Source organism: Tiliqua scincoides, chromosome 2, assembly GCF_035046505.1.
Source record: "Tiliqua scincoides isolate rTilSci1 chromosome 2, rTilSci1.hap2, whole genome shotgun sequence".
NCBI lineage: Eukaryota > Metazoa > Chordata > Lepidosauria > Squamata > Scincidae > Tiliqua > Tiliqua scincoides.
In genome coordinates this window covers 258,949,990-259,020,332 of record NC_089822.1, presented here as the reverse complement: position 1 = coordinate 259,020,332, position 70,343 = coordinate 258,949,990, and the positions used below count along the sequence as shown (strand labels likewise).

General features: G+C 48.3%; 3 protein-coding genes and 1 pseudogene across 5 annotated transcripts; 3 read left to right on the top strand and 1 right to left on the bottom strand.

Annotated features, from left to right (window-relative positions):
* The first annotated feature begins 8,256 nt into the window (after positions 1–8,256).
* LOC136639110 (tripartite motif-containing protein 10-like) lies at positions 8,257–15,196 on the top strand (annotated as a pseudogene).
* Positions 15,197–32,609: 17,413 nt separating this feature from the next.
* Positions 32,610–40,198, bottom strand: LOC136639108 (zinc finger protein 436-like). Its single transcript, XM_066613129.1, is given in 3 exon segments — positions 32,610–33,634; positions 36,781–36,907; positions 40,136–40,198. Coding segments are annotated over 3 exon segments (1,215 nt in total).
* Positions 37,975–55,875, top strand: LOC136641380 (tripartite motif-containing protein 10-like). Of its 3 annotated transcripts, XM_066617129.1 has the most exons (8): positions 38,309–38,514; positions 40,160–40,619; positions 41,063–41,158; positions 46,269–46,499; positions 48,092–48,114; positions 52,023–52,141; positions 54,026–54,201; positions 55,109–55,875. In XM_066617129.1, exons 2-8 carry the CDS (start codon positions 40,197–40,199, stop codon positions 55,295–55,297), a joined length of 1,257 nt encoding a protein of 418 aa, XP_066473226.1. In that variant the 5' UTR covers positions 38,309–38,514; positions 40,160–40,196; the 3' UTR covers positions 55,298–55,875. The 3 variants fall into 3 exon arrangements, with proteins under 3 accessions (XP_066473225.1, XP_066473226.1, XP_066473224.1); XM_066617128.1 differs by lacking the exon at positions 38,309–38,514 and adding an exon at positions 37,975–38,009 and having other exon boundaries at positions 54,026–55,201; XM_066617127.1 differs by having other exon boundaries at positions 54,026–55,201.
* Positions 55,575–57,470, top strand: LOC136639107 (butyrophilin subfamily 1 member A1-like). The gene is made up of 2 exons (XM_066613128.1): positions 55,575–55,631; positions 55,781–57,470. The coding sequence occupies exons 1-2, from the start codon at positions 55,575–55,577 to the stop codon at positions 56,402–56,404; spliced, it is 681 nt and encodes a 226-aa protein (XP_066469225.1). The 3' UTR covers positions 56,405–57,470.
* The last annotated feature ends 12,873 nt before the right edge of the window (positions 57,471–70,343 follow it).

Below are 70,343 nucleotides of genomic sequence, written 5' to 3'. Positions count from 1 at the left end.
TATTGAGCCCTATGGAAAGCGAAAGTAAGCCACATGGTTGCGTTTACTCGCAAATAAGCAAACGTGCCTTGGCTCTGGGTCGAGTCAGGCAAAGGGGAATGCAAGGCTAGCTGCATGGTCCCCATCTGATGAAAGTGGAGCTCAACAAATGCTCCAGAAGGCAGCAGCCCCGTCCCCCCAAAGAATAAAACAGAGGCTTGAACTGATAAGGTGAGCAATGGGGGAGGGGTGTTATTGCACATAGGCTACAGAGAAAATGCACTTGGTTAAACAGGGTGAGTTTTCCCTTATTTAATTATCTGTTTTTCTTTAATTTAATTATTTATAATTATTTCATTTTGCTTGATGATGTCACTTCCAGCCATAACATCACTTCTGGTGGGTCCTGGACAGATTGTCATTCTAAAAAGTGGGTCCCAGTCTTAAAAGTTTGAGAACCACTGCCTTAACTTAAAACAGGCCAATGAGACATCCTGGGGTGGGGTGGGGGGAGGGTGACACCCTAGTGACCAAAATTCTAGAAATTGTGGCTTTTAGGAATAATACCATCATGTTATATACTCTCTGATGCAGAATTTCATCCATTGCTTGTGGGGAAATATTCAATGTATTTATTTTCTGGCCATTTATATTATTCATTTCATGTCGTGACTATTACTATCTCTGTCTCACCTACCTCACAGGGTTGTTGTGAGGACAAAATAAGGGAACCATGTACACCATCCTGAGCTGCTTAGAGGAAGGGTGGTATAAAAATGTGAATCAATAAATAATAATAATAATTATTATTATTACTGGTGGCTCTCAAATTTTGGAGAAAAAACAAGAAAAAGTAACCAAATACCATGACCTCTGCATAGAATTGACACGAATCTGAATGAGTGCCATTACCTAAAGTGAGTAACCCCATTGCGGGGCTGCTTACCTTACTCGGGGGAAGGGGACAAAAGTCCCCTTCTAACGAGGCACCTTCCGCGGTAGCCCGGGAGGTACAGGATCCAGTGGCAGCTCAGGTTGTTGGCATCCTTCAGTCTTGGAAGACTATGGTATCAAGCTCTGAATGGTGGTTCTGGAACAGAGTGTCCTCTCCAGTGTGCGAAGCCTGGGTCAAGTAGATATGGAGGATAGACTGTTACCCATGCAGCAAATCCCCCCTCTCCATGTCGCTGAAATGGTCCAATGGAAAGGCAGAAGCGGTTGCCTTTGGTTCCAGCGGCGTTGCAGGAGATTGGGCTGTGAAATGACTATGAGCCCAATCCTATGCCTGTCTAGTCAGAAGTAAGCCCCATTATAGTCAGTGGGGCTTATATCCAGGTAAGTGTAGCAAGGATTGCAGCCTACATTCATGATTGCTGCTTTACATTGCTTTCCCAGCTCCCCCCCCCCCCCCCGGTAAGTTCTACTACTGGAGAGGTGAGGGGGGGATGACTGGGGAAGCAGTGTAATGTATCAAACACGAATGTAGATTTTTTCCTCCACTGTTTACTTTTGCAGGGCAGTTCAAGAGTGAAGCCCCATTTCCCCGCTTTGTATGCATGCTTCAGGTTCCACAGGGCTCTTGCCTGGATTTGGAACGCCCCCACTGGGAAACGAAGCTTGCAGCTTGGTCAGCTGAACCCTTCAAACTCCCCCCACCACCACCCCCGGTTAACCAAGACAAATAAAAAACTCTCCAGCTTTTTACCTTGCCCTGACTGGGGCTGAATTGAACAAACCAACCAAAACCAGGAATAATGTTTATTAGCATTATTTACAAATCATTATTCACAAATCTAGTCCTCCATGCTGCCCTCCTAGTGTCAGAATGCTCCAGAAGACAGTCCCCCATGCCAAAAGAATAAGACAGAGGCTTGAGCTGGTAAGGTGAATAGAATGTTTTCTATTTTACACTTGTAAAGCTTATATTGGGTCTTTATATTGATACGCTTGAAATAGAAGAACTTAAATTGAACTAGGCATTGGGTAGGGCTGAAAATCTTACTGATTTGGGAGGGATATTGCAGGCAGGATACAGAGAAAATTCACTTGGTGGAACAGTGCTGACTCCCCCTTATTTATTTTACTTTAATTATTTATAATTATTTTAATTTGCTTGATGATGTCACTTCTGGCCATGACATCACTTCCAATGGGTCCTGGACAGATTGTCATTCTAAAAAGTGGGTCCTGGTGCTAAAAGTTTGAGAACTGCTGCAAAAAGGTGTTAGTAAGTTGACACCCGGGGTGTGTGTGTGACACCACTAGTGACCGAAATCACTAAAATCACCGTTTGTAAGAATACGACCATCATGTTATATATCAATCAATGTGTAGTTTCATGCAGAATGCAGTGAAACAAACCACATTGAAATATCTGTGTTCTATCAAAAGGTACAGCCAAAAAACCAGTGGGGGTGGGGCGATGGTACATCACCACACCCACCACCTGGGACGTTGCCGTGCCCACTGCATGGGGTGACGCGCAGGCCTCCCACACGTGCGATGTGGACCCTGGTGACGCCACTGCTGCTGTTATGCATCATAAGAGTACGTGTGGTGCTCCTGCTAACTGGGTAAGAGGCTCTTTTTCAAGTGGGTGCTCCTCTTATTAGCAGGGGGAGAGTAACTGGCCCACCTCACCCCAGCAGTGCCTTTTCTAGTGGCTGCCTGCTGCTGTTCTTCTGCAGCTGTTTAGATGGTGAGCCCTTTGGGGACAGGGAGCCATTAGAGACTTGATTTTTCTCTGTAAACCACTTTGTGAACTTTTTTTGTTGAAAAGCGGTATATAAATACTGTATAATAATAATAATAACATTTTAAATCTACAAAAGAAGAGCAACTGACTTGCATCTTGTCACTCTTGGGCCTCTGCAATGTCCTTTTTCCCATGTTCCTCTATCCCCCGTGCTCTGCCAAGCAAGGTGAACATGCTTTCCCCTGTCCCGCCCTGCCCTCCCCTGTCCTGAAGTGCCTCTGCGTGAGCAGGTAGAGCTGCGGTTTTCAAACTCTCCAGGAGTATCGCTCAGAAAACAGCATCAGCTTGTATTGCTGCTGTTATGCATCCTAAGAGTCCATACAACTTACATTTTAGATCTACAAAATAAGAGCAACCGACTATACCTCTTGCATCTTGTTGCTCTTTGACCTTTGAAATGCCCTTTTCCCCTTGTTCCTCTATCCCCCTGTGCTCTGCCAAGTGGGGAAAACACTTTATCTGAAAACTGTAACACAATCCTGTGAATGTCTTCTGAGAGGTAAGTCCCACTGAGTACAGCAGGTAAGTGTTCATCGGATTGCAGCATCAGTGGCCTTCATAGGTAACACAGATGGGCTCCTAGACTTTTCATGGGTGTCCTTGCTGAGAAACAGACAGGCATTTTCAGCGCTTTGTTGTTCTGTGAATTGTGTACACTTCAGACCAGCAATTGCACAGTCTACAGGTGTGCCATGGGAGTTTGGGGGCAGTGCCGTATATTATTAGCTTCTGATCAGACTTTGGACTCATAAGTTTATTACATGTGTGAGGAAATGTGGCTTATCTATCAAATGGGTTGTCCTAACTTACGATGCACTGACACGCATTGGCAGGCGTGACAAGGAAGTGGCAGCTCTTTCTCCCAGAAGAAGCCAAGTGGAGCGGCAGGAGTGTGGGGTGCCTGCTGCCAGGAGACCTGAAACTGCCCTTTCCTGTAACGCTGGAACTATTCACAGCAAAAGTAAGAACTTGCCTCAGCCTGTGCTTGCCTGTCAAGAAGAAGGGAGAGAATGATCCAGGATTTATGGGCAGGGGATTGAAGAGGGCGGGTTGCAGAGAGGGCTGGACCAGGGAGAAGGACAGGGAGGGTTGTGAAGATCTTCCCGCTCTCGGTTCTTAAGACTGAATGTCAAGTCATGTGCTGCTTTCTCCCCACCAACACAGTCAAGCAAGAGTATGTTCTTCCATTTCTTTGCCTTCAAAGAGAGGGCCAGTGGTCTTGAACCTTTTTTTGTGCCACAGCACCCAATAAACACACAGGAGAATGGCAACTACCTCGCAGCAACCAGCACTGCCCCGCCCAGCCTCAGCGGCACTTCATTTCCAGTCTGCCCTCTTGCCAGCTGCTGGCTCCCCACGTCAGGGGTCGCAGGAGATGGCTGTGGCTGAGACTGCAGGTGCAAGCCGCTTCCCTTAACGAGCCGCTTCCTGGCTCTTCTCTTGGGGCAGTGGCAGGCCTGAGGAAGAGGGGGGCAGAGGGGCAAAATCCCTGGGGCCTGGGCCTCCAGGGGGCCAGGGTCATGACAACACAAACTGGACACTGCAAAAGAAATTTATTCCGGGTTGCTTTACCACTTCCAATGCACGTCTGTTCCCCCAATGTTTTCTAGAGACTGCCATTTGTTAAGGGGAGCCCTAACAGCTCTCAGATACCTCCACAAACTACTGTCCCCAGAACGCATTTGGGCAGGGTGTTCGGAAAGAGTTCTAGAGCTTGTGCACTAACCAGTAACTGCATTCAGTCCTGGACCTGACTGAAGACTGGGTTTCGCAGGTTCAGCAAGAGGCCTTGCAAGGCCTATAAAAGGTCCTCAGGTCCAGCCTGAGGAGCTGTTGAGTGGCAGATCTGGACGAGAGAGCTGCACTCGGGTCCTAAAGAGCTGATATACTTTCCACCTTGAAAGAAAGAACCTGCGATCCAGATTCCGCTCCAGCCTTTCAGCAAGGCTCCTCACTGCCTGAGCTGCACCACTCTCTTCCTGGCTCTGCTTGCCTGTTCTACAGCTTCATCCCGGGCAGCTGCTGGAAGGAAGGCAATGCAGAGGACAGCTTGTAGCCAGCAGAGCAGAGACCCTCTTTTGAGATTGTATCTAATATGCTGTCCTGTTTTTCTGCTCTTTTTTGAGCTAAAGCTCTTAAAATTTTTTTTTCTAGATAATAAATTTTCCCATCTCTTGTTGTTCACCTGACCACAGTGCAGTTCTCGTCTTGGAGTAAATTTCTACCTCTCTCACATGCCCATCTATTCTGGGTTAACCCACATTTTCCGAACAAGGGTGACCAGATATGATGGAGGACAAAGAAGAGGGCATTTTGACCAGTGTAGCTTTAAAAGCCCTTCCATGTTGAACTGCACCTGCCAAAATTCCCTCTTGTATACAAGGTGTAGACATGCTGCCCTCCATTGTATCTGGTCACCCTGCATTTGGGAAGTAGAAGTGCACTGAAAGTGGATGAAATCTATAGTGGAAATGCAGCCCAGGTCTGCTCCGTAAGCATCAGTGTGTATTAGTGCAATTCAATCACAGGAAGGTGCAACTTACGCCTTCAGACCAGAACTTCTAGGTCCCAGAGGTAGTTCACATAATTCCCAGGCTCCAATAGTCACTTCCACCTCTTGTCATAGTTTAGTGTGTTTCTAGATAGAAAATGTAGCCTTGGATCATGTCTGCATGTGTTTTGGCAAGGTTCAAAGGTGAAATTAACAGTGTGGAGTTGCACAAATATAAGTCTGGAGCACAGAAAAAAAAAGAGGAAACAAAAGACCAGGCAAGTTTGTTTCACCAGGGTTGGTTTCAAAGTTACCGCATAGTAATGAGGGAGATGGTGAAAGCCAGTCCTTGGATGCTCCTGCATTAGAAGAAGAAAAAGCAAATGAGGACTTTGCTGAGGTAGAAGAAAAGAAACACAGTAGCACTATTTAAGGAGAAGAAGCCCTGCTGGATCAGGCCAAAGGCTCATCTAGTCCAGCTTCCTGTATCTCACAGTGGCCCACTGGATGCCCCAGGGAGCACACAAGACAACAGACACAATGTGCGTCCCGGTGCCCTCCCGTGCAACTGGCAATCAGAGGCAGCTTGCCTCTAAAACCAAGATCTCTCTCCTGATCTGTCACAGACAGCTCAGAACCCATTAGCCTATATGTAAAGTTTGGATTTTTTTGCCCCAATGTGCATGACTTTACACTTCCTGACATTGAAATGCATCTGCTATTTTGCTGCCCAGTCTCCCAGTTTGGAGAGATCCTTCTGGAGCTCTTCACAATCTCTTCTGGTCTTCACCACTCAGAAAAGTTTGGTGTCGTCTGCAGACTTGGCCACCTCGCTGCTTAGCCCTGTCTCCAGATCATTTATGAATAGGTTGAAAAGCACCAGTCCCCAACAGCTCCTTGGGGCACTCCGCTTTTCACCTCTCCCAATTGACACCTACTCTCTGCTTCCTGGTCTTCAACCAGTTCCTAATCCATGATAGGACCTGCCTTCTAATTCCCTGACTGTGGAGCTTTCATGAGTCAAGTCTTACCCTTGCTGATTCTCCCTCAGCAAGGCTTATTTGTCTTTGTGTTTTGAGATTCTATCTTTGATGAGGCATTCTACCATCTTGCCTGGATCAGATGTTTTGATGACCAGCCTGTAATTACCCAGATCCCCCTAAAAATCCTTTCCTTCCCCTAAAAATCGGTGTGACATTTGCTATCCTTCAGTCCTCTGGCACATTCCCCTTTTGCAGAGCAGGGGAGGGGGTCTGCCCAGCTCTGAAACCAAGATGAAGTCCATTTGAACTGCACACGTGTTCGGGAAAGTAGGTGTATGTAACAAGGGCCAGTGGTCATCAATCTTTTTCATGTCATGTCCCCCAATGAATGAATCAATGAATGAATGAATATGAGGCTGGCAACCCACCTCACAGCAGTCAGTCCTCACCTTCCAGCTTCGCGTCACTTCCAGACCATTCTCTTGCCAGCTGCTTGGCTCTCCACCGCCTTCTGCACTGCCTGATGTCAGGGACCACAGAAGGTAGCTGTGGCCAGGATTGCAGGTGCCTGCCCAGCTTTAACAAGCTCCTTCCCTCTTTCTCCCCCTGGGACAGTGGAAGCTTATCCTTCAGTGAGGAAGCCACCCGCTCTGGCCATTCCCTCCCAGTGGTTCCCTGGCCCGAAATGAAGCCACTGACTGTAGCATCTCATCCCACCCTTTTCCAGGTGTGGTAATTTGTGAGCATGCTGGCGCCGTTCCAGGCCCTCCCGCAGGTTCCTCCAACCACTGTAAGAGGCAGGTTTTGAAAGGTTGCCACAACCCCCACATGAACCCCATTGAGATTGCTATCCACAGGTTGAAGAACACTGGAACAGAGTAGCATTTCTCAATGTTTGCTCCCCACTGCACCACTTTGCATGGTTCACCTTTTGAAAGGACCGCTGGAATTAATATCATAACCAGTTTCTTCTGAGTTGGGAGGGCAGACACAACGTGACAAACACCAGGAAGAGGCTTAGCGTGGGCGGGAGGCTTTCTCAAGTTTGTGAAAAGTGCGCTCTGTTGCTCTGCCCACTGACCCAAATCCCCTACCACTGTTTGAGACATTATGTTGCTGGTCTCACTGCCGAGTGGTGGGTGTTAGATATTTGATTTTCTCTGTAAACCGCTTTGTGAACTTTTTGTTGAAAAGCGGTATATAAATACTGTTGTTGTTGTTGTTGTTGTGTCTGGGGATTCCGTGCATTCCACTTGTCACCACCTCAAGCACCACCACTGGTATGTGTGCCACTGGTTAAGAAACCGGTACAGAGGATCGAGTGCTGGAGTCGAGGTTCCCATCCCCAGTCGCACATGAAGCTCCCTGGCTGACCCTTTGTTTCGGCTTGGACCTCATGGGGCTATTCTGAGGATCAAAGTGGGGCGGATGATCCCGCGGGGTCAGACCCAGAGTCCCAAGGCACCAGCCTCCCTTTCTGCCTTTCTCCCAGCAGGCAGGATTCAGTTTTATGGTGTCCTTACTGTGCTTCTTACAGACAAGCGAGACTTCTGTCTTTATTTAGCAGGATGGCATCAACAAAGAACTTCCTTTGTTTTGTCCCAGAAAGCGATTATATGGTTTTATTCCACATTCTCATACCAAGTTCTCAATTTATTATTTTTAGATGCCTTAAAAGTGTACTCAGTAAGTGATATAGTGTCAGCAGATATGGCCATGGGATTATTTCTAACTGGAAAACTAATATCTCTTTATTTTTGGAAAATATCTTAAACACTAAAATAAGGTGTTTTCTCTTTTTATTTGAATGTCTTAAGGACCAAAATGTGGTGCTTTGTGCATTTATGTCGTTATCAACAAAAACTAACACCTCTAGTTATTAGTCCCACAAACTGGGCACCACAGTGGAAAATTCACAGATCTTCTGCAATGTACAGCCTGTGAAATTCCCCATATGGTATTGCTTCTGTTGCTCACCCACACCCACCTGCTGTCCCTGTACAGGTCTCAGAAGCTGCTTGAATTCATCCCTGGAGTCTTCATCAGCCATGGCCTCAGCCTCACCAACCATGGAGGTAGAGGAGGAACTCAAGTGTCCCATCTGCATGGAGTACCTGACAGACCTGGTGACGCTGGACTGTGGCCACAACTTCTGCAGGGGCTGCATCACCACCTACTGTGAGAAGTGGGAAGATCTGGGGGATGTGGAGTGTCCCATCTGCAAAGCCAGAATCAAGAAAGGGAATTTCCGACCAAACTGGCAACTGGCAAATGTAGTAGAAAAAATTAAATGTCTGTCACTCAAACAGGGAAAAGAGCATTTATGTTTGAGACACAAGGAAAAACTCCACCTGTTCTGCAAAGAAGATCAGGAGTTGGTCTGTCTGATTTGTGAGAGATCCCCAGAACATCGATCACATACAGTCCTGCTTTTGGAAGAGGCTGCCAAGGAATGCAAGGTGAGTGAATACAATTGTCAAGGGCCAGTGATGGGTGTAACATGCAACTTGGTTGGGGAGAAACCATTGAGGGAAAGCCTTGAGCTCTGCAACATTAAAAGGGTTTGCCTGCTGCAGGAGATGACATATCACTAGAAGGTGTGCTCCTGATGTCAGGGATGGGCACAAAGGGAGGTTGAAGGGCATCCTTCTCCATCTCAGGAAGGGCTAAACACAAACTCAATGAACTTCAGCTGCAATCTCCTTCTACTCATGCAAGATACCACTGTTGGATCCCAAGTCAAGAGACCTGTCTAGAAGGCTCTGAAATGCAAGGAGCAAGCAGATACCTCAACTACTTTCTCATTCCTATGGAGAGTCCTAATGCAGCTTTAGATAGTAAACCCCATTCCACTGCCCCCCTCCCCAAAAAAAGAATTCAAACAGAAACTTTTCTCTTTGCTTCAGGACCAGTTGTGTATCCGTCTGCAAGATCTGAGGAAGGAGAGAGAGAGAATTCTGGCAAGCAAAGCAGGAACAGAAAAGGAAAGCCAAGACCTGCTTGTAAGTCTCCCTCTTGAATTGGAAGTGAACAGCTACTAAAACACATATCTGTAAAACTGTCATCAAAAAGACAGAAGAGTCAGCATGGCCAGAACTCCCCAGTCATGTTCATTAAAGGCCATTCTTAAAGGTGGAGTCGTGTCTGTTTTCCGCTGCTCACAGCTGATTTCATCTCTGCAAAAAGTCAAAAGTGCCCTTCCTTGCAGGGATGGTGCTCTAATGACTCCCAGTAGGTATATATTTTCACATTAGGAGAACCAGCTCACTCGCCTGTTGTATGACAGTAGTGTGGTGATGAAGGAGACCCTGGAAGATCTGCCTGCCTCCGTCTCCTCCAGAGTCTCTTCCTGCCATGTTTCTGAGTAGACATTTCCCACAACCTCCCTGCAAAGGCTGACAACATTCCTGACATTTCTCTCCTTTTCTCGTCTTTCCATCTGCTTGTTTTAGGGCCAAATAGAAGAAAAGAAGACAAGGACAGTGGCTGTTTTCCAGCAACTACAGCAGTTTCTGGAAGATCAAAGGACATTTCTCCTCTCGCAGTTGGATGAGCTGGAGAAGAAAATTGCAACCAGAAGAGAGGAGCACATGGCCAGACTGGTGGAGGAATTGTCCTCTCTTGAAGGTCTCATCCGGCACATGGAGGAGAAATGCCAGCAGCCAGCAAGTGAACTCCTGCAGGTGAGAGGGTGGTAGAGACTGCCCAGGTTCTTCACCAGGGAAGGAAAGAAACTGCTCTGTGCTTCCTTGGCCTACACAAGAATGAAGGGACTCAGTGTGTGTTGCTGACAAAGACCTCTCTAATGTACTGGAGCACCCAAGAGAAATAAGGAAGTTTATTTTATTTCACTGTAGTCTGAATGTCCCCAAGATCCTGGAACCTGTTCTCATGTTTCCTTCCTGACCACTGATCTCCCCACCCCCCAATTCTGCCCAGTTCTGTCCTGCTACCCTCATACCCCACTCATGGGTTTCTGTGGTGGTCCAGTGCAATCTCGTGGCCAACTGTGTGGTGGCTGTGCAGGGAGAGTCACAGGGCATCTAGAATGCATTTGCTGGAAGTCTAATAATGGAGGGCAGTCGCTGCCTGGCCATGCCTCAGTTTCCCTCTGAGGAAGATATGCGTGAATAGGAAGCATGGACCAGAGCAATTTAGTTTCAACAACACCAAGGGAAGGTCCAGCATAGCCCTCTCCTCAGTGGTGTCCATAGCCACTGTGGCAGCTGAGGCCACACTTTCTGGGGTGCCACCCCCCCTGGGGAGGTGCCATCCCCTACACCCACTGCCTCCCCCTGAAAGTGTTTTAAGATCCAGATAGGCCACCTGCAGCTTTCCCTTAAATGACTATTTTTGACACTTAGAAGGCCATCCACAGCTTCCCCAGCCTTCAGAATGCCTCTGGAGGTTGCCCTCGGATCAAATCACTGATACTATTGCTGGCCAACTGAGTGCTGGGGGGGTGATGCAGGGGTAGGGAATTGCAGCACAGCGCCACCCCCCAAACCTGGTGCCTGGAGCATTTGATCCCTTTGCCCCCCTTCAGGTATGCCTCTGCCTCCCCTTCTATTTTACAGTGATTGGGATCCAGGCTGTGGACAGAGGTTGGGGCTGTCATTTGGGTCTGATAATAGATCAGGAGGTGTGACACAGAACTGATGGATCAGAACAAGCACAAGCAAAAGAAAATATTTCTTTACCCAGCATGTGATTATTCTGTGGAGCTGCACCCTCAGTCTTGAGTGGAGCGTGCAAGACGGATCACTGCCAGCTGGATACTGGAGAACCAGAGAGCATCTCTGTGCAGGGTGTGAAAAGGCCTACTTGCCAGGACAGGCTCTGAGCTATTTTTCTTCTCTTTTCCCCTCAGGATGTTAGAAGGACCTTGCAGAGGTACGTGGATCCCACTGATTTCCCTCCTTGTCACCTGATGCTGGGAATGGTCTGTGAAGGACGTGGCTCTCTCGTGGCTCTTGGGGGGAGAATGCAGGACTCCCCACCCTCCAGTGCTCCACTCAGGACCTGTCTTTACAACATTCCATTTGCACAGCCAGACTCTGCCCCCTTCTCTGAGCTACACAGGTGCTTCTGTTCCTGCTGTATTTTATATCCATGTACACTGCCATAGTCAGAGAAGCCTCCTCCCCTGAACACTCCCCCCCGTCTGCCCACTACCTTTGCCTCCAAGCTTTCTGCTCTTTTCCTCCATGCCGTCCTTTTACTCCAGTCAGGCATTCCCATTGGATGGATTTTTAGAGTAGATATTTTCCTCCTCCACATTAGGTATGAGAAGAAAGAAGCATTTGGGAATCCTGTGGCTTTTCCTCCTGAGCTGACCTGCAGAATCGGGGGATTCTTTGATATAAAACCCCTTCTGGAGGGTGTCATGGAGCAGTTCCCAGGTAATCAAGAATGATGTGCAAGGATGCATATATTGGGCAGGTTTTGACAGGACTTGCCATGGTGTTTGTTCTGAAAAATATGGGGGGGTGTGGGTGGGAGAAATTTCTAGAAAATGGGCTCAACAATCTTCAGTGAGTATAAAACAAAAAACCTTGTTGGGAAATGGGTGTAATGCCACTTGCAGGACACTGAGGGCAGCGTATTGTCCTGGAAGCAGGTGACTCAGAGGCTCCCTGTCTCAGACCTTGGCTTTGTCCACTTCACCTGTGTTCCTTATTAGCTTCCTCTTCCTCTTCCTCTCTCCCCTTCTGATCATCCAGCATGCAAGACTTTGCTCCAGCAGTCAGTCATTCCTTGAGGCAGGGCTGGCTTCAAGTCAGTTGGACCAATTTCTCCCACCCACACACATGACGGTGGGCAGACACTGCTGCCCGAATGGTCCCCTCAATAGCATGGGCACAGATCCAGGGAGACCCATTGGGCTGCCGTTGCTCAATATGCAGTGAGGGAAAGTTTGTTTCCTTACCCCCAGGAGACCTCTGGCTGCTTCCCTGGATGCACTGGATACAGCTGTGGCTGTTGTGGGTGACAGGGAAGCTTTGGATTGGGCTGTAAGTCAGGTAGAGGTTAGAAGACAAGACGTTTCAGACGCTTTTCAAATTAAAGATCAGTAACTCACCAGACCAGGTGGCATCGACTCTAGAGAAACAAAAGAATTTGCAGACCTTTCAAGAAAAATGTGCAGCTTGTTTGTTAAAAGGGCCACTGTGCCAGAGGACAGCTCATGTCACACCAATCTTTCAAAAGAAAGCAGAGGGGATCTGGGAAGCTACAGGTGGGTCATGGTAACATCTGTTCCAGGCAAGACCACAGAAAGCCAAATCAATGATAAAATCTTAAAATATGTGCACCACAATCCTGACTGCACGTTGGGCTGGCACAAGTCCCAGGAAGATCACAAATGTGCCATAAAGCACATTTGCGCCTCCTCGGGAGTCTGCAAGGCCTGTGTGTGGAGATGTGGAGACTGGTATAAGCCTCTGCACAGTTGGAGGCTCCAAAACCTGTGTTGGCCAAGCTGGGCTGATGCAAGACTCTGGGGTGGGTGGGGAGGAGGCAGATGGGAGGCGTTCCAGTGCGGGTGTATCATGAATATGTACAGTTTAGACCTAGTAGCATTGCAAAGCCTGAACCAAGCTAAAACAGTAACACCGAAGTGGCTTGCATTTCCTAGCTGCTAGGAATTTACAACTCAATTGAAGGTGATTATGTAGCACCTAGGCAGCCAGAAAGATGCCCATCAAGGATGGAATGCAGCTGTAGATCTCCAGGGGGGAGGGAAGAGCTGAAAGGGCAAGCTTCCAGCCCCACTTCTGGAGGACAGGGCTTTTGGTCTTTTGGTCTTTTTCTCTTGGTGAGAGAGGTGGTGGGTGCACATCCTGCCCTGCCAGGACCATGTGGCCATAGGTAACTGGCCTGAGGATCTACAAAAGAAGCTGACCCAGGTGAGGGTTAGAGATTGACCAGTTAGCTTTGAGGGTTTTATGCTGATATGTTTCCTAGAAGTTTTTATGCCTCTAGCATTTGCTGCCTTTTGTAACTTTTTGTAACCCTATGTACTTAATAAAGTAAAAACCCTTTTACCATGTTGGTTCATTGTCTGTTGGGGACAAAGGTTCAGAATACTGCCTAGCCGTTCAGCAAGCTACCAAAAATCCTCATTGTGGGCTAGTAACTTGAGGACTGAGACTTTAAGTAAAGAAAGTGCTCAGTGCCTACAAAGGATATAGTTAAGCCTACAGGGTCTCAGTTTCCCTGGACTGAGGCACTGGCTCTTACAGGGTGGTGGCAGTACTACCGAATAGGGATCTTTGAGGGCTCTAGGGTTCAGAACCAACAACTCTGAGCACCCAAAACCCTGGGAGTGTGAGACCAAGTGTACGACAGGGTGGTAGGTGGCCCTGGGGACAGATAGGTGGATAGCGGGATTTGGGGCTGGGTTCCAGTGGTTATGCCGGATCCCAACCCCCGTTCCCAGGGAGCTTGGAGTGGCTTCAAGCCTCTCCACTGTCCTCAGATTTGTGCCACCTCAGAGAGGGGCGCAAATCCGAGGAGACTCATTGGGGCCGGGGTGCCTTACCCAGAGGTAAGGGGAAAAGTTTCCCCTTACCTCTGGCTGAGCTACTTTAGGCCCCTATCCTGTGCTGGATACAGTGCAAGCCTCTTGGCTTGCCTGTTTCAGAGCAGGATAGGATTGCAGCCATAGATAAACAAGCCTTGGAGAGGGAGAATCAGCCTGGCTTCAGCAAGGGTAAGTCTTGCCTTACTAACCTTTTAGAATTCTTTGAAAAGGTTAACTTGCATGTGGATGCGGAAGAACCAGTGGATGTTATTTACACCTCCCCCCCCCCAACAAAGAAGATGTGAGACAGAAGCTGGGATTAAACTTGGGTCACTTTATTAAAAATACAGAAACATGGGAAAAACTGCAGCAGGACCTAACTCAAAGCTCCATGCCGTGCGGGTTCAAATGTAGGAGAAAGTAACCATGCCTAGCCAGTCCTAGTTAACCGCCTTGCCCACCACATCCTGGGGTGTGCAACAAACCTCCAGCCTCCTGGCTGGTGGCAAAAAACTCCTACCCGGTCTCCAAAAGGGCAACCAGCTAGTCTCAGGATGAAGACAGGGAGGGCGGGCAGGGCGAAGCCCCGAGGAGCGACTGAGGGGTAAGTCATGGTCCCCTCAGTCTGCTCCTCGTCCCCTGCTCAGCAACAGCCCAGGCAGCCAATCTCCCACCTCTGCCCCGTGCCTTATCGTGGGGGGCAGGCCTGGTAACCACCCCACAGCCCTTCCTGTTCCTGTGGCTCCGGATGAGTCTCCTGATTCTCCTCCCTTTTTCTCTCCTCTTACCCTACAGCGAATGTGACTCTGGATCCAGACATGGCTCATCCCGAACTCATCCTGTCTGAGGACTGCAAAAGTGTTCAATGGGGACGTCAAGCTCTGCCCGACAATCCTGAGAGATTTGACAGACTTGTTTTTGTGCTGGGCCGTGAGGGCTTCACAGCAGGCAGACACTTCTGGGAGGTCACTGTGGGGAGTGAGGGATATTGGGGTGTGGGGGTGGCAAGAAAGTCTGTGAGGAGAAAGGGCGATTTTGCCTTCAGTCCTTAGGAAGGGATCTGGGCTGTGGGGAAGTGGGGAGGTCAGTACAGAGTTTTTAATGCCCCCAGTTACCCTCCTCTGTCCCTGAGCCAGGAGCTCAAGAGGATCCGAGTGACTCTGAACTGTGCTGAGCGGCAGGTGGCCTTTTCTGATGCTGATACAGGTGTCCATCTCTACACTCACTCAAGAGCCTCTTTTGGCAAAGAGAGCCTCCTCCCCTTCTTTTTTGTGTCTGCTGAAGCCCACCTGAGCCTCTCCCCCTGACAGACTGTGCATTCGTCCAGACATGTCCTCTTTCTCAGCTTCTTGTCCTCCAAAATGTCCTCCATTTCAGGCTTCTTTTCCCTTGAGAGCTCAGCCCCTCCCACAGGCAGCCTCCTCCAGTGAGCTCAGGTTCCTGTTTCCTAATAACCCAGTTTAGGGGCAGTCATAGCGATCCCCTGATAGTCACAGGACACGGCAGAGGAGGGCAGGAAGGAGTCTGCTGAGCTGCACGTGCTCTCTGGTGCACTCCGTCTTCTCCCAGGAGTTGCCTGGGATGCCCAGTGCAGGGTCCTGGAGGCTGCTCCTGCTGAGCTCTGGTCTGGCCTCAGTTGGGGGGGGGGTGTTGAAGCCCTTTTTGCAATGTTTCTTTCATGCACGGGAGGGAAGAGTGTTTTGGGCTTCTGGCAGGGATGGGGGAGGAGAGAGAGAGAGAGTGCATGTGTGTAGAGTGTGTAAAACAGGATCCTTGGAAGTTATGACATCTGGTCACCCAGCCCCATCCAGAGCACATGGAGAGCAGGGCTGGTCAAGAGCAGCTACAAGGAAGGTCAGGAGAGATTTCTACTTGTACTGGGTGGGAGGGGGGAGGGTGCTATTTCTCCTGCTGTGGAGCATGCTAATTATTGCAAAGGCATTGCTGCTAGGGGCAGCATGACCCCCCTTCCCCCCAACCTGTCCTGCCAGCAGGGAAGAGCATCCACTGAGATAGAGAGCAAATTCAGGTGCCAGGGGAATGCCCACTGGGTGGGAGCCAAGGAGATTTGCTGCAATAGGAATCCAGGTCTACCCACCCAGCAAATAGCCATAGAGGATATAAGCTCAAGTCCAGGCAGGATCCCAGGTCTATCCACTCAGTAAATAGCCACAGAGGCTGCAAGCTCAATCGGGAGTCCAGCTCTACCCAAGCAAGTAGACCTGGGCTCCAAGTCCAGGTGGGAGCCCAGGTCTACCCACCTGATTGACCTGGGCTCTGAGGTTGTGCTCATGTCCCTGTCCCAAATGCAGACACTGGATCCATCTCTGGTTCTGAGGAGCTTCAACTCTCAGAAAGAGAGGAGAATTCAGCTCTACTAGGCAGATTCAATAAATTCAAATCTTCTGTGCTTTGCTTAATTAATATTGTAAAAATTAATAAAATTAATTAATATTGCAAAAAAACTAATGTTCCAGTGGTGTTGCTGTATTTGAATTACATACCTTTCCTCTTGCTTTTATGTGAAGTAAAAGTCCAAGCAGAGGACGAATGCAGCCTGGAGCAGAGAGGCCTGATGGAGAATAATTAAGGAATCCTCTGGCCAGTGTTTGAACTTGCCCCTGGAGTTCTCTCCCCCTCTGGCCCCTTCACTGAAGCCTGCTGTCTCTGGTAGATGCAGCACAAAGAAGGCGCTTATCAGGGGGCACTGTAGCATAGAGGTAATGCCCCTTCTTCTCACAGACAAGGTCCCTGGTTCAATCTCTGCTGTGTCCAGGTAGGGCTGCTAGAGAGTCATTCCTGAAACCCGTGAGAGCTGCTGCCAGCCAGCGTACAAGTATTGAGCCAGATGGACCAGTCATCATCGTTGTCAAGTTCCAATAAGCCATTCAGCTGGATAAAGCCAATCAACAGGCAAAGATTAGCTAACAGGTACCGGCTTCGTTAATCGTCCTCTTTTTTGAAAACCCCCTAAAATAGCAATATTCAAGTAGTACATTGACATTATCTAACTGCTTGAAGATTTCTAACTGCAAATTAGAACCTGCGTGTGAGTTCCAGTCTCCACTAGAAGGTACTGGGTGTCAGGATGTTTAACCTCTACATCTCTGAATACTAAATTCAGATAATTCCATTGATGTAGCCTCAGTTCTTTAGCATGAGTAGGAGGGATATATACATTAACAGCCAATAGCACACCGAGTACCCATTTGATCTCAATAATCTGAATCGAACAATGGATATCTGCCATAAAAAGAAGCTCAGGAACAATAGACAATTGTATAATATTGCAAGAATTGTTGACTCTGGAGGTGGCGTTGGGTTAAACAACCGTCATTAGGTGGAAGGGGTCCAGGCAGGATTAGATGACCTGCAGCACATAGCCTGCAAAACCTCCGCTTGCTCCTGCTGAGAGGCAACAAAGTCTCCCAAATTAACATGTGACTCAAGTGGGGATGCTTCTGGGCCCAGTGCTTGCAATGGGGAAGTATGATGTAATCCACCATGTCCTCCAGAGTTCTGACTTTCTCAAGACTCTTTGTGACCCTTAGTTGTTCTTCTGGTGACAAGCAACTAAAGGCGGAAATTGCCCCTTCAACAATGTCATCCCCATCAAAGTTCATTTGCATCAGCACATCTTTGGCTGGTAATTTTGTCTCAGTAGCACTGCAACTTTCCACTTCTTTGTCCTTAGAGGCCAGAGGAGAGGTAAAGTCCTGTAGATCTTTCAGGCCTTCCAGTTCTCTCCTCATGGGAAGAGCTATGTCCATGTTCTCAACACAGCTTGTATGAACAATAGCCTTTGCTTTTTGTGAAAAATGGAATGGGGAATTTAGGAGACCAATACAACCACAGGATTAGAAAAGATTTCTTTAATATCCATGGACCTTAGATTGCGATTAACCCAACAGAAAACTACTTTTTGGATATATTGGAACCCTCAACTGTTATATAATAAAAGTCCAGACTGTTGAACCAAGATGTTGGAGGTGTAATGCAGTGAATGCAGTGATGTAGCTAAGGAGGTGCAGGGGGTAGCAGTTGCACCGGGCATCAAGCTTTAGGGGGGCAACAAGCTGAGCTTGACACTAGTGACCAAAATTGTGAAAATCTTGTTATGTATGAATAATACCATCATGTTATATATCATTGGAAAGGTAACTTAATGCAGAATGCAATGCAACAAACTGCACTGGAATATCTGTACTCTATCAAAAGTTATGACCAATTAACCAGAAAATGAAAAAAACACAACTGCCTTGTGGAACAAAAAGTGGATTTGCTTGACTCCAGACTGACCTATGAGACTGATTGTTCTGAGTGCCAATGAGATGTTATGATACAGCATGGAACCAATAACTTTTTATTTATTTACTTAATTAAATTTGATTTTGTCACGTGGGGGAGCTACAAAATCTTCTTTGACCCCAGGTAACAGATATATGCCTTAGCTATGCCACTGACTGGGGAGAGGCACCAGAGCAAGTAGGTGGTGAGCTGCTGGGGGAGGAGGTGGGTTCCTCCCACTTTTCACTTTTTAAAAAGCCCGGGTGTGATGTCACTTCCAGTTGTGACATCACTTCCAGGGCAACATTTTGAACTTGGCACCGGGCTACACGATCATTAGCTACGCCACTGAGTGAATGCCACCATGACTCATGTGGTATGATCCTGCCCAACACCGGGCTCTCTCCTTTCAGCACTTTCTTTCTGACATTAGCAGGCTCCATCTGGTGCCCCATGGCTCTGTTTTCCTTCTTCTGTCATTCATTGTCAGGCTATTTTCCTGTGTCTTATTCTGTTGTTCCTACTTTGTCAGGGTCAAAGTGGCCACACGGAGCTCTTTTTTCTTCCTTCTATTCTTGTCACATTATCGATCTCTATTTGGCCACTAATTCTCTCTCCTGTGTTCCTTTCCCACCAGTCCGTTCCCTTCCATTCCTAGTTTTCTTTCTTGCACTGTCAGGCCCTCTTGGGTCCCTACTTACCTGGGCCTCCTTCCCCTTTTTCCTTCCCACTGAGCTTTCCTGATTCCAACTCCCCACCCCACCCCACCCCACCCCCATGTTATCAGGCTCTGATTTGCCACCCTTGGCTTTCTTCTAGTCCTCTTGTCATTCTGCCTTTTTCAGGCTCCATTATGAGGCCGCCACTTTCCAGAGTCTTATTTCTTTGATTTCCTACTGGGCTCTCCCACCTTTTTTCCTCTGTTCTGAGGCTCCATTTCTCCACACTTATGTCTCTTTTATACCTTCTCTTTTTTACGTTATGAGGCTCTATTTGGCCACCACTTTGCTCTCCCCTTTTCCTTTCCTTTCTTCCCCACTGAGAGATTCCATTTTCCTTCTCTTTTTCCTACTCTACATGGCTAAAACTGGCCACCTCTGGCCTCTGCTCTCTTCCTTCTTTCCCTTCTGACATCAGCAGGCTGAATTTTGCCATGTCTCCCTTTCTTTGACTCCTTCTTATGTTATCAGGCTCAGGTGGGCCAACACTTACCGGGGTCTTATTCCATTTTCTTTCTTTACCACCAAGCTCTCCACTGTTCCTTCTCTTGTTTCATGTTATCAGGCTCAATCTGGCCACAGTGCTCTTGGATTATTTTCTTTCTTACATTTACAGGCTCTATTTGGCCACTACTTACCTGTGTCCTGTTCATTTTAACTCCTGCCCACTCCCTTCCTCCACCTTACCCCCTCCCCCAACCTTCTCAGGCTGAACTTGGCCACATTTGGCTCCCCTTCCTTCCTTCCTTCCTTCCTTCCTTCCTTCCTTCCTTCCGTCTTACATTATCAGGCTCAGTTGCGCCACTACTGACCGGTGTCAACTTCCGCTTCTCTGCCTCCACTCTGTGGTCCTCAATTCCTTCACTTTTTTAGCTGACATTCTCAGGCTCCATTTGGACACTCTGAGCTCTGTCGTATTCTGTATGTTGTTTCTTATTGGGCTCCCTATGGCCACGCTGAGCTCTTTTGTATTCCTCCTTTTCTTTTCGCTATTTGTGGTCTGGTTCCATTTCTTTCTTTCCCACTCAGCTCTCCCTCCTCCCACCTCCCAGGCACTTGAGATTTCATGCACAGTTCCCTCTGTTCCCATAAGAATACCAGAAAACAAGAAGTGGTCTTCCCGAGGAGCTCTGGGCCTCAAAAACAAACAGGAGGGATCTTCAGTACATAAATTCTCCCCCCCCCATAGCTTTTACAGGAGACAAGACTGACAGGTGACAGCAGGGGTAGGGGCTTCGGTATACAGCATTTCAAGTCAAAATGGGCTGGGAGGTTAGCTGCAGAGGAGGATAGGTGGCAAAGCTCTGTGAGAAAAGCACTGCAACCAGGGCCTCCAAAATGGAGCAATGACCATCAGCGCAAGAGTGGCAAAAGGGCCATGCACACAGGAGGAGAAAGGCTGTGCCAAAGTCCAGAGGCCTGGGACATCAGGCAACCAGGTCTTCCCCAAGAGGGAAAAGGGTGAAGACAAGGATGAGGAGGGAGCTCCTACACATCAATTCTCCCTGCACAGCTAAGGTGGAAGACCGGAGAGAGAGGTGGCTGGAGGGGCAGGGCAAAAGCATGTGGCTCTGAGTCTAACGGTGAACTGTGTGCCAGAGTGGAGAGGAGAATGGCTGGACTACATAGCTTGCTGGAGAGGAGAATGGACAGAGAGGCTTCCTGGAGCCACCAGAGCAGGCACTGCAACCTTGTTGTTGGCAACCTTCAGTCTCGAGAGACTATGGTATCGCGCTCTGAAAGGTGGTTTTGGAACATCGTCTAGTGTGGCTGAAAAGGCCAATTCGGGAGTGACAATCCCTTCCACAACGGGAGCAAGTGCAGTCTGTCTCTGGTCTGTCTCCCTGGCTATGGGCCTTCCTTCTTTGCCTCCTTGCCTCAGTCTGTTGGCCAAGTGTCTCTTCAAACTGGGAAAGGCCATGCTGCACAGCCTGCCTCCAAGTGGGCCGCTCAGAGGCCAGGGTTTCTCACTTGTTGAGGTCCACTCCTAAGGCCTTCAGATCCCTCTTGCAGATGTCCTTGTATCACAGCTGTGGTCTACCTGTAGGGAGCTTTCCTTCCACAAGTTCTCCATAGAGGAGATCCTTTGGGATCCGGCCATCATCCATTCTCATGACATGACCGAGCCAATGCAGGCGTCTCTGTTTCAGCAGTGCATACATGCTAGGGATTCCAGCAAGTTCCAGGACTGTGTTGTTAGGAACTTTGTCCTGCCAGGTGATGCCGAGAATGCATCAAGCTAGTGAAAGGGGAGTGACCAGGCTCATCCACGGGGGAGGAAGGCCCAGTGCACAGGAGGGGAGGAGGCTGTGCCAGAGCCCAGAGGTGAGCCCAGGTCCCAGGGAGAGCAGCCCTGACCCCAGGTAACCAGGTCATCCCTGTAAGGGACAGAGCCTCTATAAGGAAAAGAGGGAGCTTCTACTCATCAATTATTTCCGCACAACTTAGGCGCGAGCCGTGAGAAACTGGTGGCCGTAGGGGCAGGGTGAAAGCATATGGCTCTGAGTAGAAAGATTGACTGTGCAGCAGAGTGAAGAGTAGGATGTCTGGACCAGGTAGCTGGCTGGAGAGGAACATGGCCTGACATAGTCCCTGTTTGACTAGAGCAGGCAGAGCAGTCAGAGCTGGCAAAGGGGGAGTGACAAGGCTCAGCCATGGGGGAGGAAAGCAAATCACACAAGAGAGAAGGGGGCTGCGCCAGAGCTGCCCAGAGAAGAGATAGTTTTTTATGGAGGAATCTTAACCTTCATTTATACAGAGGGGGGCCCTACTCTGCCTAAAAACTGGAGGCCCATAACTCTGACAAACATCGATTGTAGGATTTGAGCAAAGATTTTGAATGACAGACTTTCCAAAATAGCCCCTAAGTTGATTGTGAGGACCCAGACTAGTGCTGTCACAGGGAGGAAGATGACCGATTCCTTAGTTCTGGTCAGAGAGATCATTCAGATGGTGGAGAAGGGAGAATGGAAAGGGATACTTCTACAAATGGACCGATCTAAGGCCTTTGACAGAATAAACAGAAAGTATCTCTGGCAAATGCTGATGGCAAAGGGTGTCCCAGAGGTTTTCATAAACTATATAAAAACTCTGTATGAGCAGGCATTGGTTATGCCGCAGGTAAATGGATGGAAAGGAAAAATCATACCCATAGAATCAGGAATATGCTAAGGATGTCCATTGAGCCCGCTCCTCTATGTTTTGGCGTTAGATCCATTGTTGGCCGTACTCCAGGCAGAGCCCAGAATAAAGGGAATCGCCATGGGTGGGGAAGGGAATAGTGCAGAGGCTGGGAATGCCATAAAAATGGTAGCCCACGCAGATGATGTGTACGTTATGGTTAGAGACGTGGGTGAGATGGAGACATTGAAGGCAATAATAGATGAATACAGCAGGACCTCGGCAGCGGTGATAAACGAGGATAAAACCAAAAGTTATTCTCTTGGGTCGAGGGGGAAAAACATAGAGGTGAGGGCCATGGGGTCTGTTTTTGAAATGGATGAAAGGAAACAAGAGGTTCAAAAAGTGGAATCTGTAAAAATTTTAAGTATAATTTTTGGACTGAAACAAAGAGGGTGGGAAGAGAAGTGGAAACTGTGGGCCTCTAAGGTGGAGGAAAAACTGAAGAGGTGGAAAAAATGGAACTTGAACCTGTACCAGAGGGCGCGTTACATCAACGTGTATTGTGTTCCGATGGCATCCAATTTGGCGGCGATCTATCCCCCGCTGAAACAGGTGGTGGACAAGGCTACCCATCAGGTTTTTGTTTTCTTGTGGGGCACTGCCTTCTTCCCTCTTGCCTGAGCGATGGCATATAAGAAGGCGAAAGAAGGAGGACTAGGGGTTTGGGCCCTGGGACCTTTGTTCTTGGAAACCTTTGTTTCCTATAATTTGGCAACTGGGCGAAATGGAGGCAGAGGCCGCAGGAAGGGGGAGCCGGAAGGGGGAGCCGGAAGGGGGAGCCTTTGCACCTGTATGGGCCCAATTCAGAGACACTTGGGAAAAGACTACCTGGGGACAGAAATGGTGGCCAAAAGAAGAGACAGGATACGTACTCACTTAGGCGATAAAACTATCTTTGCCAAAATACATGAGGGAGGCGGTGACTCTGATGAAGGAGATGGGGCTCTCGGCCAAGCCATATAAAACCAGTGGGCTGGAAAGGAAACAACTCAAGTGTTACATGTATGAAACGACGGTACAGGAGTTTATCATGAGGCCTCACCAAGCGAAACAGCAAAGTAAGACGCACCTTTCCGCGTACATCTTACAGGAGAAGGTGGCGCACAGTGCCTTTAGCGAGAAGAGAATCCCCTTTAGTTTATGGGAATTAAGGTGGAGGGCTTTCCATCAGGTCCTCAGGGTGGGAGCGGCAAACCCATGGTTGCAAGAAGATCAGAAGAAGTGCAAGAGGCCGATCAGTCCAGGGTCGGGACCCACTAGATCGGTAGGCGCCCCGCTGCTGATAGAAATGGTAGCCCATTTCGTCCAAGAGTGTATGCCAGCGAAGGAGTTGTGGAGGGGCGTAGAGAGGGCCTTTAAGTGGCCCAAACTGGCCCAACAGGCCTGGAAGACTATCGTCCCTGGGAAGGAGCCAGCAGGAGGTATGAGGGGACCCAAGAAGACGAGTAATGCGGGACAATGGAGGGGAGGAGACGATAGGTGGGAGGTGCCGTGGTCTACGGTAAGAGTGAGAAATCTGTATGTCCTTTTTGTGCTGGGCCTCTAAAGGGGCAGAGAAATAAAGGAGAAAAAGTCCACCAACACGCAGGGATGGGTTCACTTTGTGGTCTCCAGAGTATACAGTGTTGCGGCTTACGAAAGGGTGAGAACCAGTAGAGACAGGTGGAAAAAATGGTGGGAGTGGGGTGAATCCACCTATAACGTGATGTATCTGTGTTCTAGTTAAACAGTTGATGTAATGTGACTGTAGTTGAAAATGTAAAATGTGATTTCTTTCCTTTGCATTATTTATTGTAGTATGAAACTTTTTAAATAAAAATCTATATCCCCCCCCCCCCACACACACACACAAATCTATATTTTCCAGAGAAGAATCCAGGTCCCCGCGACAGCAGCCCCAACCCCAGGCAAACAGGTTTGCACCAGAAGGGCAGTGTCTCTACAAGGAACAGAAGGGAGCTCCTAGAAATTATTTCTCTCCCACTGTTTAAGAGCGAGCCATGAGAGAGAAGTAGCCAGAGGGGCAGGGCTAAGGCATATGGCTCTGACTGGAAAAATGAACAGTGCAGCAGAGTGTGGAGGAGGATGACTGGACTAGGTAGCTGGCAGGAGAGGAACATGGGCTGAGATACTCCCTGTTTGACTAGAGCATGCACAGCAACCAGGGCTAGCGAAGGGGGAATGGCCAGTCTCAGCCACGGGGGGGGGGGGGGAGGAAGGCCCAGTACACAGGAGGGGAGGGGGCTGTACCAGAGCCCAGAGACAAATCCAGGTCCCTGGGACAGCAGCCCCGACCCCAGGCAATCACATCTTCACTGGAAGGGACAGTGCCTCCACGAGAAACAGAAGGGAGATGCTACTTATTATTTCTCTCCCCAATGCTTAAGACTGAGCCATGAGAGAGAAGTGGCTGGAGGGGCAGGGCTAAATCATATGGCTCAGAGTATAAAAATGGACTGTGTAGCAGAGTGGATTGGAGTGTGGCTGGGCTAGGTGGCTGCCTGGAGGGGAACATGGGCAGGGATACTCCCTGTTTGACTAGAGCATGCACAGCAACCAGGGCCAGCAAAGGGGAAGTGACCAGGCACATCCTTGGGGAAGAAAGACCCAGTGCAAGGGAGGGGAGGGGGCTGCGCCAGAGCCCAGAGACAAATCCAGGTCCCCGGGACAGCAGCCCCGATGCCAGGCAACCAGGGGTTCACCGGAAGGGACAGTGCCACTGCAAGGAACAGAACAGAGCTCCTACAAATTACTTCTCTGCCCACTGCTTAGGCACAGTTCAGGAGAGAGTGGTGGGCGTATGGACACAGCAAAGCATATGGCTCTGATGGTAAAAAGGAACTGTGCGGCAGAGTGGAGGTGAGGGTGATTTGGCTAGCAGTCTAGAAGGAGAGGAATGTGGGCGGAGAGGCCCCCTAGTTTGACTAGAGCAGGCACTGCAGTCACGGCCAGCGAAGGGGGAGCAACCGGAGGCATCCACGGGGGAGAAAGGCCTGCGCACAGGATGGGAGGGGGGCGCCAGAGCCCAGCATCCCGCTCCCTGAGACAGCAGCCTGGACCCCAGGCAACCAGACAGGGCCTCTACATGTAACAGGAAGGCACTCCTACATGTTAATTCTATAGCCAGTGCTAAGTCAGGAGAGAGAGGGAGGTAGCAGGAGGAGCAGTGTGAAAGAATATGGCTCTAAGTGTAAAAATGAACCGTTCAGCAGATTGGAGAGGAGGATAGGTGGACTAGTCATCTAGAAGGAGAGGAGCATGGACAGAGAGGACAGGCTCCCTGGTTTGACTGGAGCAGGCACTGCAACAGCTACCGAAGGGGGAGTGATCAGGCTCAGCAAAGGAGGGGAAGGCCCAGCACACAGGAGGGAAGGGGGCTGTGCCAGAGCCCAGAGACAAGCCCAGGTCCCTGGGACTTCAGCCCCGAACCTTAGGCATGAGCCGGGAGAGAGTGGTGGCTGTAGGGGTGAAGCACATGAGTGACAGTGACACAATGGACTGTGCCACAGAGTGGAGAGGAGGAGGGCTGGACTAGCCGTCTGACTGGAGAGGAGAATGGGCGGAGAGGCTTCCTGGTTTGATTAGAGCAGGCACTGCAACCAGGGTAGCGATCTGGGAGTGACCAGCCTCAGCCCTGGGGGAAGAAAAGCCTGGTGCGCAGGAGGAGAAGGGCCTGTGCCAGAGCCCAGAGGCAAGTCCAGGTCCCTGTTACAGCAGCCCTGACCCCAAGGAACCAGGTCTTCCCCAGCAGGGGTTAGTGCCTCCACGTGGAACTCAAGTCAGCTTTTCATTTCATCCATGATCAGTCTTTGTTTGGCCACCACAAAGTTCTTTTCTCCCTAAATTTCCCACCTCATCCCTGTATCTTCCCTACTTGACTCTTCCTTACCCCCCTCCCCATATTATCAGGCTTAACTCGGCACACTGAGTTCTCCTCCATCTTTGTTTTCTTCCTTACATTCCCAGGCTCAATTGTGCCCCCATCTGGCCCTCTTGCAATCCGGAGTTTCATTCTCAGTCTAGCCACCAATTAGCTCCTTTTTATTTCTACTTATCTGGCTTACCCCTGCCTGACTCCATTTTTCCTTTATACTCAGGTCTTCCTTATCCCCCCCCCCCGAATATTGTCAGGCTCCATTTGAGCACATTCAGCTCCCCTTATTCCTGATTCACTTGCTTAGGATCCCTTTGGCCACACCTCGCTCTGTTCTACACCTTCTTTTCTTTCTTACATTGCCAGGTCCAACCCACTTCCCTGCATCTTACTCCTTTCTCCTTTCCCACCCTGAGCTCTCCCTTATCCCAGCTACTCTGCTCTCTTACTAACTACTACCTACCTGTGCCGTATTCCCTTTTTAACTTCCTCAAAAGCTCAACCTTGTTCCTTGTTTTCCCTCTCAGCTCTCCACACTCTGAGCTCTCAATCCTTCCTTCGTTTCTATATCAGGCTCCATTGGGCTACACGGGAGTCTCTTTGATGCCTTCTTTTCAGTCTTCCCATGTTAGGTCCTACTGGTGACCACTTACCTGAGTCTTCTTTCTTCTCTCTTTTTTTGCATTGAACTCTCCGTATTCCTGCCCCCCCCCCAAGTTACCTGACTCAGTTTGTCTATCTCTGGCTCCCTTCTTCACCTTCTTTTCTTCCTGATAGTATCAGTCTCATTTTGACCACAAATGACTCTATTTTATTCATTCTTTTCTATCATATACTATCAGGTTCCACCTGGGAACTACTTGCCTCCGTCTCAATGCCTTTTTCTTTCCCATTGAGTTCTCATCCTCCCCCCGTTCCGTCCACGTTATCAGGATGAAGTACCCCACGCAGAGCTCTTTTCTTTCTGCTTCTCTTTCTTTCAAGATCAGGCTCTATGTGGCCACTACTTACCTGGGGGCGCAATCCTAACCAACCTTCCAGCCCTGGCACAGCTGTGCCAGTGGAGCATGTGCTGCATTCAGCAGTTGGGGGGCAGTCATGGAGACCTCCTCAAGGTAGGGCAATGTTAATTCCCTTACCTCAGAGTGCATTCCCCTTATGTCAGTGCTGAAAAGTGGGTTAGGATTGTGGCCTGTGCCTTATTCCTGCTTCTCCTTCCCACTAATCTCTCCCCTGTTCCACCTCCCGCCACCACTTTGTCCAGCTCAATTTGACCACCAGAAGGTTCCAATCCTATCCAACTTTCCAGCTCTGGTGTAGCCACAATGCAGCCCCATCGTAAGGGAACGAATGTTCCCTGAGAAGGTCCCTGGGACTGTCCCTCCACCAGAGGGTGTAGTGCACACCCCACTGCCACAACTGCACCAGCACTGGAAAATGAGATCAGATGGGACACCCCCCCCATCCTGAAAACCTGCAGCTGGAGAGAGTTTGCAACCCAGGTGTCCTTGAAGCCAATTAGCTGTCACGGGAAAAGCACGACTGGGTAACAGCAAAGTACAGGCCTCTGCCTGAAGCCATGTCAACTGCCTGAAATCATGCTAGCCAGACCAGCGGTGAGGAAGTTGCTCGTCAGAGCATTCCACAGAAGCTGGTTTCTTGAGGAGGTGTGGGAGCGGCTGGCCCTCGTCTCTGAGAGATGGCTGTTCCCAGAGTGGCTTGATTGGCCAAGGACACCTTGATTGGGAATCTGTTCCAGCTGCAGTTTGCAGGATGGGCGGGGGTGATCCGCCATGAGCGAGTGACTTGATTGCACATCTGCCTCTCGAAAATTTGACTGCTTCCGATTTCTGATTGGCTGTTGAGCACAAGTCAGTATAAGAATCACCTGTTAGGAACATCCATGGTCTTAGTCCTTCTCTGGCCTGTGGGGCCTGAGCTTTGACCACTCTGTTCCGAGATGGACAGCCCCGACCACAGCAGGGCCAGCTGATGGACTGAGATTTATTGATGTAAGACTTTAGTGCATGATAGTATCAATGTTAGGAGTTAGTTTTTATTCTATTAATTTGGGTGTGCATTGTATGCTCTCTCTAAGTTCCTAAACTTATGTCTAAGCAAAGTGCCTGTCAGGTGTTATTTCTATCCTATAATAAATCCTATCTATTTACCGCTGTGTGGACTGTTGGAATCACAGAAAGGGGAAACTGGTGGTAAATGGAACTGGCTTCCAGTGACTTGACCTTATACTACCCTGATGCCCAGTAACTGTGCCTGGCACCCTGTTGAAAGCCGAGTGGGGACTCTAGCTGGGAAACTAAAGCTTTGGAGGGCAAAGTGCCCTGTTGTATGGTCTGTGGGCTCCTCTGGTTGAGAGAGCAAATTAACAGGGAGCAGAAGCCGGTTAGGTAATTGGAGGGTAATTGGGTTATTGCCCAGCTAATTGCCTGACTTGTGAAAGGCTTCTGCCCGCCTGGTCGTCACATTGGCCACTCTCAGAGATGAGGGCCGGCCATTCCCCGTCATGCACCCCAGACCCCTTCGTCCCTCTATTATCTTTGCTCTAGCAGAGATGACAAATTATAAACTACTTAGACAGAATGCAGGAGGCGCTGCCTCCAAGCAAGTTTGCCCCCTGGCAAAAGTGAAACTGAGCTGCACCCTCCATCTCGCCACTTGGATTTCATCTCAGATAACCAACGATATTTGCATTCATTGCAAAAGAAACACCCCACACTCGGTTGCCCCCGTCAAGGAGAAAACATCGACTTGGAGTGAGTGTCTTCTTTGTGAAGATTTGTTTTTAAATTGGCAGAATTCCACACATGCCCTGGAACAATTTTGGATTCAGATTTACAAAAATTCTTGCTTCTGTGCAGCAGGAACCATCTCTACCTTTAGAGATTCCCCTGGAGGAGACTGTGCGCCTCTGAAATTTCTGCTCCAGGCTAGTTGTGAGATTAGACATGGGGACAGTGGAGATCCAACAACCTTTACAACTGTAATTGCAGCTGCCTTCAGTTCAACACTCCCCAAACTTAGTGCCATCAAATCCCACCTAAACTGCACTTTTTCAGAAGCCCTCCACCAAAATGAATTTTCTTCTCATCTGGAACCATGTGGATAATTAGACCTTTTGTTCCAAATCTCCCTGCCTGCCAGAAGGCATTTACGGTGCAGCTTACAGACATGAGAGTCTCTATGTCCGGGGTCTGCTCTCTCACACACACACACACACACAACTCTTGCTGGCCCTGAGCAGCTGCCCTAATCCCACATCTTATGGTAGATGACTACTCCACCCCCCCTAAATACGCGTACAAATCATAGATATTGTAGCAAAGAAAGTCAAATATATTGAAAAAGAGCTTGAATTCCATCTCCCAGTTTGGGCCTGTGATTAAACAGTCAGCGTGACAACATTTCTGAGACTGCAGTTACAGAAAAGTCATCCTGCCCGAAGCTTTGGCAATAGACTGCAGATGTGATCAGTGAGGGCTCTGTGTTTTCCTTCAGGATCCCACACTTTGCTATGGTTGGTCCTTTCCTTCAGGACTCCAGGCTTTGCTAGGGTTGTACTCTGGCTATGATTTGTGAGCAGACACTGCTCTCTCTTTCCGGGGTCCATGCCCTTGGAGAAGGTTACTGTGGAGACCAGAGAGGAGGAGTGGACTGTGCTGGATCCAGGTGCAGGAGGTCAGGGGGGATGATCATGGAATTGGGTCCTCCTTGGTTAAGGATGCCCTTTCTCCCTGATGGGCAGGAATCAGCCAAGGACAGCAACCCAAAAGTAGAGCCATGCTCCCCTCTTTGGAGAGAGAAGGGGGCCTGTGCAGGATGAAGTGGGGACCCCAGTTTCTCATCAGGACTCCACACTCTGGAAAGCTGGGAGCAGCGAGAATGGGAATGAGGCTCTGGCCAATGCTGTACATTGAATATCTCTCCTGCAACAATAATAAAAATAAAAGCTGAATAATAAAAGCTTCTTCAAATATGTTAGAAGCAGGAAATCCACCAGAGAAGCGGTTGGCCCTCTGGATGGTCAGGGAGGGAAAGGGGAGATAAAAGGGGACTTAGAGATGGCAGAGAAATTAAATGAGTTCTTTGCATCTGTCTTCATGGCAGAAGACCTCGGGCAGATACCGCTGCCTGAATGGCCCCTCCTGATCGAGGAATTAAGTCAGATAGAGGTTGAAAGAGAAGATGTTTCAGACCTCATTGACAAATTAAAGATCAACAAGTCACTGGACCCTGATGGCATCCACCCAAGAGTTATTAAGGAATTGAAGAATGAAGTTGCTGATCTCTTGACTAAAATATGCATCTTGCCCCTCAAAATGGCCACAGTGCCAGAGGATTGGAGGATAGCAAATGTCACACCGATCTTTAAAAAGGGAAAGAGGGGGGACCCGGGAAACTATAGGCCGGTCAGCCTAACATCTATACCGGGTAAGATGGTGGAATGCCTCATCAAAGATAGAATCTCAAAACACATGATGAACGGGCCTTGCTGAGGGAGAATCAGCATGGCTTCTGTAAGGGTAAGTCTTGCCTCACGAACCTTATAGAATTCTTTGAAAAGGCATGTGGATGCGGGAGAACCCGTGGACATTATATATCTGGACTTTCAGAAGGTGTTTGACGCGGTCCCTCACCAAAGGCTACTAAAAAAACTCCACAGTCAGGGAATTAGAGGACAGGTCCTCTTATGGATTGAGACCTGGTTGAAGACCAGGAAACAGAGAGTGGGTGTCAATGGGCAATTTTCACAATGGAAAGAGGCGAAAAGCAGTGTGTCCCAAGGATCTGTCCTGGGACTGGTGCTCTTCAACCTCTTCATAAATGACCTGGAGTCAGGGTTGAGCAGTGAGGTGGCTAAGTTTGCAGACAACACCAAACTTTTCCAAGTGGTGAAAACCAGAAGTGATTGTGAGAAGCTCCAGAAGGATCTCTCCAAACTGGAAGAATGGGTAGCAAAATGGCAGATGCGCTTCAATGACAGTAAGTGTAAAGTCATGCAGATTGGGGCAAAGAATCAAAACTTCACATATAGGCTAATGGGTTCTGAGCTGTCTGTGACAGATCAGGAGAGAGATCTTGGGGTGGTGGTGGACAAGTCGATGAAAGTGTCGACCCAATGTGCGGCGGCAGTGAAGAAGGCCAATGAACTTCTCCTCCAGAAATTTGTCCAACCCCCTCTTAAAGGCATCCAGGCAAGATGCCGGAACTACTTCTTGTGGCAAAGAGTTCCACAAACTAATTACAGGCTGATTAAAGAAATATTTTCTTCTGTCTCTCCTAACTCTCCCAACACTCAACTTTCGTGGATGTCCCCTGGTTCTGGTGTTATGTGAGAGGGCAAAGAGTGTCTCTCTATCCACTCTGTCCATCCCCTGCATGATTTTGTATGTCTCAGTCATGTTTCCCCTCAGGTGCCCCTTTTCTCATAAGCCTTTCCTCATAAGGAAGGTGCCCCAGCCCAGTAATCATTTTGGTTGCTCTCTTTTGCACCTTTTCCATCTCCACTATATCCTTTTTGAGATGCGGTGCACAGAACTAGACACAATACTCCAGGTGTGGCCTAACCATTGATTTGTACAGCGGCATTACAATATTAAGATGTTTTAATATTAATATTTAATATAATTTAATATTATAATTAAATATTAAGATTAAGACTAAGATGATTACTGGGCTAGGGCACCTTCCTTATGAGGAAAGGCTACGGTGTTTGGGCCTCTTCAGTCCAGAAAAGAGGCGCCTGACGGGGGACATGATTGAGACATACAAAATTAGGTACGGGAAGGATAGAGTAGATAGAGAGATGTTCTTTTCCCTCTCACACAACACCAGAACCAGGGGACATCCTCTAAAATTGAGTGTTGGGAGAGTTAGGACAGAAAAAAGAAAATATTCCTTTAATCAGCATGTGGTTGGTCTGTGGAACTCCTTGCCATAGGATCTGGTGATGGTATCTGCCCTGGATGCCTTTAAAAGGGGATTGGACAAATTTCTGGAGGAAAAATCCATTTCGGGTCACAAGACACGATGTGTATGTACAACCTCCTGATTTTAGAAATGGGCTATGTCAGAATGCCAGATGCAAGAGAGGGCACCAGGATACAAGTCTCTTGTTGTCTTGTGTGTTCCCTGGAGCATTTGGTGGGCCACTGTGAGAAACAGGAAGCTGGACTAGATGGGCCTATGGCCTGATCCCGCGGGGCTCTTCTTTTGTTCTTAACAAGCGAACCAGCCGAGAACTGATTTTCCAGCCCAGGAGAAAAAGGAAGGGCTGCTGGAGGAGCCATCCAAGGCCTTCTGAAGGATCCACCCATGGAGGACATTCTCACCAGCTCGAAAACATGTGCTCTTGTCATATCAGTACACAACACAGCTTGGTTATAATTTTATTGATTATTGTACTTCTAAAACACAACTGTTTAACTGTTGGATGTTTTTAAAGTAACTGTTTAAAGTTTTGAATGTTGAACACTTCTGTACTATAATTTAATACGGTTCTGCTTAACCATAACAATAATGAGTAACTGCCCACAAATTGCCCCCTGCCCATCCCACCCTGTTCCCTCCCCAGCTTCACACCCTTCTTCCCTCAAAGCCCCCTTCCCTCACCTGAACAGAATCATCTGGGAGCCACTGGAGGGCATGCAAAGCCTGGAGCCATGTGAATCAAAGGTATTTTAAACTGTTTTTCCCCAGCTGTGAATTTGTGTCTGAGAAGTTTGGGCTGAGTGCTCACTGACTCTTTTTCCAGACTCCAGGCAATTATAGACTTTCTCCCCTGTGCAAATTCTTTCATGCCTGATCGGGGTAAGCTCTTATCTTTAGGGCTTGTCCCCTTGTGTGGGATCTTTGATGCTTACCCAGGTGTGAGCTCTCCCTGAAGCTCTTTCCACACTCCAAGCATTAATACGGCTTCTCTGCTGTGTGGGTTCTTTGATGCACAGTCAGGTTTGAGCTCTTTCTGAAGCTGTTTCCACACTCCAAGCATTGATATGGCTTCTCCCCTGTGTGAGTTCTTTGATGTACACTCAGACATGAGCTCTCACTGAAGCTCTTTCCACACTCCAAGCATTTATATAGCTTCTCCCCTGAGTGGGTTCTTTGATGTACACTCAGGTGTGAGCTGATTCTGAAGCTCTTTCCACACTCCAAGCATTGATATGGCTTCTCCCCTGAGTGGGTTCTTTGATGCTTAGCCAGGGATGAACTCTCACTGAAGCTCTTTCCACACTCCAAGCATTGATAAGCCTTCTCTCCTGTGTGGGTTCTTTGATGTACAGTCAGGTTTGAGCTCTTACTGAAGCTCTTTCCACACTCCAAGCATTTATATGGTTTCTCTCCTCTGTGAATTCTTTTATGTTCACTCAGGTGTGAGCTGATACTGAAGCTCTTTCCACACTCCAAGCATTGATATGGCTTCTCTCCTGTGTGGGTTCCTTGATGCACAGTCAGGTTTGAGCTCTTACTGAAGCTCTTTCCACACTCCAAGCATTGATATGGCTTCTCCCCTGAGTGGGTTCTTTGATGCTTAGCCAGTGATGAACTCTCACTGAAGCTCTTTCCATATTGAAAGAAGGTATGTGGTTTCTCTCCTCTGTGGGTTCTTTGATGCACAGTCAGATGTAACCTACTACCGAAGCTCATTCCACACTCCATGCATTTATATGGTTTCTTCTCTATACTGGGTGCTCGACTTCTTTCCTGCCTCCCTGATCCATCCTGTTGTCCACAAGTCACTTCCTCTGAATCAACCATGCTAACTTCTGGTGGCTCCCCACATAGTTCTCCCTCATCCTGAATATCTTCTGTGTTACTTCCTGGAACAGAGAGTGAATTTTGATTAGCAGTTCAGTTGATAGATGTCACTGTAAAGTAGACTCTATCCTTGTGTCCTAATCCCCAGTGGATTCACTGGAAGTGACTCCCAGGTAAGTGTTGTGGCCATGGTCATGGGTTGGAGGTACTTTTGGATCAGAGGAAGATGCTAGTCCAAGGCTGTCACAAAAGAGCTTTATTCTAACTACACGTTCGGCCAGTGCAAGTCCCTGACAGAGGCTCTGAGTCTTGTGTTGGCCAAGCTCCAGCCTGGGTTCTAATCCTTAAAATACAACTTAAGAAGACACAGGCAAGGACAGTGGCCATGCAAGGTGTGTTCCCATCATTAGAGATGAGCTCTCTGGCAGGTGCATGTGGGTGAATACACGTGGGCTGGGGGCTTAGAAGGAGACACATTTTATCGCACTCTTCTCACAAGACTGGGCACGTGCAGCAGCACAGGGCACTCGTTGGAGCCCTGCTTCTCCTGGGAACAGTTCAGTGACAAAGCAAACAGATCCTCGGGCTGAGAAACTCACAGAAGATGACTGACAGGCGCACCAGATGGGTGGTGGTTGCTGGGCCTTGCACCAGCTGCTACAGTAAGGATGTCCAGGACTGCAGCCCTGCTCAGTGGCCGACTCTCAATGAGCTTTGTGGAGAACTAGCCCCAATCACGGCTCCTCAGCCTGTGCAATCTGGCCCTATATTCTGTCTAAGGGGCCTGGGCTACTGCACAGAACCCTTCAGTGGCTGCATGGACACCGGGCAGTGCCTCCAGGTTCTCAGAGACATGATCTCAGCAAAGGGAAGGGAAAGGTGTTGTCCTTTAACTCGAGCAGATTCCTGTTTGTCATCTCTTCCCTACTGGATGCAGCGCTCCCTCTGTCAGCGTGGCTGCACTGGTGCCAATGGTGGCAGACAGCACTGGGGTCAAAGACAGTAGCCGTTTCTGACTAGAGCATCTAGAGAAGGGCCAATGTTATCCACAGTGTCAGGACCGTCAGAGTTTGTTCCCCGAACCAACGGGTTGGACCCACCTGGACCCTCCACAGGTGAGGGGAGCTGTGCTCCCCTTGCCTCCGGAGGGTGTTTTCAGGGGTGGGGAGGCAGCACGCAGCCTTCAGGTCCTCCAAACACCTTCTAAGGCAGAGATTCTCAACCTTTCTTCATCTCATGGCAGACTGAGATGTCCCTGAAATTGTCACGGCACACCATCAGTTTTTGGGATCATGGAAAAGGCACACTATGATACTGCTGGGGGCTCATATCCTCCAATGGCCCTACTAATAAATGACCCTCCTCCAAATTCCTGAGGCACACCTGCAGACCATTCATTGTACACCATGTGCCAAGATGGAAAATCACTGCCGTAAATTTCTGTCTGCTTTCCGTAGAACTGGAAGTGAGTTTCCAGGTTCCCAGAGGCCTCAGAAGGCTTTTCAAAGGCCGAGGAGTCCAGGCACAGGTCCCAAAATCCGTGGATTTGAACAGGTACAGATTTTGGCATCCGTGGGGAATCCCCGCGGATGACACAGGCAGCCCTGTGAGGACATTTCAAATCCATCTGTTGCAATGCTCTCTCGTCCGTCTCAGGTCAAGATGCTGGTTACCACTTCTCAAGACCTTGAGATCTCTGGACCAGGAATGGCCAAGACCGACGGTCACCCATGACTCTTCTTGCCAGCTGCAGGCCACTTCTGCTCTCGGTTTCTCCCCATCCGAAGCCCGACTTCCTCCCCATGAAGGCTGGTTGGACCCCTTTCTGCTCGTCTGGGTCAAGCGTTTTTGCTCCAAGAAGCACTGAGTGAATGGATTCAATGCTCTCGCTTCTTGGCCATGGGTTCTCCTGCCTCAAGTTTGCTTCTGCTTTTGGTTGCACTAATTTAGTTGAGGTGCCTGACTGGTTCATTTGAACGTGATCTTTGATTTATTTATACTGTGTATTTTTAATTGCCTGCTTCCTTTGATACTGAGGCACCTTGGGTTTGCTGCTTGCTATATTTTAATCCACTTGGAGGTGTCTCTCATTGGAGCAAACGCTCTTTCCAGTCTCGTCTGGAGCTGAATCGGAGACTGGTGGGGGGTGGCCACGTCCAACCTCCCACCCCTTCCCATGGCTCCTCTCCTAAGGATCCTTTCATAGGGCACATTCTCCCTTACAAAAGGAGCCAGAAGGACTCAGGAAATCTGGAGGAAAGTTACAGGCCAGAGCATCTGTCACTCAGAACACACCAGCACTTTCAGTCTACAGCGCAGCAAAGATGCGATCGCGGCTTGCAGGTGAGGGGCTGAGAAGGTACTGAGAATGTACAGTACTGAACCTGTACTGAGTGGAATCATCCTAATGCGCACTGAGTTACCCCAAAAGGAAGTGAGTGTCGGGTGTGGTGGAATCTGCACTCACCACAGCACCCTTCTGGTCCCATTCATCCAGCACCCTTTGGGCTGAAGCTTCTGATCCTGTACATAAGCAACTCACCTGAGGATTGATCTTCTTCCTGGAGATCCTGATGTGTGCTAGTTACCCCACGGCATCTGCCAAGCTTTATCCCAGGGCAAAGGGACAAAGCATCCCCAGGAGACCTCTAGCAGCCAAAAAACCCTGCGGAGATTTGGTACTTTCTGGAATCAAGTTATGTTGGAATCTACATCCTGCTTCTCATCTCCCAAGAGGGCATTGGCCAGGCCATGCTCAGCTCTGCAACAGCGAAGTACATCAGGCATCTCCTGGGCACAAGTTCATGCCCCACAAACCCAATTTCTATAGAGCAGGAGTCGCCAAACTTGCGACTGCTGTACGCACTTGGACCAGAGTTTATTATTCTGCTGCAGTGTTTTATGTAGTTTAAGTAGACTGGGGCACAGGGATGCTCTGGGCAGTCGTGCCTGTTGCCTGGTGTGCTGAGCATGCAAGAGGATGTTCGGGCAGATAAGACTGCCCAGAGCGTCCCTGTGCCCCAATCTACTGCGGCTACACGCACTGCCGTGGCAGAATGGTAAGCTCCTCTCACAGGGCAGAAGGCTTTCCCCAAACGCCCACCAGCCGGGGTTTGGAAAGCCCTGCTATAGAGCGAATAATGAAAACGGTAAGATGGAACATTCATGTCTTGGTTTCCTACCCACCATGGAGAAAGTGCATCCTTACCCAGAGAGGCTGCATTATCGTAGTTCTCCAGCAGGACCTCCCAGGACAGAGACTTTTGGCCGGGGTCCAGCAGAGCCCACTCCTCCGCCGTGAAACGCACAGTCACCTCCTCAATGGACACCGGACCCTGGAAGGAGAAATTGCCCACTCCTCACAAATCATGTCTCCATAGCATCCTTTGCCCTGATCTTTTATGCATAGCCTGGAAGGGAAAATGAAGTGGGGGGAACTGGGCATTGATTCCCATGCAGTATATTCAGTAAGATGACACCTGTTGGGTGCCCATTTTTATTCTCCTTTTCTGAGGGGGAAAATGCCAGCCCTACACAGGGCTTTGTGGTATGAGGGAAAATGCAGTGCCCCACATGGAGTGATCTCAGCTACAGCCTCCGTGGCCAAAGATGGGAGGGAGGACAAGTGGCCCATAACTGTGAAGTGATTTAAGTCACATTGGCAGAATGTCTGAATGTCACATAAACCTTGTTGCTTGAGAAAGAAAAACCAGCTACCGGAGCTCTTTTGAAGGAAACCTGGAGCTCTTTGGATCTTCCTGAAGTTGTAGGATAAAGGCAGGTGCAATCATTCCATATTTTTCCAGCCTGGTTATTTCAGTCTGCAGTTCTTTTCTACTGTGTCTTTACTATGCTTTCAGATGGCGAATCTCTGAATTTTATCTTCTTGCCAATAAATTAAGCATTGCTATGGAGATCTTTCTGAATATTTTTAAGTACCTATGATCAATATTTACTTATTGGACAGGGAAGTGGCAGCTAGCTCTCCCCCCCCCCCCAATCCCAGCTTGTATAGTGGGTGGCTGTCAGGGGCCAACAGGTATGAGTGGTCCATACTGGTGTCCCTGCCAACTCATCTGCTTAAGCCATTACTGCCCAGCGTTGCATATATGCAACAGGGATCAAAGGTGTACACCTGTGGGCTGGGGAAAAACTCGTTAAGCAAGTCCTGGTTGCAGATGGCCAGATGTGGACTTTTTTGGAAAGATGGATGCCGCTGCCTCATTAGCAGCCCAAGAGGAGAAAGAGCCTGAGTGTCTCATCAGGATCTGAGGTACCTGGGAAAGCCTGAACCCCGTGATGGAATGTCATGTGGGTGTTCACTTGGTGCTTCTTCCTGATCATGCTAGATCACATGATCCAAACAAGCTCCAGGGTCATGTGGCTACAGGGGAGTGGGCAGAAAGTCTTAGCAGAGGATTGTGGAGCATTTCTAAGGTCAGTGTTGAGTGTGGCTTTGATTCCTACAAGGCTGGGGAGATTCATACACACCCTTCTAAGAACTAAGGTTGAAGAAGAGAAGGAGAAGAACTGACCAGAGATCTCAAGGTTGCTGCTGCTGCTGTGGAAAGGGGGCACCTTCCACAGCTCTTTCCGCAGAAGCAGCAGCCCAGAAAGGAGCTTCCTTCCCTTTCAGGCCGTTTGCAGCTCAGTTTCCCTCCGTGGCCACTGCAGTCTCCAGCAGCATCTCCCCCTCACTGATCTCGCAAGCGGAAATGCTGCAGTGTTGACAGAGGGAGGAAGCGGAGGGAGGCCTGGCTGGCAAGAAACACTGACTTTCGGTTTGTGACCCTGGAGGGAGGGGGGAGGCTTCTGCTCTCCATTAAGTGCCAGAGTCCAGAAAACAGGAGTCCGGAACTGAGGCTCGGCCCCTCCCAGCAGGACCAGGAGGCTCCAGGACAAGTTTGCTGCAGTTTTCTGTCTGGCTCTGCCTCCAGAAGAGGTAAAAAGGAAGGTGTTTGTGCTCAAGAGAGGCAGTCACCCTACCTGATTGCTCGCTTCCTGCTACTTGTTTTGTATGGTATAGTTTGTTTTGACACTGCCCTGCCTCCCCCCCCTCGGAAGCCAAGAATTCTCCCTGCCAAACCTGGGCTCCAGGGATCCCACCCCCTCGAGCTGATCTCCTTTGATTTATGCCAGCCATTTTGCTGGCAGAGGTCCAACAAGAGCAAGGGAGAGGAACGTGTGCAGCCTGGCTGCCACCGCAAGCAGTGAGTGGCTGGGTCCATGTGAAGATGGACCAGGCCCTCCACCAGAGCAAGTTAGGACAAGCAGGGGTGGGAAGGAGGGATGGAAGGCAGCAGCAGGCAGGCCGAACTGGGAGGAGATGGGTTGGAATTGCGCCTTGAGAGTATGCTGTGAAGAAAGGGAATAGAGGGATTTTCTCAATCCCTCGCTACCCTTGAATCATTTGACCTAATTGGCAGTGGCATTCCCAGGGGGGCGGGCACAGCACTATGTTTTGCAGGGGCCTCATTGCACCCTACAGGAGGCCCCTCCCCCTCATGGTCTGAGCCACTCCAGGAGGTGAATGCAATGTACAAGGATCTCCTCGGCATTGATTTCACCTCCCAGAATGGCTCCAACGACAGGGGGAAGGGGCAGCTTGCAAGGTGTGACGAGGTGTCCTGCAAATTATAGGACTGCGCCCCCACTTTGGGAACACTGCTGTTAACTGGTCATCCAATTAAAGTGACTGGCAGGTCACGTGCAGGGCTGGCCCAGTCTTGCAGCCAACTGAAGCTGTAGAATGGGCAGCAAACCAAGGGGGAAACTTTCTGGCCTCCACAGCTTCTCCTCCTCTTTCCGTCCCTGGACTGTAAAAGGAGGAAGGGAAATGTGGAGGGGAGGGGAGTGGTGAGCAAAGACTTTGGTGAGTGAGAGGAGCAGAGGCTGGCGCATGGCTGGGGAAGGGGGACAGCATTTGGCAGGCCATGCCAGGTATCTTGAGGTCATGGGCAGGCCCTGGCATTCAGAGATAGGCTATTTCTAAAACCAGGAGAAGCAACATCCGTGTTTCAGAGGTGGCCTGTCTCTGCAAAGCCAGATGCAGGGAGTGGCATCCTAATGTCTTTTTGGTCCCTGAGGCATCTGGTGGGCCACTGTGAGATGCGGAAACCTGGACTATTTGGGCCTTTGGCCTGATCCAGCAGGGCTCCTCTGCCACCTCTGCCACAGTGCCGGGGGGGGGGGGTGCGATGTCCTTACAGTGCTTCACTGTCAAATGCAGACATGCAAAACTTCTGGTTTCATGAGATTGAATGGCATGAACAAAGCAGTTCCTTTGTCCATGTAAATAAAATAAGTGGTATACTGTCAGCAGACATGGCCATGGTTTTATTTAATTTCTGGAAAATATTTTTGTTTTTCTTTTTGATCACTTAAACACCAAAACACCAAAATGTGGTGTTTTGCGCTTTTATGTTATCAACAAAAACAAACACCTCTAGTTATTCCCAAAAACTGGGCATCACAGTGGAAAATTCACAGATCTTCTGCTATGGGCAGTCTGTGAAACAGTCATTCCCCGGGTGGTATTTCTTCTGTCGCTGACCCACACCCACCTGCTGTCCTTGTACGGGTCTCAGAAGCTGCCTGAATCCATCCCTGGAGTCTTCATCAGCCATGGCCTCAGCCTCACCATCCATGGATGTAGAGGAAGAAGTCAAGTGTCCCATCTGCATGGAGTACCTGACAGACCCGGTGACCCTGGACTGCGGCCACAACTTCTGCAGGGGCTGCATCTTCCAGTACTGTGAGACCTGGGAAGACCTGGGTGAAGAACCTGGGGACTTGGAGTGTCCCCTTTGCAAAGCTAAAATCAAGAGAGGGAATTTCCGACCAAACTGGCAACTGGCAAACATAGCAGAGAAATTTAAATGTCTATCACGCAATCGGGGAAAAGAGCATTTATGTGTGATACACAAGGAAAAACTCCACCTGTTCTGCAAAGAAGATCAGGAGTTGGTCTGTCTGTTTTGTGAGAGATCCCCAGAACATCAGTCACATACGGTCGTGCTTTTGGAAGAGGCTGCCAAGGAATACAAGGTGAGTGAATACAAATCTCCAGGGCCAGGGATGGGTGTAACATGCAGCTTGGTTGGAGAGAAGCCATTGAGGGAAGGCCTTGAGCCCCACAGCAGAAAAAGGGTTTGCCTGCTGCAGGAGATGACATCTTTCTAGAAGGAGTGCTCCTGATGTCAGGGTTGGACACAAGGGAAGGTTGAAGGGCATCTTTTCCCTGCTCCTTCTCAGGAAGGACTAAACACAAACTGAATGGACTTTGGCTGCAATCTCCTTCTACTCATGCAAGATACCACTGTTGGATCCCAAGTCAAGAGACCTGCTTAGAAAGCAGTGAAATGCAAAGAGCAAGCAGATACCTCAACTGCTTTCTCATTCCTATGCAGAGTGCTAATGCACCTTTAGGTAGTAAATCCCATCCCCTCCCTGAAAAAGAATCCAAACAGAAACTTTTCTCTTTGCTTCAGGACCAATTGTGTAGCTGCCTGGAAGATCTAAGGAAGGAGAGGGAGGGAATTCTGGCAAGTAAAGCAGGAACAGAAAAGGAAAGCCACAACCTGCTCGTAAGTGCCCCGGGGTTATGTGAAAATCCCCCTTTTTGTCTTTTAGCTTTTGATTTTCTCTTTCTATACCTGTTTATGCTCTATTATGAACTCTAAAATCATGCAAGCTAAACTGTTCTCCCAGCATACAGGCTACATTTCCAGGACTCTGGTCAAGCCACAAACCCATTGCTAATTTACACAAGCCCTTCCCCCGCCCCATAGTCACACCTTCTGGAAGGAACTCTTGTGTCTTAATCAAATCACCATTTAAGCATCTCCTACAATACTGTATGCAAACCTGAATTGCCTTCCAGGAACTCCCTGTATTTTGGTGTTGAAACTGGGTTTCTGGTTCATTGTATTGTACCTACATCCTGTTGGTTTCCCACACAGTCTGTTAAGTTCCCCTTTCTAGGAAGCCAGTCATGGACCCCCTGATTGACTTTTGCTGATAACTGACACCTACTTCCTGATCCCCATTCAGACTTCAGGGATACTTGTACTTGTGAAAGCATTACTCCAAGCACCCAGCATTTAGTTAAGCAACCAGCAATCCAGCTACCTTCCAGCTCAGCAGGTAGGCGCGATCTCCCAACCCTTGTAAGAGAGGTCTTCCTCTCCCTTTTTTCTCTCCAAGGCCCAACATACTTGTGCTGTGTCAGAGTGTCCTCTCCACAGGACTCTCTCTCCAACTGCTCTACAGGACAGGAAACTATCTTGAGCCTTGAACTCTTTCCCTTCTCTCCCCATCTTTACCCAGCAGCTGAGGTTGGCATAACAGGGGCCTCTAAAATCCTTCCCTATAACCCCCTTCCTTTTGCACCAAATACACTTCACCCTCAACCACCATGAAAGGTATTCAATTATTAGGACCAAGAAACAGACCCCTATCATTTCTCCATGTGCATTTTTTTTACTTTTGTTCTTTTGTAATAAAACCATAACCCTTTATTGAAAGTTATCTTTTTCTCAGTCTCCTCTTTAAGCAAAACGGAATTTCTCTGCATTACGCCATCTTCTTATCCAGCCTGAAATCCTAATTTCCATAATTGTGCATACAATACTCTTGCTGCTGTATTAATCTGTATGACAAGATATTTATTTTGTAAGTCTTTAATTTCTAACATTATATTCAGGAGAAATTTTTCCAGTTTGAATTGTATAACATTAAATAGCTCTTGAAAAAATTTTTTGTATCAATTTCCAGTATATCTTGGCTTTTACCCAAGTCTACCACATATGATAAAAAGTACCCTCAATCTGGTTACATTTCCAACACTTATTTGACATACCTGGGTACATTTTTGCTTTTTTATCTGGGGTCAGATGCATCTGTAAAATATTTTACATAAATTATCTTTAAAAGAAACCACTTTTGTTCATTTCATATTTGAATTCCACATTTGGTTCCAATCATCAATCGAAGGCTTTCAGATCCCTCTTGAAGATATCCTTGTAGCGCAGTTGTGGTCTACCTGTAGGGCGCTTTCCTTGCACATGTTCTCTATAGAGGAGATCCTTTGGGATCCGGCCATCATCCATTCTCACGACATGACCAAGCCAACACAGGCATCTCTGTTTCAGCAGTGTATACATACTGGGATTCCAGCTGGTTCCAGGACTGTGTTGTTTGGAACTTTGTCCTACCAGGTGATACTGAGGATGCATTGGAGGCAGCGCATGTGGAAAGCATTCAGCTTCTTCTCCTGTTGTGTGCGAAGAGTCCATAACTCGCTGCAGTACAGAAGTGTACTCAAGACGCAAGCTCTGTAGACCTGGATCTTGGTATGTTCCGTCAGCTTCTTGTTGGACCATACTCTCTCTGCGAGTCTGGAAAACGTGGTAGCTGCTTTGCCGATGCATCTGTTTAGCTTGGTATTGAGAGAACAGTGGCGGAGATCATTGAGCCAAGGTGACAAAGTCATGGACAAACTCCAGTTCTTTCCCAGTTTGAAGAGACACTTTGCCAACAGACTGAGGCAAAGAGGCAAAGAAGGAAGGCCCATAGCCAGGGAGACAGACCAGGGACACACTACACTTGCTCCCAGTGTGGAAGGGATTGTCACTCCCGAATCGGCCTTTTCAGCCACACTAGACGCTGTTCCAGAACCACCATTCAGAGCGCGATACCAGAGTCTTTTGAGACTGAAGGTTGCCAACCTGTAAACCATCAATCGAAATATTATATCCTTAATTTTTTGTCCATAACACCATTGAGTCACTACCTCATCTTCCATCTTTATCTCAAGAAGAAAATTATACATTTTCTTAATATATTTTCCATCATCAATCAAGAATATTTTATCAAAACTTATATCTTCTTCATAGATGCCTATTTTAAAATCTTTTGGATCGACACTTTCATGGCGCTGTCCACCACCACCCCAAGATCTGATCTGTCACAGACAGCTCAGAACCCATTAACATATATGTGAAGTTTTGATTCTTTGTTCCAATGTGCATGACTTTACATTTACTTACATTGAAATGCATCTGCCATTTTGCTGTCCAGTCTCCCAGTTTGGAGAGATCCTTCTGGAGCTCCTCACAATCTCTTCTGGTCTTCACCACTCGGAAAAGTTTGGTGACATCCACAGACTTGGCCACCTGGCTGCTTAGCCCTGCCTCCAGGTCATTTATGGTTGAAAAGCACTGGTCCCAGGACAGATCCTTGGGGCACTTGGACTTAGTCAAGCCCTTCTTCCTTTGTGGTATGCACTTCCGCAGGGCCTCTAGTACTGTTGTTTTAAGCAGCCTCCATGCACTTTGGAGAGATCAGACTCTTTTTACCTTCCCTTTGAACTTATTTCTAATTAGTCTCCTCATTTGTGGGACGTCTGCCCTTTGGGTTTTTGTATCAGATTTGCTTGCCACTCTTCCCTCTACATGCATGGCAAAACGGATTGCAGCACGGTCACTTTCCCCAATGGCTCAGTAACATTTACATCTCTAATCAGGTCCTGAGTACCACACAACATTAAATCCAGAGTCACCTGCCCTCTGGTGGGCTCCATGAGTAGCTGCTCTAAAGCACAGTCATTCAGCATGTCAAGAAATCTGGTCTTCCTTTCATGACCAAAGTACCAATTGACCCAGTCGATGTGAGGATAATTAAAAAACCCCATGATTACAACCCTGTCCCTCCTTGACACCTCCCTGATTTGTTTCCTCATTTCAAGGTCTCCTTCAGGTTTCTGGTCTGGACTATAGCATACCCCCAGCGTGCTATCACTCCTTGCTCCTGGTAATTTAACCCACAGAGATTCTGTGTTGGAGTCTGACCCACCTTTCAATCTCTACTTTTCTGGATTCTGTTCCTTCTTTAACATAAATGGCACCCCACCTCCAACAAGCCCCTCCCTGTCCCTCCTATAGAGTTTATAGCCTGGGGTTGCAGTATCCCATTGGTTCTCTCCATTCTAGCAGGTTTTTGTTATGCGGACCATATCAATGTTTTCCCTGGTCACCAAACATTCCAGTGCTCCCATCTTTGCTCAGAGACTTTGGGCATTAGCATAAAAGCCCTCTACAAAATGGGCTGCTTATTAGCTCCTCTATCCCTGCAGCCTCTCATTGTGCCGAACTGTCTATCAGATCCCATCATGCTTCCATTCCCAATTCCTACTCCTACTGTCACTACCTTTTTGTTCTCTAACCCCCCTATCCTCATCCCATAGTGATGAGGAGTTTCAAACCGGATGCCCCTCAGCTCCTGTCAGTTTAAAAGCTCATGGGTCAGTTTAAAAGCTCTTTGGCCAGCTTTTTAACTTTACGTGCCAGCAGTCTGGTTCCATTCTGGTTCAAGTTAAGCCCGTCCCTCTTGTACAGGCCCTGATTGTCCAAAAATGTTCCCCAGTGCCTAAGAAATCTAACCCCCCCTCTTTGCACCACTGTCTCATCCACGCACTGAGATCCCTTATCTCGGCCTGCCTAGCTGGCCCTGCATGTAGAACAGGCAGCACTTCCGAAGACTGGACAAATTTCTGGAGGAGAAGTTCATTACGGGTTACAAGTCATGGTAGGTATGTGCAAGCTCTTGGTTTTATAGGTAGGCTGCCTCTGATTGCCAGATGCAGGGGAGGGCACCGGGGTGTGCTCCCTGGGGCATTTGGTGGGCCACTGTGAGATACAGAAAGTTGGGTTAAAGATGCAATGGTGCGTTGGGCAAAAATTTCTGGATATAATATAATGATGGATGATTGGAATCAAATTTGGAATACAAATATTAAGATAACTAAAGCAGTGTCTTTCAAAGAAAATTTACATAAAATGTTTTATAGATGGTATTTAACGCCAGAGAAATTAGCAAAAATGTACTCTGGGTTATCAAATAAGTGTTGGAAATGTAATGAGGTAGAAGGAACTTTTTATCATATGTGGTGGACATGCGAAAAAGCAAAGAAATACTGGAAAATGATACATAAAGTTTTGCAAGAGATATTGCATTGTGTATTACCATTCAAACCAGAAATATTCCTCCTAAATGTGACATCAGAAATTAAAGACCAGTCTAAGAAACACCTTATTGTACATACTGTTACAGCGGCAAGAATATTGTTTGCACAAAAATGGAAATCTATAGATGTGCCAACTAAAGAAAATTTAATAGACAAAATTTATGAAGTAGCAGAAATGGAAGTTCTAACAGAAAGAATGAAAGAGAGATTTAGATAGAGTAAGAAAATATTGGAAGTTTTTTTTACAATTGAGTAGACAAATTTAGTTAAACAATATTGAGTGTTTCGCTAAAGTCAATTTTTTATATTGATAAATATCATAGCCTTTGTACGGATGATTATTGTGTTTTTTTTCATTAACTGAATGATGTATGTTGGAATCTAGGGTCAAACCCTTATGTGTAACCTGTGTTGTAACTACCCTAAGTAAAACCTATTTCCTTTCCTGTATATGTAATAAATAAATAAATAAATAAATAAATAAATAAAATATTTAAAAAAAAGAGAGAGAGATACAGAAAGTTGGACTAGATGGGCCTTTGGCCTGATCCAGCAGGGCTCTTCTTATGTTCTTAACACTACCTTTGGGGTCCTGGCTTTAAGCTTCGTACACAATAGCCTAAATATTCCTGACATTTCTCTCCTTTCCTCTTTACAACTGCTGGTTGCAGGGACAAATAGAAGAAAAGAAGACAACGACAGAGGCTGTTTTCAACCAACTACACCAGTTTCTGGAAAAACAAAAGACGTTTCTCCTCTCGCAGTTGGAAGAGCTGGAGAAGCAAATTGCAACCAGAAGAGAGGAGCACATGGCCAAACTGGTGGAGGAACTGTCCTCCCTTGAAGGTCTCATCCAGCAGATGGAGGAGAAATGCCAGCAGCCAGCAAGTGAGCTCCTGCAGGTGAGAGGGGGTAGAAATAGCCCAGTTTTCCTTCGCTGGGGAAGAAACTGCTCTGTGCTTCCTTGGCCTACACAAGCATGAAGGACTCAGTATGTCGTGCTGATGAAGAGCCTAATCTGGAGATATGCATGCCGGCTTACCTCCAGCATGCGCTGTCGCAAATGTGCCATAAGGCACACTTGCAGGGCTTAGCACCAGCCGAGCACCAGAGCTAGCCCAGCACAAACCAGAGCTGGGCTTGCACTGTTGGAAAGCTGCTGCTCTGCCGCTTGGCGATCGTCTGAACCCCAGGGCAGTGGAGATGTAGGTGGGGGAGTGGGGGGAGTGGTGAGGTGGCGTCTCAGGGCAGGGGAAGGTGGGTAGAGGGGTGGGGAGATTTTGTGCTGGGGGAGGGAGCCGGGTGGGGGGAAGGCAGGGCCTGTGGAACTCAGCTCCACCAGATCCTGAACTCCTTGTCGGGCTGCCTGGTCTGAGACGGAACTCTTTGATTCTGCAGAAGCTCCAGAGCTCCATTGTGGGGCCACTTTCCTTACCTGGGGAGAGGGAACAAACATCCCCTTCCCTGGAGGAGCCACCAGAAGCTGCCCTGTGGTGCTCAGAATGCCGTACCAGCTGTTTTCAGCACCGCGTCAGTCTCGCACCCCAGGCAGCTCAGGATTGGGCTGAAAGACCTCTTAGGTACATGCACACTCAAGAGAAACAAGTCAGTTCATTTTATTTCAGTGTGGCCTGCAGGTTCCAAAGATCCTGGAATCTGTTCTCATGGCTACTTCCTGACAACTGCTTTCCCTCCAGCTCTGCTCAGTTCTGCTGCTCTCAAGCCCCACTACCTAATGGGCTTCTGTGGTGCTCCAGTGGAGCCTCACCCACTGCCCAGGGTCTGTGCAGAGAAAGAGAGACCCGGGCCATCTGGAACGCATATGCTGGAGGCCTGATCATGGAGGGGAATCCCTGCCTGGGCATTCCCGAATCTCACCCTAAAGAAGACAAGAATGAATGGGAAGCATGGGCCTGAGTGACTGCCCTGGATTGCTGGTCAGCAAAGGATTTATGGGGGGGGGGGTCCTATCTCAAGCTGAGCAAGGGAGAGGGACACGAAAGGGGAGCAGTGTCATCTCCACACTAAGGCAAAAGGTGTCCTGGGTCTCTCTTCCTTCTCATACTTGGTTTCAACAATAGCAGGGGAAGCTCAAACAGAGCCCTCCCCTCGGTGGTGTGTGTGCCACTCCCCCCAAGCCTGGCGTCTGGGGTATTTGACCCCCTTGCTCCCTGAAGATATGCCTCTGCCTCCCCTTCTATCTTATACTGATTGAGACCCCAGGTTGTGGACAGAGGTCAAGTCCATTAGCTGGGTCTGACAATAGATCAGAAGGTGTGACACAGAATTGATGGATCAGGACAAGCAAAAGAAAACTTTTCTTTACCCAGCTTGTGATTATTCTGTGGAGCTGCACCTCAGTCCTTGAGTGGAGTGTGGAAGATGGATCACTACCAACTGGACAGTGGCGAACCAGAGAGCATATCTGTGCAGGGTGTGAAAAGTCTGACTTGCTTGTGGCAGGCGCTGAGATCTTTTTCTTTTTTTTCCCCAGGATATTAGGAGGACCTTGCAGAGGTACGTGGATCCCACTCATTTCCCTTCTTGTCACCTGATGCTGGGAGTGGTCTGTGTGGAACATGGCTCTCTCATGGCTCTTGGGGAGAGAATGCAGGACTCCCCACCCTCCAGTGCTCCACTCAGGGCCTCTCTTTACAACATTCCATCTGCACATCCATCAGGGCAGCCAGACATCCGTCCCCTTCCCTCAGCTACAAAGGCGCCTGCTGTACCTGTTGTATTTTAGATCCATTTACACCAAGAACATAAGAAGAGCCCCACTGGATCAGGCCAAAGGCCCATCTAGTCCAACTTCCTGTATCTCACAGTGGCCCACCAAATGCCCCAGGGAGCACACAAGACAACAGACACAACCTGTGGCCTGGTGCCCTCCCCTGCATCTGGCAATCAGAGGCAGCCTGCCTCTAAAACCAAGAGCTTGCACATACCTACTATGACTTGTAACCGGTAATGAACTTCTCCTCCAGAAATCTGTCCAATCCCCTCTTAAAGGCATCCAGGCAAGAAGCCAGAACTACTTCTTGTGGCAAGGAGTTCCACAAACTAATTACACGCTGGGTAAAGAAATATTTTCTTCTGTCTGTCCGAACTCTCCCAACACTCAACTTTTGTGGATGTCCCCTGGTTCTGGTGTTATGCGAGAGGGAAAAGAGAGTCTCTCTATCCACTCTGTCCACCCCCTGCATGATTTTGTATGTCTCAATCATGCGCCTCAGGCACCTCTTTTCAAGACTGAAGAGTCCCAAATGCTGTAGCCTTTCCTCATAGGGAAGGTGTCCCAGTCCAGTAATCATTTTGGTTGCTCTCTTTTGCACCTTTTCCATTTCCACTATATCCTTTTTCAGGTGTGGCTATGAGAACTGGACACAATACTCCAGGTGTGGCCTAACCATCGATTTGTACAACGGCATTACAATATTAGCCATCTTATTATCAGTGCCTTTCCTAATGATCCCAAGCATGGAATTAGCCCTCTTCGCTGCCACCGAACATTGCGTCAACACTTTCATCGAGCTCTCCACCAGCACCCCAAGATCTCTCTCCTGATCTGTCACAGATAGCTCACAACCCATTAGCCTATATGTAGAGTTTTGATTCTTTGCCCCAATGTGTATGACTTTACACTTACATAGAAACACATCTGCCATTATGCTGCCCAGTCTCCCAGTTTGGAGAGATCCTTCTGGAGCTCTTCACAATCTCTTCTAGTCTTCACCCCTTGGAAAAGTTTGGTGACATCCACAAACTTGGCCACCTTGCTGCTTATCCCTGCCTCCAGGTCATTTATGAACAGGTTGAAAAGCATGGGTCCAGGACAGATCCTTGGGGCACACCATTTTTCACCTCTTTCCATTGTGAAAACTGCCCATTGACACCCACTCTCTGCTTCCTGGACCTCAACCAGTTCCTAATCCAGGATAGGACCTGCCTTCTAATTCCCTGGCTGTGGAGTTTTCTCAGCAGTCTTTGGTGAGGGATCGTGTCGAACACCTTCTGAAAGTCCAGATATATAATGTCCATGGGTTCTCCTGCATCCACATGCCTGTTGAACTTTTCAAAGAATTCTAAAAGGTTTGAGAGGCAAGACTTACCCTTACAGAAGCTGGGCTGATTCTCCCTCAAAAGGCTTGTTTGTCTCTGTGTTTTAAAATGTTGTCTTTGATGAGGCATACCACCATCTTACCTGGAACAGATATTAGGCTGACCGATCTATACTTTCCCGGGTCCCCCCTCCTTCCCTTTTTAAAGATCGGCGTGACATTTGCTGTCCTCCAATCTTATGGCACCGTGGCTGTTTCAAGGGACAAGTTGCATATTTTAGTCAAGAGATCAGCATCTTCATTCTTCAGTTCCTTAATAACTCTTGGGTGGATGCCATCAGGGTGACTTATTGATCTTTAATTTGTCAATTAGGTCTGAAACATCTTCTTTTATAACCTCTGCCCGACTTAATTCCTTGGTCAGGAGGGGCCATTCAGGCGGTGGTATCTGCCCCAGGTCTTCTGCCATAAAGACAGATGCAAAGAACTCATTTAATTTTTCAGCCATTTCTAAGTCTCCTTTTACCTCCCCTTTCCCTCCCTCCCCATCCAGGGGGCAAACTGCTTCTCTGGTGGGTTTCCTGCTTCAAACCAGTATTTGAAGAAGCTTTTATTATTCCCCTTAATGTTGCTGGCCATGTGTTCCTCATAGTCTCTCTTGGCCATCCATATCACCTTCTTACATTTCTTTTGCCACAGTTTATGTTCTTTTTTATTCTCCTCATTAGGGCAAGACTTCCATTTACAGAAGGAAGCTTCCTTGTCCTTTACAGCCTCTCTATCTTGACTTGTTAGCCGTGCGGACACCCTCCTGGACTTAGTGGAGCCCTTCTTCCTTTGCGGTATACACTTCTGCTGGGCGTCTATTACTGTTGTTTTAAACAGCTTCCATGCACTCTGGAGAGATTGGATCCTCTTTACCTTCCCTTTCAACTTCTTCCTAATCAGCATCCTCATTTGAGGGAAGTCCGCCCTTTGGAAGTCAAGGGTTTTTGTGTCAGATTTGTTTGGCACTTTTCCCCGACAGTCATGGTTAAACTAATTGCAGCATGGTCATTGTTCCCCAACGGCTCAGTAACGTTTACATCTCTAACCAGGTCCTGTGTACCGCACAATATTAAATCCAGAGTCGCCTGTCCTCTGGTGGGCTCCATGACTAGTTTCTCTAAACCACAGTCACTTAGCATGTCATGAAAACTGGTCTCTCTTTCATGACCAGAGCACAAATTGACCCAGTCGATGTGAGGATAATTGAAGTGTCCCATGATTCTGTCCCTGTCCCTGTCCCTGTCCCTCCTCGACACCTCCCTGATCTGTTTCCTCATTTCTTTCTTCTTCTTCTTTTTTTTAATTTGACTAAAAATATGGGTACAGGAAGAACCAAATATGCATAGGTTAAAGGTAGTACACAGGGAAAAACATTGGGAAAACACAGAACTGTAGTGAATACCATTTTAAATCACTATAAACAAAAAAAAAAAACATTAATTATTACTTTCCTCTATTCTATAATGAGAATATCAATTTAACAAAAATTTTAATCTATTCTATAATTATCGTGAACCTTAATGTATATACTTTCATCTATTTACTTTACTTTCGTCTGTTTTGATTTTACTTAAATAACTCATAATCATTTGTCTATCTATCTGTAAAACAGATTCCATAATTGCTGTATTATTTCTATCTCACCATCTTTCAATCTTTCAGTTAAGACATCCATTTCAATAATTTCTTGATCCACATATCTATAGTGGGAATTTCTGAGCTCTTCCACATCTCAGCATAAATTAATCTTGCTGCAATAATTGTGTACAACAGAATATGACTTGTATCATTATTACAGCTTTCAGGAAAAATGTTCAATATCTCTGGTTTGAAGGGTATAACACATTTAAAAATAGTTTGAATATTCATATGTACTTTCCTCCAGAATTCTTTTCCCTTAAAACAGAGCCACCACATGTGATAAAGAGATCCCTTTGCCTCCTTACAATTCCAGCATTTATTGCATGTCCCAGGATACATTTTTGCCAACCTGTCTGGAGGTAGGTACCATCGATTAAAGATTTTATAGATATTTTCTTTCATTGTTGTTGCTTTGATTATCTTCAAATTTCTTTTCCAGATCTGTTCCCAATTGCTCATTGTTATATTATGTCCAATATTCTTTGCCCACAGGATCTTTTACTGACTCATCTTCATGTTTAACAAATATTGGTACATCTTCTTAATATAGTGTTCCTCATTTGATAAGAATATTTTATCAAATTATTTTCTTCTCCTCCACGTCGTCGTTTTACTCCAGTCAGGAATTCCAGTTGCATGGAGTGTGAGATCAGATATTTTCCTCCTCCACATTAGGTATGAGAAGAAGGAAGCATTTGGGAATCCTGTGACTTTTCCTCCTGAGTTGACCTGCAGAATCAGGGAATTCTTTGATGTAAAACCCCTTTTGAAGGGTGTCATGGAACAATTCCCAGGTAATCTGACTAAACAATTCCCAGGTAATCGGGGAATTCTTTGATGTAAAACCCCTTTTGAAGGGTGTCATAGAACAATTCCCAGGTAATCAAGAATGATGTACAAGGATGCATATGATGGGCAGGTTTTGATAGGACTTCCCATGGTGCAAGGGCTGAGAGAAAGGTGGGGAGAGCTCAGCAAGGTTCAAAAACAGATATTTTTTTTGCAGTGTTATTAGTAGAACAACTATGTTTGCCTGAATGTCACCCAGTGAGCAGCAGGGACTGAGCAGAGGACTGCCTCCCCCTAACCAGGGAGACAGAGGCCCCTGGGAAAGATAGAGGCAAAGGGGGGACCCAGAGGGAATGCAAGCCTGAAAATAAGTTAGCTCAAGTCCCAGCACAGCAAACTTCCCTGCACCTGCGCCCAGTTCAGAGAGCACCTGAGCATCCGATGTTATGCATGTCCAGTCAGAAGCAAGTCCCACCAGTTGTGTAGCTAAGGGGGTGCAGGGGGTAGCAGTTGCACCGGGCATCTAGTTTTAGGGGGGCAACAAGCTGAGCTTGATACTAGTGGCCAAGCTTGATACGTACAAATAATACCACCGTGTTATATATCATAGGAAAGGTAATTTAATGCAGAATGCAATGAAACAAACCTCATTGGACTATCTGTATTCTATCAAAAGTTATGGCCAATTAACCAGAAAATGAAAACACAATAGCCTTACGGAACAGAAAGTAGATTTTCTTAACTCAAAACTGACCTATGAGACTGATTGTTCTGAGAGGCAATGAGACGTTATATGATACAACATGGAACCAAGAAGGTGTTCGTATGAGTCTGCTCTCATTTCCATGTATCATAATTCAGTTACCTGCTAACTAGGTAAAGAGGCACTTTTTCAAGTGGAGCATCTCTTATATTGAGCAGGGGGAGAATTACTGTCCCTCTTCAGCCCAGCACAGCGTCTCTAACCAATAAGGGGCACACTTTCAATTTACTTAATTAAATTTTATTTTGTCATGGGGAGGGGGCTACAAAATCTTTTTTGACCCCAGGTAGTAGATAGATGCATTAGCTATGCCACTGTCTGAGGGGTGGTGGCAGAGCAAGTGGGTGGCAGAGCTTCTGCGGGGAGGAGGCAGGTTTTCCCCCATGTTCACTTCTTAAAAAACCTGGGTGTGACGTCACTTCCGGTTGTGACATCACTTCTGGGGCATCATTTTGAGCTTGGCACAGGGCTACAAGATCATTAGCTATGCCACCGAGTCCCGCCATAGTCAATGAGACCTACTCAAATAGGACTGCAGCCCAAACCCAAGCACATCTATCTGAAGCCAGCCCCACCATAGTCCATGGGGCCTACTGCCAGGCAATGTGGATAGGACTGCAGCCTGAGCTCAAAGCAATGCAACTCAGCTCAGAACCAGCCCCACCATAGTCTGTGGGGCTCACTCCCAGGCAATTGTGGACTGAATTCCAGCTCAACAGACACTCTCATGAGAATTAAAAGCCCCATAAGATCCCCAGTCAGCAGCCAGACCCAAAAGCGACAAGGAGCACAGCCCAGGAAGGAAGGGACTCGGGGCGCATCCCCGCTCACCTGTCCATCCAGCAAACGGGCCACACTCAGGCCCCGAAGGGACTGCTTCACCCCCTCCCTCCCAATCGCAGAGGGCAAGTCACGGCCCCCTCAGTCTGCTCCTCCACGTCGCCCAGCAACAGCCAGGCAGCCAGTCAGCTGCCCATCACCTCCCGCCTCTGCCCCACACCTTATTGTGGGGAGCAGGACAACTGACTGCGGTCTGCTCACAAATCCACAGCCCTTCCTGTCGCTGTGGCTCCTGATGACTCTCCTGATTCTGCTTCTCTCTCCTCCTCCCCCTTCACTCCTACAGAGAATGTGACTCTGGATCCAGACACGGCTCATCCTTGGCTCGTCCTGTCTGAGGATCACAAAAGTGTGAGATGGGGACACAAACGTCAAGATCTGCCCAACAATCCTGAGAGATTTGACAGACTTGCTTTTGTGCTGGGCCATGAGGGCTTCACAGCAGGGAGACACTTCTGGAAGGTCACTGTGGGAGGGGAGGGAGACTGGGCTGTGGGGGTGGCCAGAAAGTCTGTGAGGAGAAAGGGCGAGTTTAGTATTAGTCCTGAGAAAGGGGTCTGGGCTGTGGGCAGCTGGGCAGGTCAGTACAGAGTTCTTAATCCCCCCAAATACCCTCCTCTGTCCCTGAGCCAGAAGCTGACGAGGATCCGAGTGACTCTGGACTGTGCTTGGGGACAGGTGGCCTTTTCCAATGCTGACACAGGAGTCCACCTCTACACTCACTCAGGAGCCTCCTTCTGCGGAGAGACCCTCCTCCCCTTCTTTCTGGTGTCTAGTGAAGCCCACCTGAGGCTCTCTCCCTGAGGCAGTTGCAGCATCTTCCTGGCAAGCTCTGCTGGCTTTGCTCTCCAGATCACCCTTATTTTACCACAGCTGCTCTCCTACATAGATACTTCAAGACCCGGCAGCTGCCTGCCTGCCTGCCTGCCTGCCTGCGGAGTCACATGCTGGCAAACCATCTCCCTGCAAGCTGATCAATGTGGAAAGGGAAACAGCTACTTGCGTTCACATTTACTCACAAGTAGACCATGTTTAATGGCTGCTTGCTGTGTTGCTGTGACTTTTTCCCCCTGCACTTTAAAACCAGTTTACTTCCACAGAAATTCAATGCTGTGTTCAATTCTGTTGGTCAAAGTTGTTATGTTCTCAATGGCAGAAACACAAATCAGTGTGTAGATTAAAAATTAAGGGCCCAATCCTATGCATACCTATTCAGAGGTAACTCCCATTAGAGTCAATGGGGCTTACTCCCAGGAAAGTGTGGATAGGATTGGGATGTCCAGTATAGTTGTTCATACAAGTAGCCTGCAAATCTTAAATGGATCTTGTAAATTTAATCCCAATCTGTAAATTTAATCCCCTTTGACAGCCGAAGCTGAGTGAAGCAGGGCTGTGTTCTTGCGCCAACCTTGTTGGGGATTTTCTTCGCTGTCCTGCTGAAGCAGGCCTTTGGAACTGCAACAGAAGGCATCTATCTCCGGACCAGAACAGACGGAAAGCTCTTCAACCTCTCCAGACTGAGAGCAAAGTCCAAAGTCCAGCTGAAATGTCTGCGTGACTTCCTCTTTGCCGACGATGCAGCTGTCACTACCCACTCTGCCAAAGATCTCCAGCAGCTCATGGATCATTTTAGCAAGGCCTGCCAAGATTTTGGACTGACAATCAGCCTGAAGAAAACACAGGTCATGGTTCAGGATGTGGACTCACCTCCCTGCATTACAATCTTTGCGCATGAACTGGAGGCTGTCCTTGACTTTGTGTACCTTGGCTCAACGATCTCCGACACGCTTTCTCTCGATACTGAGCTAAACAAACACATTGGTAAGGCAGCTACCATGTTTTCCAGACTCACAAAGAGAGTCTTGTCCAAGCAAGCGCAGACAGGACTACTGGTTGGACCCAAAGCCAAGCATCTCCACTCAGAAGCAAGTCAGTAGGGCTCACTTCCAGGCAACCATGCGCACCTGCCGGGAACCACACTCAGACAGGGCGTGCTGGCTGGGAGGAGGCTACAGTCCCACTACAGCCCAACTGGCTGTAGGATGCCGTGAGGGTCCACACACCCCTCACTGCCAGCCAAGCTACAAAGCCAGCTGCCTGTAGTCTCCCGCCTCTTCTTCTCTCTCCTCCTGCTCCAGCCTCCGAAGCAAAGGTGACTCTGGATCCAGACACGGCTCATCCTGAACTCATCCTGTCTGAGGATGGCAAGAGTGTGCGATGGGGACACCAACACCAAGATCTGCCTGACAGTCCGGAGAGATTTGACTATTGGGATTTTGTGCTGGGCCGTGAGGGATTCACTGCAGGCAAACACTTCTGGGAGGTCACTGTGGGAGGGGAGGGAGGGTGGGCTGTGGGGGTTGCCAGGCAGTCTGTGAGGAGAAAGGGCTGGTTTCTTCTTAATCCTCAGGAAGGGGTCTGGGCTGTGGGGAAGTGGGGAGGTCAGTACAGAGCTTTTAGTGCCCCTGATTACACTCCTCTGTCCCTGAGCCAGGAACTCAAGAGGATCCAAGTGACTCTTGACTGTGCTGGGGGGCAGGTGGCCTTTTCGGAGGCTGACACAGGTGTCCACCTCTACACTTACTCAGGAGCCTCATTCTGCGGAGAGACCCTCCTCCCCATCTTGCAGGTGTCTGCTGAAGCCCATCTGAGGCTCTCTCCCTGACAGACTGCGCATTCGTCCAGACATGTCCTCTTTCTCAGCTTCTTGTCCTCCGAAATGTCCTCAGTTTCAGGCTTCTTTTCCCTTGAGAGCTCAGCCCCTCCCACAGGCAGCCTCCTCCAATGCGCTCAGGCTCCTAATAACCCAGTTTAGGGCCAATCATAGCGATCCCCTGATAGTCGCAGGACATGAAGGTGCCTGCTGAGCTCCACGTGCTCTCTGGTGCGCTCCGTCTTTTCCTGGGAGCTGTGTGGTGGCAAACATGCCCAGTGCAGGGTCCTGGAGCTGCTCCTGCTGAGCTCTGGTCTGGCATTAGCTGGGGAGAGTTAAAGCCCTTTTTGCAATGTCTCTTTCATGCGCAGGAGGGAAGAGGGCTTGGGGCTTCTGGCAGGGGTGGGGGGAGAGACTGAGGGGCTCCTTGGAAGTTATGACATCCGGTCACCCTGCCCTTGTCCACAGCACATGGAGCACATGGTGGGGTTTTTGCCTTTCAGATACATTATTAAAATTAATGGCTGCTGCTTGGGAGACCCTTTTTCTGGTGGGAGAAGGCATGAGAAGTATTTGAGCTAAAGAGAACCAAGAACTTCAGTGTGGAAAAGGTTCTAAGCAGGGGTGGATTGGGGGGGCATTGGTGCATGCCCCCCCAACTGTCCTGTCATAAGGGAAGGGCACCCACCCAGATGGAGAGCAAAATTGGGTGCCGGGGTACACCCACTGGACAGGCACCAATGAGATTGGCTGGAATGGGAGCCCAGGTCTACCCACCCAGCAAATAGCCACAGAGCTCAATATAAGCTCAGTCAGGAATCCAGGTCTACCCAACCAAGTAGACCAGTGCTCCACGTCCAGGCAGAAGCCCAGGTCTAGCTGCTCAGCAAATAGCCGCAGAGGCTAGAAGCGCAATAAGGAGCCCAGGTCTACCTGGCTGGTTGACCTGGGCTCTGAAGGCACTGTTCATGCCCCGCCCCCCAAATACAGACACTGGATCCACCCTGGTTCTAAGGAGATTCAGCTCTCAGAAAGAGAGGAGAATCCAGCTCTACTAGGCACATTCAATAAATTCAAATCTTCTGTACTTTGCTTAATATTGTAAAAATTAATAAAATTAATATTGTAAAAACTAATGTTCTAATGGCGTTACTATATTGGAATTGCATATCTTTCCTCTTGCTTTTATGTGAAGTATATAAATAGAACTGACTGTAAGTGAGCTACCACCCTCTGTGCCCTTTACATACTTAGTCTTGGGTGAGGAGAAAGAGGAGAGTTCCTCTGACCCAGTTGCAACAGGGCTGGGAGTGGGTGGGCAGGGAGGGTGCCTGACGAGAGCACAGGGGAGTTTTCTGATTCAGGCTGCCGAGTGTGGTACGGGAGACTGGCTGGATGCTGCTCCTGCCTCTTGCTTCAACAAGCCCTTGTAGTCTTTCCATCCGTTCTGTTTTCTGCAGCTGCCTCTGCTCTTCTATTTTCCAAATGAGAGAAATCTCTGCCAAGAGGCTAAGCACAAAGTTTTGTGTGGGGCTGGGGGGCAGGGAATGCGCAGCATTTTAGTTTCAGATTTATGAAAATGCTGCTTTGAAACAGTGTTTTGTACCTATCATCAAAGGAGGTGTGATGGGGAGGCAGAGGGCGGTGAGAGGGCGGGGGGAGGTGTGCCGGGGGGGAGTGGGGAGGGAAGGAGGTGGGACTGGTGGAGCATCGCTCCACCGGATCCAACACCTTCATGTATGGCTCACCGCCCAACACAAACACTCTTACTTCACCGCCAACCTTAAATTTATTTGAGTTTGGTAGTATATCTTAAGAATATCCCATACCTTATTTTCTGCACACTCACACACAGACATAGACACAACACACACACATTTACATATGGCCATAATAGGGCCCCCGCACCCTTCCGGGGCTGACGTGCCATATATAATCTTGGGGAACACAAGCCAGAGATTCATCACATCTTCCTCCACCCCAGAGGAATCCAGCAGTGCCTTGCAAGGCCTGCAGTTGGGAACTGGCCAGTGAGATGCCCCCCAAGCCTCTTCCCTCCTGGTTGCATTCAGGCCCACTTTGCCAGTTGTTCACACCTATGGACTGCAAAAGCTTTGCAGTCTCGACTGGCTCTGAAGGCGAGGCGAAGGGGCATTTCACACCATCAGCCAGGTGCCTGAAGAAACATACTGCCCCTCCACCCTCCCCCCCCCTTGCAGGAACACCCTGCAGGAGGTGGAACATTTTCTATTCTTGGCTATAAAAGTCTTTGAGGAGTCTTGAGCAAATCCTCACTTCCCAGCCTCGCCTACCCTGCAGTCTTGTTGTGAGGCTAACAATTAACTACGCTCCCTCAGTAGGGCCACTGGGGATGGGAGCTCCCAGCCAGCAGTCCAGTGCTCCCTCCTTGGTTCTGCTTGGAGGAAAGGCAGGCCAGAAAACAAGCCACAGAAGCCAGTCATTCCTATTGTGGAAGAAAGAACGCGCTGATATGGGGAGAACACACTGCATATGCTCAGAGATACTCTTCTTCTTCCCCCAAAGGCTTGCAGTCTTAGCTGGGGCATGTTCTGGCTCCAGGGCATCTCTGCTGTTTGGGAAGGTGGTTGCTGCTGAGAGCTGCAGGGGGCCAATGCAGCCTGGAGCAGAGAGGCCTGATGGAGAATAAGCAAGGAATCCTCTGGCCAGTGTTTGAACTTGTGCCTGCAGTTCTCTCCCCCTCTGGCCTCTTCACTGAAAACTGCTCTCTCTGCTAGACAGAGCGCAAGGAAGGCGCTTAGCAGGGGGTGCCGGAACACAGGCGTAGGGCAGCTTCTTTCCATGCAGAAGGTCCCTCATTCAATCCCTGGCGTGTCCAGGTAGGGCTGCTAGAGGGTCATTCCTGAAACTGCTGCTGTCAGCTGCAGCCAGAGAAGTATTGAGCCAGATGGACCAGTCATCATCCGAACCACCCAATAAGGGAAATTTCTTCCTTCACACATTTGCAGGGAGCAGAAAGAGGGGATATCAGTTCAATGCTTGTCCTCAACAAACCACTAGGTGGCGGCATCTGACCATTTTGCCTGTGATGAGTTACTGGAAAGGACCTGTGGTTGAGGACTTTCAGATCAAAAAGGCTTTCAGGAAGGGTTCTTGGCTGGCCAGCTTCACACCAGTGCTGCTGACATTTAAGCACACATGGCAGCTAGAATGAATCCCTTTTGATTACCCCCCCCCCCCCCCCGATCACAGCCTCTTCTTCTTTAATGGTGAGGTAGCACTGGGGCTGGATCAATTTGTATTCGGTATGCTGACAGCCAGCACTGAAGTGCACAGAGCCCTTCTTGAGCAAGCTTAAAACAAAAAAAGCGTGTCTATTGCAGGGTTATTTGAAGTCCGCATTGTGCTCGCAATTATTCCAAGAGAGAGGGGTCAGCTTCTGAACAATCGGGGCAGTAAGACCTCTGCAGCCTTGACCTTCCCTATAGATGCAGCCAGTTAAAGGAGGGATCCCTGGACATGTAGCAGAGACTAGTGCCTGTGGGAATCAAGGCAAGAGACTGACCAGGAAGCACCTTCAAAGCTTCAGGGGATTTACTGAGTGTAGAGAGTTGTAACAAGGGACAAGATAGCAGCTACCTGAGCTCAGTGTGTGAGCAGGAGTGTGTGAGTGAGTGTGAGTGTGTGTGAGTGTGTTTCCTCTCTGCACTCTGGAGCTTGCCGATGATGATGATGATGATGATGATGATGATGATGATGATCTTGCTGAGTGCTCCACAGCTGTGTCCACACAGCCACAGTTGGGCTCCACACATTCTGGGGGGGGGGGGGGAATTAAAGGAAACGTTGGTGGGGGGCCTTGCAGGGCCCCAGAAGGCCCTGAGCAGCTTGTGGAAACTTGATGCAACACACACACACACACACACACAGAGGGTTGTGGTACGTGGTAGAGTGACAAAGGCTGCCCATGTGCTTCTTAGAGAATAGTTGCTACAACCTAATTCTCACTGTGTTCTGTTTTAGTGCGTAAACGTGTATCCTTGCAGGTGAATAGATTCAGAGCAGGTGTTGTTGTAGCTGTTCCTGTTTCGGTGGAATCGCAATGCAGACTTGCCAGGCACACGACCCAATCAGTACATCTGAGACGCAGAACATTCTGGGGTTCCGTACAAAAATGGAAAATTTAAAAGATGGAAGAATTGAACGTATTCCTGAAAATTTTGTCCCAGTGCTGTTCCCATCCGGTGTGTTTGACAATCACTTGTGTGTTCTTCAATTCTCATTTTCCCTTCTTTTTTTAACCTATGATGACAAACTGCACTGATGACCTTTTTAGTGCCACTTCTGGGGAAATTCCCAGTTGGCAAACTCTCTTTCATCACCTCGGTTAGCCTGACAGGATGACAACACTTAAGATCCCTGAGCAATAATATAGGAGGTGGCAGGAAAAAGTGATTGATGTAACATTAGCCAAAGTATATTCTATACTACACATTTTCTCCATGATTGATTATTGACACCATTTGCTAATTCAGTCTACTGAGAATTCGGGAGGACAACCCTAGCAGGTGTGAATCTCACAGGGCTAGTGTAGAGCTCTGATGCTGAGGGGTTAGTGACAATGTGGAGCTCTGAATGTCTCCACCCCCTGCTGGCCTTGCACTGTCCCCTGCTTGGAATCCAAAACCAGGCAGAATCTTGTGGTAGTGAAAACAGCCTTGAAAATGAACACTTTTATTAGTGTGTTGGCTTTCCTTGACTAGCCGCCTTCATCGGTGTATGCAGGGGAATCCTCCCCACCCGTGGAAGAGGGCAAAGAACATGCATCATCAAATGCAAGAGGAGAGGTGGGAGGCTTAATTTCTCTTAATAATAATAAGGCTTAATATGGTTAGCAGGAGACAAGGGAACCTGCCTGCTCGCTCCACCCTGTATTTGATGGTGAGTTTTCATGTCCTTTCTTCATACAATGTGCACACCCTCCTAAGGTGTGGAAGACTTGGAAGACTTGGAAGAGGAGAAGGAGAAGAACTGGACAGAGATCTCAAGGTTGGTGTTGCTACAGGAAGAGGACACCTCCACTGCTCTTTTTACAGAAGCAGCAGCCAGAAGGAAGGAGCTTCCATCTCATCCAGAGCTCGCAGCTCAGATTCCCTTCTTGGCCACGGCAGCTGTTCAGTCTCTAGCAGTGTTCAGTCTCTATCACCCTCACTGATTTTTCCAGAGGAAATGCTCCAGTGATGACAGAGGGAGGAAATGGAGGGAGGGAGGGAGGGAGGCCTGATTGACCAAGAGCACTGACTTTCGGTTTGTCACCCTGGGGCACTCCACTAAGTGCCAGAGACCAGAAAACAGGAGTCCAGAATGGAGGCTCGGCCCCTCCCAGCAGGACAAGGGGGCTCCAGGACAAGTTTGCTGCAGGATTCTGTCTGGCTCTGCCTTGTAAAGGAAAGCTGTGTAGTGCTCAGAGTGGTAGGTGCCCTGCAAGATGCATCCCGCGGGGGTGGGGAGCAATCATGGAGGTCTCCTCAAGGCAAGAAAATGTTTGTTCCCTGAGCCCGAGGCAAGACTCTGCTGACCAAGTGGGTCCCCCCAAGGGCCGCTGAGAACTGGTATTAGTCGCTGGGCAAGATGAATGACCGCCCCTTCCTACTGCTTGTTCTGCCACTGCCCCACCCACCCCCAGAAGCCTGGACTCCAGGGATTTTGCCCCCCTTCGCCGGGTCTTCTTGGATCTATGCCAGCCATTCTGCTGGCAGAGGTGCAACAAGAGTACCCGAGGATGGACCAGGCCTACCCACCAGGTTAGGCCAAGCAGGGTCTGGGAGGGAGGCAGGAGGGGTGGAATGGAGCAGCAGACAGGCAGATCCAGGAGGAGATGGGGCAGGGTGGGCAGATTAGGCCTGGGAAGGGGGCGGTTTCGGCAGCAGTGGCGCCCGCCTGATTCGTCTTCAAGAGCCAAGTTGAACTTGTGCCACTATTGTTGGGGAATAACAACACTGAGTAGTAGTTATCAGTTGAGTAGCTAGTTCTTTAAAGAAGAAATGGTATGTGGTCCCTTTAATGCTCTTTCTAAAGGGTGTGTCCCTTTGCTGATTCCTCTTTGTCTATATGTAGCTTCTTGTCTGTTGACTTTAGTAGAACAGGAGAGTGTATTTTAATCTCTGTTTTTAAACATTGTTTTATCATCCTTACATGCATCCAGGGGCAGCTATTTAGGGCTCCTGGTCTTCTAGTTTTAAGAACTTTGATGTGAGAAAAATGTTTGTGTAAGTCTGCATCAGATTGTGAGTAAACTGCCTTTGGTCTTAAATTTTTGGGGTTTGAGTTTTTGTGCCTTGGATTGCAAGCAGCCTGGGTAGAAGAGAAATAACCTTTTTTGCCTGAAACCAACACCTAAAGCAGTGATTTTCAACCTTTTTCATTTTATGGGACACTGGCAAGGTATTAAAATGGTCAAGGCACACCATCAGCTTTTTGACAATTGACAAGGCACACTGTGCTGTCAATGGGGGGCTCACATCCCCACTGGCCCTACTAATAAATGACCCTCTCCCAAATTCCCACGGCACACCTAGGGACCATTCGTGGCACACCAGTTGAAAATGGCTGCACTATAGAGTCTCGGGCAGCCATTTTCAACCAGTATAGTATTTACTTTACCCCATAACGACAGATTCAGAGAGGCCCATCTGTCCAAATCAAGTGATATTTCTTCTGTGAGTTTATTAATGTTTAGTTCTGTAATCTGTCCCAGGTAGGACTTAACCCACAGCCTCCAGCAGGGGGCTCACTCCAGGAGCTTAACTGTGGCTTAAGTCCTACCTGGGACTTAAAAAAAAAGTTAAAAAAAAGCTTGCCTGGGACTGAACTTTGAGGAGTTTTGCAGCCTCAACTGGCCCCCCTTTCGGCAACTGGCAACCAACCTTTATATTTTGCAGCCATGGAGCACCTCCCCACCTAAAAATAAAAATTCTTCCGCATAGGGATTTGAACCCCTAGCCTCTGGCACTAATCAATAATTGGCAATCAATATTCTAAACCAGGGGTTCTCACACTTTTTTGGCTCGAGAGTTACTTTGAAACCCAGCAAGGCCCAGAGATCTACCAGAGCTTTTTTTACAATGTTCGTACCATCATAACATATAACATTTATGTGTACAATGTATGTTGGTGTACCTTGAGCCCCACTGAGTATAACAGGACTTACTCCTGAGTAGACATGCCTAGGATTAGGCTGTGAGGCTGCAATCCTAGCCACACTTACCTGGGAGTAAGCCCCATTGAGTACAATGGGCCTTACGCCCGGCGTTTCCTCCCAGAGGCACATGAAGGGGGGGGGTCGGCACTCCGCGATCTACTCATTTTGCCTCGCGATCTACAGGTAGATCGCGATCCACCTATTGAGCACCCCTGTTCTAAACTAATCATCAGCATGGAGTGTGAGAGCCTGTGTCTTGACTCCTCTGCACCCCCAAAAAACAGAATGCTTGTCTTGGCTGGTGGAGAGAAGCGGAGCTTTAGCTTCTTCACCCCTTACCCACAATCGGGGAGGGGGGGGAGAGAGATAGAGAGAGAGAGCCTGCCCTTTCTGTGCTGCAGCAAAGCACAGCAGATCACTGCCTGCTGGAGCTGACAGGAGACTAGTAAATGCTCATTTGGCTGCCTAATGCAGTCTCTAAAAGAAAGTCATATATTGTTGCCCAGGTTGGCTGAGTTGATGCCAGGAACACAACAGACAGAAGCTGAAGCTACTGGGCTGCAAATGGAAATATTGTTGGGAAACACTGTGCATTGCTGCGTGTACCATTAAAGCAAAAACCTGAGTAGAAGAAAGCAACCCTGCCTGATTAGGATAAGAAGCACCCCCAAAAATAAAGGAGGCAGCAGCAGAATATCCCAACGACGCCCCACCTGCCTGCCTAGCCAAAAACTGCGGGCGCTGCCTGCCTGGATGGCTGCTGTTCTGGGAACAAGAGAGAGAGAGAGAGAGAGAGAGAGAGCACAGACAGAACTGTTGCTTGCTGCGTGGAAGCGAGTGACACAATGCGCATGCGAGCCATGGGTGGCTGTTCTTCTATCCCTCCAGGAACTGCCTCCCCCCAGCTTCCCTTTGCCTCCTCCAGCCCCCCCACTTGCAAAACCTACTTGTCCCTATGGCGAAAAATGACTCCTCCTTCCCCCTCCCTCTCCCAGAGAAACACAACCTCCGTTCCATGCATGGCCCGGGGGACAAGAAGAAGCCCCCCTCCCCCGTGTTCCGTACACCTGCAGGACCCTCGCAGGGAGTACCCACCCAGCTCATATTGTTACTTTTGCAAAAGTTGTTACTTCTGCAACCCTGCAAGTTTAAAGTCAAAACAAACAAACAAAATTCACCATTTCCCTCCACCACCCGCAGCCCGTCTCTAAACGTAAATGTTTAAGGGTGGTTGTTACTTCTTTCTAGTTCTCTTTTTTAAAAAGTTTTAGGGCACAATCCTAACCAGGTCTACTCAGAAGTAAGTCCTATTTTGTACAATGGGGCTTACTCTCAGGAAAGTGTGGTTAGGATTGCAGCCTTATAAAGCTAGGTGGGTCTTGGTAGAGTGTCATTTTAAAAAGTGGGTCCCGGTGCTAAAATGTTTGGGAACCACTGTGCTGAGGCCTTGGAAGGCCTTCTGAGACCCAGGGAGGCCATGTGTGGGCAGTCACATTCAGAGTACAGGGTTGCCCACATCAGGGGACAGCCCTGGAAGATGTGCCCTCGGGTGGCACTCCTTTCAGTTAAGCTGCTCCCGACCCTGTAATGCCAAGGTGTCTTCACCCAAAGTTCCCCCCTTGAAATCTCACCCTTAGGATACTTCCCACTGTGTTCTGATATACCGGAATGCTCCCTAACTGATCCTCAAGACCAGTAGGAACATCCCATGCTTTCAGAGGCAAAAACCTGACTTGATTGGGTGGTGTGCTGACCTTGTGTGTGTACCATCAGCAGGGAGCGTGTTGAACACACCTCAGCAGCAGTGACTGACTGCCTTAGTGAAATTGCTGGTTCTCGGAGTGAGATTGCTTCCTGTACAAGAGGTGAACTGCAGTCTCCCATTCTGTTTGGAACAGACCTGTATTGCTCTGGGTCCTCCACTTTCCTGCCTGATACAGGATTGGTCATCCCTCCCACTGGAAGGGCCTGATCCTATCCAACTTTCCAGCAGTGATGCAGCTGTGCCAACAGGGCCTAGCTGCATCCCGCTGTGGGGGAGGGTCAGTCAGGGAGGCTTCCCAAGTGTGAGCGAGAACATTTGTTCCCTTACTTTAAGGCTGAATTGCAGCTTCATCACTGCTGGAAAGTTGGTTAGGAGACAGGTAGAAAGCCATTGTATCCCTTCTCCATTCTCTGGTCACTTCTACTTCCTTCTCATTACACTATGTAAGAAAATGAGGAGTAATTTTCTCTTTGGGTAGATGTATGTGTTAAAGTGGTCCAAGTCTGGACTTACAAACACTTAACTTTCTTTCTTTCTTTCTTTCTTTCTTTCTTTCTTTCTTTCTTTCTTTCTTTCTTTCTTTCTTTCTTTCTTTCTTTCTTTCTTATTTTTTTGCTTCTGAAGGGTATCTGCTGCTATTGAACTCCAGCCATTTTTAGGGAGTACTTGCACTATCTTATCCCTTGTCAATGGTCCAAGTGACAAAGAATTGCCATGTTTAGAGAGAGAGGTCCAAGCAAATTGTCAGTGGCGCATCTAAGGTAGGGCACATGCCTTGGGTGTCACTGAGCAACAGCTTCCCATCTGACTCTCAGCTTCCGCCAAGCTCCTGCAAGAAGCTTGTGTGCGGCAGAAGCTGACAATTGGCGGGGAAGCTGCTGCAGAAGGGGTGGGGTGGTGGCAGCCACATTGCGAAGCTGCTGCTGCCCTCCTCCAAACCTGGAAGTGGCATTACAGTGTCACCACCCCAGACAGCACTGCTATTGGGAGGAGCTCTGCTATTTAGGTCCTATGTGGAGGTCTGTTAGTTATGAGATTAGCTAATGAGTTCATCAGAGATGTCATCATTTTATCTCTACCAAGTCTAGTTCCTAACTTTTAAGAAAGGGCTGCTATGAAATGGGGTGAATAGTTTTCTGCCAGAGGTGCCTACCAGTAAGTCCTTTTGCCAGCCCCACAGATTTCTCTATGCACATTTGTTATCTATGGGTTTGGAGCCTGGCTGATGTTCATCAAGGAACTCTCTGGCCCTGGTTATTCAGCTGCAGATCTGTCATTTCATCTCTGTGTTTCTTGACACGGAGTAAAATGCTCACTTGGCTGTTTTGTTCATACCACAGTCTCTTTTAACATTTATTGGCTAAAATCAAATGCCAGCAACTTCAATCTGTGAATATTGAGTCCAACATCTAATGAAAGGATACCAGTTTAGGGGAGAAAGAACATCTTTGCTTAGCTTTACTTTTAGAATTTACGAGTCTTGGGGAGCCCGAGAAAATGAAATGGGCATGGGGAGGCGGGGGGCGGCTTCAGTATTTGAATAGTGTCTCCTGTATCCACCATTTCCATCTCTCTCTCTCTCTCTCTCTCTCTCTCTCTCTCTCTCTCTCTCTCTCTCTCTCTCTGTGTGTGTGTGTGTGTGTGTGTGTGTGTGTGTGTAGCCTTGTATAGGGCACAAAGTAGCCTGACACCAGCCCTGGGTGTGTCTCAGTGATTCCTGCATGAAATGCAACTCCCAACTGCAAGAGAAGTTCAGGAATAAAACCTTTTGGAGACCCATTTTGGGGAAGCCGAGTGTTAACTGGCTCAAAAATTGCTTGAGTAGTGGGGGGGAAAGGAGATGTAGCTGTGAAAGGAAAGAGGCTGCAGTCAGAGCTTCTCTCCTGTGAATTCCCCATGGTTTCTTTTCTTTAAGTCCATAAACTCTTGCTGACTGAGTCTTTGCTCCAGCAGACGTGTCCACAACTCAAGTTTCTATGGGGGCAATATAATACAAGTAATCTTATTTTCCATCCCTTTCCTAATGACCCTAGCTTGGAATTTGTCTTCTTCACAGCAGCTACACCATGTGATGATGTTTTAATTGCGCTATCTACACTCACCCCAAAATGACAGATGCCCTTCCGAGAAGGCAGGAATGGATTATACATTGGCTTCCTGCAGCTGATGGCTTAGGAGTGCACCATTTAGAGTCCAAGGGAAAGACAAACTACTCTTTAGCAAAAGCACATTGATCATCCAAAGAGACCAGGGGTGGCTTATTTGTCACCTGCAGGGTCTTCAAACCTTTAATCTAAAAACTCATGAAATCAGAGGAACCAGCAGGTGCTGAGCTACAGTTGGACTGTGCCCACTGAATGTATGAGAAACAGCCCAACTGCAAAGGCACAGGTGCCTCACAGATGCTCCAACTAGGAAAAACCACCATCACTGTTACAGGGACTTCCACACCTTCAACCAAACTGCTGACTGAGAAAGATTTCATGTCAAGCGAGAGGAGAGAAAGGACACGGTGCGTCAGGGTGCAGGTTTATTCTTCCTCCTTGCACTTCTTGACAGATCAAATGTCTGGGCACAAATTATAAGACAGAGACAGTGGAAGCAAAGGACCAACAGGATCAAGTGATGGCCACTGTCTGGATCTCTCTTCAAGGAGAAGAAAGCAGGGGGAGCTGGAGCCTGGGGCTTCTTCCACCCGCTCTTGCTGCCAAGGGAGGGCTCTCACATTCAGGAGGAGGGAACGGCGCTTGTTTTCCATTGCACTGGTCAGTGTTGCAACAGGTTTTAACTCTAATGTCCCCATTGGACCTATAAGTGGTGTTACAGAATTCTTCTCCAGATAGAAAATTGTTGCATCCATATTTCACACCAGCAAAAGTTCCATTTACTAAAGAAAAACAACAGTGAGAGTCAAGGTGTGCCTGATTCAGTAACAGGTGACTTCCAAAACCAGCAGAGAAGCCGTGTGTGACCTCTCATGTTTTCCCGTGTTTCCTCTCATGTTTCCCCTCTGTATTTCCCCTGTGATGGCTATTTTTGGACATTTCCAGCCTCCCAGAGGAACGTGATGCCAAAGCCCCTGAAAACACAACCTGGCTAATCAAATGCAGGAGCCACGATCCTGGGAAGGTCCTCGGAGAGTTTGGATCTACTTTCAAAAGCGATGACTGAGAGGGATTGAATACAATAGACTTAGAACAAATCAGGCTCAGCATCCAGACAGAGGATGGAAGGACATAAGGCTCCCACAGTCTTCAGGCTGCAGCCAAAAGTCACCCAGTGAAAGTGACTGGCTGCAGATTCCAAGCTTAATATGCCTTCATACAACAGGCAATGAATTGGTGGCATTTGCTGCCACAAGATGCAGGGTGGCTTCAAAAGGAGGTTTGACCACGTAATGGAGGATCGGCCTATCACTATGAGTCACGATGGCTAAATGGAAGTTCAGGTGCATATTCCTCTGAATATTTGTTACTGTGAGTGACTCTCAGCCTCCTTCTCTGGCCACCTGCCTCTCAACCCTCACAGCTTCCCTCCCCATAGCTACTTGTGTACTTATCTCTCTGCCTGCTTTGCTTATGGCCAACCCTATTCATTGGGGCACTCTCACTGTCAGAGATCAGCACTCACCACTGGTAGCCGTTTTTGAGCCACTGCTACGAAGTGGCAACAGTCTTTGGGGGCTTTGTGCTGCAGCCCACAACCTGCCCCAGTGCAGATAAGCCGGCACGGGTGTAGGGCAGTGGGCAGGGAGGAGGTTCAAAGGAGCAGGGAAGGAGAGAAATGGGGCAGGGAGGGGGGCTGCCAGGAGGCATCACTGGGTGGGCAGTGGGTTGTTATCAGTGGCAGTGGTACCACCAATGTGCTGTACCCCCTGCCCGGCTTTGCCATGTCCCCTCGTTTCCGGACTTGTGTGTCTCTGCAAAGACCCATAGGGTGGCAGAGGGCTTATCTAGGGTAAGAGAACAAAATGCCCCTTACCCAGAGGAGGCTTCTGTTTGTCCCCTCACCATAGGATACAGTGCCTGTCTCCATGGTGTGGCTGCATCAGCACTGGTGGCAGGAAATAGGACTGAGCTTTTAAGCAACTGCAGACATTGTGAAAGCAGATGGGACGTAGTCTGAGGAGGACTCTGGATGACAGTAATGTGGAGACATTTCTACAAATCACTTTGGATCATGGATCGAACCTCCCTATGATTGTGTGTCTACTTACAATTGTAGATTGATGTTGAGAAACAAGAAAGTTTAGCCTTGCATGATTTTCCAGGTGATTTTTCACAGATCTCAGTGCTTAAGAAAGGGCATCTTTTGCACAGAAGTCCTTGCGCTAAGAGAAAAATAAAGAAAGTGAAAAGAGAGAAATTCAAATGTACAAAACACATGTCATATCTCCATTAATTTGTTGCACTTCAATTCAAATGTGCCATTTGAAAAGTGAAATTTTTATCTCAAACATTTGGAAATCAAGGACTTTGGGCATTTTGTTTTCTCCTGATGGTTTCTATTCTTTAATACTGCAAAGTATCCCACTTTATATCATAAGAAATATATAACGAAAATAAAACACAATTAAATTCCAAGGAAGACTGGCCAGCATCAAATACCAAAATAAAATATGAACTCAGGTCAAGGAGAAGATTGGTGCACTGTAGTGCCATGTTTAGGAGGCTGAGGGCTCGATCCTTTCCAACTTTCCAGCACTGATGCAGCCCTGCCAGTGGGGCATGTGCTGCATCCTGCGGTGGGGGGAGTAGTCCCAGAGATGTTCTCAAGGTAAAGAAACATTTGTTCCTGCCACAACTTTGGGGCTGCATTGATGCTGGAAACTTGGATACTTGGGGCTTGCATTGATGCTGGAAACCCAATTCTATGCATGTCTTCTCACAAACAAGTTCCATGATAGTCAATAGAGTGGCATGATGCAAATAAGCAGATGGCTATGTATGTATGTATGTATGTATGTATGTATGTATGTATGTATGTATGTATGTATGTATTTTAAA

Excerpts from the sequence above, each read along its gene's own strand:
- LOC136641380 (XM_066617128.1), top strand. The coding sequence starts at position 40,197 with ATGGCCTCAGCCTCACCATCCATGGATGTAGAGGAAGAAGTCAAGTGT. Across the intron at positions 41,159-46,268 it reads AGGAAAGCCACAACCTGCTC|GGACAAATAGAAGAAAAGAA; the intron begins GTAAGTGCCCCG and ends TGCTGGTTGCAG. Across the intron at positions 52,142-54,025 it reads TGTCATGGAACAATTCCCAG|AGAATGTGACTCTGGATCCA; the intron begins GTAATCTGACTA and ends TCACTCCTACAG.
- LOC136639107 (XM_066613128.1), top strand. The coding sequence starts at position 55,575 with ATGTTTTCCAGACTCACAAAGAGAGTCTTGTCCAAGCAAGCGCAGACA. Across the intron at positions 55,632-55,780 it reads AAGCGCAGACAGGACTACTG|GATGCCGTGAGGGTCCACAC; the intron begins GTTGGACCCAAA and ends AACTGGCTGTAG.